Genomic DNA, 72089 nt, shown 5'->3' with positions numbered 1-72089 from the left:
GTATCTCTGCTGTACATCCTTCATATAGAGGTTAACGTAATAGTGTTTGTTGTAAGCTGGTAGGAGTATCTCTGCTGTACATCCTTCATATAGAGCTTAACGTAATAGTGTTTGTTGTAAGCCGGTAGGAGTATCATTGCTGTACATCCTTCTGGTAGAGGTTAACATAATAGTGTTTGTTGTAAGCCGGTAGGAGTATCTCTGCTGTACATCCTTCATATAGAGGTTAACGTAATAGTGTTTGTTGTAAGCTGGTAGGAGTATCTCTGCTGTACATCCTTCATATAGAGGTTAACGTAATAGTGTTTGTTGTAAGCCGGTAGGAGTATCTCTTTGCTGTACATCCTTCATATAGAGGTTAACGTAATAGTGTTTGTTGTAAGCTGGTAGGAGTATCTCTGCTGTACATCCTTCATATAGAGGTTAACGTAATAGTCTTTGTTGTAAGCCGGTAGGAGTATCTCTGCTGTACATCCTTCATATAGAGGTTAACGTAATAGTGTTTGTTGTAAGCTGGTAGGAGTATCTCTGCTGTAAATCCTTCAGGTAGAGTTTAACGTAATAGTTCTTGTTTTAAGCCGGTAGGAGTATCTCTGCTGCACATCCTTCATGTAGAGGTATAAAGTGATATAAATTTGTTGTAAGACGGTAGGAGTATCACTGCTTTACATCGTTCATATAAATGTTAACGTAATAGTCTTTGTTGTAAGCTGGTAGGAGTAGCTCTGCTGTACATACTTCAGGTAGAGGTTAACGTAATAGGTTTTGTTCTAAGCTGGTAGGAGTATCTCTGCTGTACATCCTTCACGTAGAGGTAAACGTAATAATCTTTGTTGTACATCCTTCATATAGAGGTTAACGTAATAGTCTTTGTTGTAAGCCGGTAGGAGTATCTCTGCTGTACATCCTTCATATAGAGGTTAACGTAATAGTGTTTGTTGTAAGCTGGTAGGAGTATCTCTGCTGTACATCCTTCATATAGAGGTTAACGTAATAGTGTTTGTTGTAAGCCGGTAGGAGTATCTCTGCTGTACATCCTTCATATAGTGGTTAACGTAATAGTCTTTGTCGTAAGCCGGTAGGAGTATCTCTGCTGTACATCCTTCATATAGAGGTTAACGTAATAGTGTTTGTTGTAAGCTGGTAGGAGTATCTCTGCTGTACATCCTTCATATAGAGGTTAACGTAATAGTCTTTGTTGTAAGCTGGTAGGAGTATCTCTGCTGTACATCCGTCATATAAAGGTTAACGTAATAGTGTTTGTTGTAAGCTGGTAGGAGTATCTCTGCTGTAAATCCTTCAGGTAGAGTTTAACGTAATAGTTTTTGTTTTAAGCCGGTAGGAGTATCTCTGCTGCACATCCTTCATGTAGAGGTTAAAGTGATAGTTTTTGTTGTAAGACGGTAGGAGTATCACTGCTTTACATCGTTCATATAAATGTTAACGTAATAGTCTTTGTTGTAAGCTGGTAGGAGTAGCTCTGCTGTACATACTTCAGGTAGAGGTTAACGTAATAGGTTTTGTTCTCAGCTGGTAGGAGTATCTCTGCTGTACATCCTTCACGTAGAGGTAAACGTAATAATCTTTGTTGTACATCCTTCATATAGAGGTTAACGTAATAGTCTTTGTTGTAAGCCGGTAGGAGTATCTCTGCTGTACATCCTTCATATAGAGGTTAACGTAATAGTGTTTGTTGTAAGCTGGTAGGAGTATCTCTGCTGTACATCCTTCATATAGAGGTTAACGTAATAGTGTTTGTTGTAAGCCGGTAGGAGTATCTCTGCTGTACATCCTTCATATAGTGGTTAACGTAATAGTCTTTGTCGTAAGCCGGTAGGAGTATCTCTGCTGTACATCCTTCATATAGAGGTTAACGTAATAGTGTTTGTTGTAAGCTGGTAGGAGTATCTCTGCTGTACATCCTTCATATAGAGGTTAACGTAATAGTCTTTGTTGTAAGCTGGTAGGAGTATCTCTGCTGTACATCCTTCATATAGAGGTTAACGTAATAGTCTTTGTTGTAAGCTGGTAGGAGTATCTCTGCTGTACATCCTTCATATAGAGGTTAACGTAATAGTCTTTGTTGTAAGCTTGTAGGAGTATCTCTGCTGTACATCCTTCATATAGAGGTTAACGTAATAGTCTTTGTTGTAAGCTGGTAGGAGTATCTCTGCTGTACATCCGTAATATAAAGGTTAACGTAATAGTGTTTGTTGTAAGCTGGTAGGAGTATCTCTGCTGTACATCCCTCATGTAGAGGTAAACGTAATAATCTTTGTTGTAAGCCGGTAGGAGAATCTTTGCTGTACATCCTTCAGGTAGAGGTTAAAGTGATAGTTTTTGTTGTAAACCGGTAAGAGTTTCTTTGCTTTACATCCTTCATATAGAGGTTAAAGTGATAGTTTTTGTTGTAAACCGGTAAGAGTTTCACTGCTTTACATCGTTCATATAAATGTTAACGTTAAAGTCTTTGTTGTAAGCTGGTGGAGGATCTCTGCTGTACGTACTTCAGGTAGAGGTTAACGTAATAGGTTTTGTTCTCAGCTGGTAGGAGTATCTCTGCTGTAAATCCTTCAGGTAGAGGTTAACGTAATAGTGTTTGTTGTAAGCTGGTAGAAGTATCTCTTATGTACGTACTTCAGGTAGAGGTTAACGTAATAGTCTTTGTTGTAAGCTGGTAGGAGTATCTCTGCTGTACATCCTTCATATAGAGGTTAACGTAATAGCCAGTCTTTGTTTAACGTAAGCTTTGGTAGGAGTATCTCTGCTGTACATCCTTCATATAGAGGTTAACGTAATAGTGTTTGTTGTACATCCTTCATATAGAGGTTAACGTAATAGTGTTTGTTGTAAGCTGGTAGGAGTATCTCCTTCATATAGAGGTTAACGTAATAGTCTTTGTTGTAAGCTGGTAGGAGTATCTCTGCTGTACATCCGTCATATAAAGGTTAACGTAATAGTGTTTGTTGTAAGCTGGTAGGAGTATCTCTGCTGTAAATCCTTCAGGTAGAGTTTAACGTAATAGTTCTTGTTTTAAGCCGGTAGGAGTATCTCTGCTGCACATCCTTCATGTAGAGGTTAAAGTGATAGTTTTTGTTGTAAGACGGTAGGAGTATCACTGCTTTACATCGTTCATATAAATGTTAACGTAATAGTCTTTGTTGTAAGCTGGTAGGAGTAGCTCTGCTGTACATACTTCAGGTAGAGGTTAACGTAATAGGTTTTGTTCTCAGCTGGTAGGAGTATCTCTGCTGTACATCCTTCACGTAGAGGTAAACGTAATAATCTTTGTTGTACATCCTTCATATAGAGGTTAACGTAATAGTCTTTGTTGTAAGCCGGTAGGAGTATCTCTGCTGTACATCCTTCATATAGAGGTTAACGTAATAGTGTTTGTTGTAAGCTGGTAGGAGTATCTCTGCTGTACATCCTTCATATAGAGGTTAACGTAATAGTGTTTGTTGTAAGCCGGTAGGAGTATCTCTGCTGTACATCCTTCATATAGTGGTTAACGTAATAGTCTTTGTCGTAAGCCGGTAGGAGTATCTCTGCTGTACATCCTTCATATAGAGGTTAACGTAATAGTGTTTGTTGTAAGCTGGTAGGAGTATCTCTGCTGTACATCCTTCATATAGAGGTTAACGTAATAGTGTTTGTTGTAAGCTGGTAGGAGTATCTCTGCTGTACATCCTTCATATAAAGGTTAACGTAATAGTGTTTGTTGTAAGCTGGTAGGAGTATCTCTGCTGTACATCCTTCATATAGAGGTTAACGTAATAGTCTTTGTTGTAAGCTTGTAGGAGTATCTCTGCTGTACATCCTTCATATAGAGGTTAACGTAAAAGTCTCTGTTGTAAGCTGGTAGGAGTACTCTGCTGTACATCCCTCATGTAGAGGTTAACGTAATAGTGTTTGTTGTAAGCTGGTAGGAGTATCTCTGCTGTACATCCCTCATGTAGAGGTAAACGTAATAATCTTTGTTGTAAGCCGGTAGGAGAATCTTTGCTGTACATCCTTCAGGTAGAGGTTAAAGTGATAGTTTTTGTTGTAAACCGGTAAGAGTTTCACTGCTTTACATCGTTCATATAAATGTTAACGTTAAAGTCTTTGTTGTAAGCTGGTGGAGGATCTCTGCTGTACGTACTTCAGGTAGAGGTTAACGTAATAGGTTTTGTTCTCAGCTGGTAGGAGTATCTCTGCTGTAAATCCTTCAGGTAGAGGTTAACGTAATAGGTTTTGTTCTCAGCTGGTAGGAGTATCTCTGCTGTACATCCTTCAGGTAGAGGTTAACGTAATAGTGTTTGTTGTAAGCCAGTTGGAGTACTCTGCTGTACATCCCTCAGGTAGAGGTTAACGTAATAATCTTTATTGTACATCCTTCATATAGAGGTTAACGTAATAGTCTTTGTTGTAAGCCGGTAGGAGTATCTCTGCTGTACATCCGTCATATAGAGGTTAACGTAATAGTGTTTGTTGTACATCCTTCATATAGAGGTTAACGTAAAAGTCTCTGTTGTAAGCTGTTTGGAGTACTCTGCGGTACATCCCTCATGTAGAGGTTAACGTAATAGTGTTTGTTGTAAGCTGGTAGGAGTATCTCTGCTGTACATCCTTCATGTAGAGGTTAAAGTGATAGTTTTTGTTGTAAGACGGTAGGAGTATCACTGCTTTACATCGTTCATATAAATGTTAACGTAATAGTCTTTGTTGTAAGCTGGTAGGAGTATCTCTGCTGTACATACTTCAGGTAGAGGTTAACGTAATAGGTTTTGTTCTCAGCTGGTAGGAGTATCTCTGCTGTACATCCTTCACGTAGAGGTAAACGTAATAATCTTTGTTGTACATCCTTCATATAGAGGTTAACGTAATAGTCTTTGTTGTAAGCCGGTAGGAGTATCTCTGCTGTACATCCTTCATATAGAGGTTAACGTAATAGTGTTTGTTGTAAGCTGGTAGGAGTATCTCTGCTGTACATCCTTCATATAGAGGTTAACGTAATAGTGTTTGTTGTAAGCTGGTAGAAGTATCTCTGCTGTACATCCTTCATATAGAGGTTAACGTAATAGTGTTTGTTGTAAGCTGGTAGGAGTATCTCTGCTGTACATCCTTCATATAGAGGTTAACGTAATAGTGTTTGTTGTAAGCTGGTAGGAGTATCTCTGCTGTACATCCTTCATATAGAGGTTAACGTAATAGTCTTTGCTGGTTGTGTACATCCTTCATGTAGAGGTTAAAGTAATAGTTTTTGTTGTAAGCTCTAGGAGTATCACTGCTGTACATCGTTCATATAGAGGTTAACGTAATAGTCTTTGTTGTAAGCTGGTAGGAGTATCTCTGCTGTACATCCTTCAGGTAGAGGTTAACGTAATAGTTTTTGTTGTAAGCTGGTAGGAGTATCTCTGCTGTACATCCTTCACGTAGAGGTAAACGTAATAATCTTTGTTGTACATCCTTCATATAGAGGTTAACGTAATAGTCTTTGTTGTAAGCCGGTAGGAGTATCTCTGCTGTACATCCTTCATATAGAGGTTAACGTAATAGTGTTTGTTGTAAGCTGGTAGGAGTATCTCTGCTGTACATCCTTCATATAGAGGTTAACGTAATAGTGTTTGTTGTAAGCTGGTAGGAGTATCTCTGCTGTACATCCTTCATATAGAGGTTAACGTAATAGTCTTTGTAGTAAGCGGGTAGGAGTATCTCTGCTGTACATCCTTCATATAGAGGTTAACGTAATAGTCTTTGTTGTATATATAGAGGTTAACGTAATAGTGTTTGTTGTAAGCTGGTAGGAGTATCTCTGCTGTACATCCTTCATATAGAGGTTAACGTAATAGTGTTTGTTGTAAGCTGGTAGGAGTATCTCTGCTGTACATCCGTCATATAAAGGTTAACGTAATAGTGTTTGTTGTAAGCTGGTAGGAGTATCTCTGCTGTAAATCCTTCAGGTAGAGTTTAACGTAATAGTGTTTGTTTTAAGCCGGTAGGAGTATCTCTGCTGCACATCCTTCATGTAGAGGTTAAAGTGATAGTTTTTGTTGTAAGACGGTAGGAGTATCACTGCTTTACATCGTTCATATAAATGTTAACGTAATAGTCTTTGTTGTAAGCTGGTAGGAGTAGCTCTGCTGTACATACTTCAGGTAGAGGTTAACGTAATAGGTTTTGTTCTCAGCTGGTAGGAGTATCTCTGCTGTACATCCTTCACGTAGAGGTAAACGTAATAATCTTTGTTGTACATCCTTCATATAGAGGTTAACGTAATAGTCTTTGTTGTAAGCCGGTAGGAGTATCTCTGCTGTACATCCTTCATATAGAGGTTAACGTAATAGTGTTTGTTGTAAGCTGGTAGGAGTATCTCTGCTGTACATCCTTCATATAGAGGTTAACGTAATAGTGTTTGTTGTAAGCCGGTAGGAGTATCTCTGCTGTACATCCTTCATATAGTGGTTAACGTAATAGTCTTTGTTGTAAGCCGGTAGGAGTATCTCTGCTGTACATCCTTCATATAGAGGTTAACGTAATAGTGTTTGTTGTAAGCTGGTAGGAGTATCTCTGCTGTACATCCTTCATATAGAGGTTAACGTAATAGTGTTTGTTGTAAGCTGGTAGGAGTATCTCTGCTGTACATCCGTCATATAAAGGTTAACGTAATAGTGTTTGTTGTAAGCTGGTAGGAGTATCTCTGCTGTACATCCTTCATATAGAGGTTAACGTAATAGTCTTTGTTGTAAGCTTGTAGGAGTATCTCTGCTGTACATCCTTCATATAGAGGTTAACGTAAAAGTCTCTGTTGTAAGCTGGTAGGAGTACTCTGCTGTACATCCCTCATGTAGAGGTTAACGTAATAGTGTTTGTTGTAAGCTGGTAGGAGTATCTCTGCTGTACATCCCTCATGTAGAGGTAAACGTAATAATCTTTGTTGTAAGCCGGTAGGAGAATCTTTGCTGTACATCCTTCAGGTAGAGGTTAAAGTGATAGTTTTTGTTGTAAGCCGGTAGGAGTATCACTGCTGTACATCCTTCATATAAATGTTAACGTAATAGTCTTTGTTGTAAGCTGGTAGGAGGATCTCTGCTGTACGTACTTCAGGTAGAGGTTAACGTAATAGGTTTTGTTCTCAGCTGGTAGGAGTATCTCTGCTGTAAATCCTTCAGGTAGAGGTTAACGTAATAGGTTTTGTTCTCAGCTGGTAGGAGTATCTCTGCTGTACATCCTTCAGGTAGAGGTTAACGTAATAGTGTTTGTTGTAAGCCAGTTGGAGTACTCTGCTGCTATCCTTCATAGAGGTTAACGTAATAGTGTTTGTTGTATCCGTCATATAGAGGTTAACGTAATAGTGTTTGTTGTACATCCTTCATATAGAGGTTAACGTAATAGTCTTTGTTGTAAGCCGGTAGGAGTATCTCTGCTGTACATCCTTCATGTAGAGGTTAACGTAATAGTGTTTGTTGTAAGCTGGTAGGAGTATCTCTGCTGTACATCCTTCATATAGAGGTTAACGTAATAGTTTTTGTTGTAAGCTGGTAGGAGTATCTCTGCTGTACATCCTTCATATAGAGGTTAACGTAATAGTCTTTGTTGTAAGCCGGTAGGAGTATCTCTGCTGTACATCCTTCATATAGAGGTTAACGTAATAGTGTTTGTTGTAAGCTGGTAGGAGTATCTCTGCTGTACATCCTTCACGTAGAGGTAAACGTAATAATCTTTGTTGTACATCCTTCATATAGAGGTTAACGTAATAGTCTTTGTTGTAAGCCGGTAGGAGTATCTCTGCTGTACATCCTTCATATAGAGGTTAACGTAATAGTGTTTGTTGTAAGCTGGTAGGAGTATCTCTGCTGTACATCCTTCATATAGAGGTTAACGTAATAGTCTTTGTTGTAAGCTGGTAGGAGTATCTCTGCTGTACATCCTTCATATAGAGGTTAACGTAATAGTGTTTGTTGTAAGCTGGTAGGAGTATCTCTGCTGTACATCCTTCATATAGAGGTTAACGTAATAGTCTTTGTTGTAAGCTGGTAGGAGTATCTCTGCTGTACATCCTTCATATAGAGGTTAACGTAATAGTCTTTGTTGTAAGCTGGTAGGAGTATCTCTGCTGTACATCCTTCATATAGAGGTTAACGTAATAGTGTTTGTTGTAAGCTGGTAGGAGTATCTCTGCTGTACATCCTTCATATAGAGGTTAACGTAATAGTCTTTGTTGTAAGCTGGTAGGAGTATCTCTGCTGTACATCCTTCATATAGAGGTTAACGTAATAGTGTTTGTTGTAAGCTGGTAGGAGTATCTCTGCTGTACATCCTTCATATAGAGGTTAACGTAATAGTGTTTGTTGTAAGCTGGTAGGAGTATCTCTGCTGTAAATCCTTCAGGTAGAGGTTAACGTAATAGTTTTGTTGTAAGCCGGTAGGAGTATCTCTGCTGCACATCCTTCATGTAGAGGTTAAAGTGATAGTTTTTGTTGTAAGACGGTAGGAGTATCACTGCTTTACATCGTTCATATAAATGTTAACGTAATAGTCTTTGTTGTAAGCTGGTAGGAGTAGCTCTGCTGTACATACTTCAGGTAGAGGTTAACGTAATAGGTTTTGTTCTCAGCTGGTAGGAGTATCTCTGCTGTACATCCTTCACGTAGAGGTAAACGTAATAATCTTTGTTGTACATCCTTCATATAGAGGTTAACGTAATAGTCTTTGCTGTAAGCCGGTAGGAGTATCTCTGCTGTACATCCTTCATATAGAGGTTAACGTAATAGTGTTTGTTGTAAGCTGGTAGGAGTATCTCTGCTGTACATCCTTCATATAGAGGTTAACGTAATAGTGTTTGTTGTAAGCTGGTAGGAGTATCTCTGCTGTACATCCTTCATATAGAGGTTAACGTAATAGTGTTTGTTGTAAGCTGGTAGGAGTATCTCTGCTGTACATCCTTCATATAGAGGTTAACGTAATAGTGTTTGTTGTAAGCTGGTAGGAGTATCTCTGCTGTACATCCTTCATATAGAGGTTAACGTAATAGTGTTTGTTGTAAGCTGGTAGAAGTATCTCTGCTGTACATCCTTCATGTAGAGGTTAACGTAATAGTGTTTTGTTGTAAGCCGGTTGGAGTACTCTGCTGTACATCCCTCAGGTAGAGGTTAACGTAACAGTGTTTGTTGTAAGCCGGTAGGAGTATCTCTGCTGTACATCCTTTATATAGAGGTTAACGTAATAGTTTTTGTTTTAAGCCGGTAGGAGTATCTCTGCTGTGCGTACTTCAGGTAGAGGTTAACGTAATAGGTTTTGTTCTCAGCTGGTAGGAGTATCTCTGCTGTACATCCTTCATATAGAGGTTAACGTAATAGTCTTTGTTGTAAGCTGGTAGGAGTATATCTGCTGTACATCCTTCATATAGAGGTTAACGTATAAGTCTCTGTTGTAAGCTGGTAGGAGTACTCTGCTGTACATCCCTCATGTAGAGGTTAACGTAATAGTGTTTGTTGTAAGCTGGTAGGAGTATCTCTGCTGTACATCCTTCATATAGAGGTTAACGTAATAGTGTTTGTTGTAAGCCGGTAGGAGTATCTCTGCTGTACATCCTTTATATAGAGGTTAACGTAATAGTTTTGTTGTAAGCCGGTAGTCGTATCTCTGCTGTAAATCCTTCAGGTAGAGGTTAACGTTATAGTGTTTGTTTTAAGCCGGTAGGAGTATCTCTGCTGTACATCCTTCAGGTAGAGGTTAACGTAATAGTGTTTGTTGTAAGCTGGTAGAAGTATCTCTTATGTACGTACTTCAGGTAGAGGTTAACGTAATAGGTTTTGTTCTCAGCTGGTAGGAGTATCTCTGCTGTACATCCTTCAGGTAGAGGTTAACGTAATAGTGTTTGTTGTAAGCCGGTAGAAGTATCATTGCTGTACATCCTTCTGGTAGAGGTTAACGTAATAGTGTTTGTTGTAAGCCAGTTGGAGTACTCTGCTGTACATCCCTCAGGTAGAGGTTAACGTAGTAATCTTTGTTGTACATCCTTCATCTAGAGGTTAACGTAATAGTCTTTGTTGTAAGCCGGTAGGAGTATCTCTGCTGTACATCCTTCATATAGAGGTTAACGTAATAGTGTTTGTTGTAAGCTGGTAGGAGTATCTCTGCTGTACATCCTTCAGGTAGAAGTTAACGTAATAGTGTTTGTTGTAAGCCGGTAGGAGTATCTCTGCTGTACATCCTTCAGGTAGAGGTTAACGTAATAGTTTTTGTTTTAAGCCGGTAAGAGTATCTCTGCTGTACATCCTTCATGTAGAGGTTAACGTAATAGTGTTTGTTGTAAGCCGGTAGGAGTATCTCTGCTGTACATCCTTTACATACAGGTTGACGTAATAGTTTTTGTTGTAAGCCGGTTGGAGTACTCTGCTGTTGTTAACAATAGAATACTGAATAAATTCTTTTAATTGATATTGAATAGTATTCCTACGATTCAAACTGATCAGAGACCAAAGTCAGTTGTGTATTACTAGCACAGTAACTGCCAACAGCGTAGGAATATATTATTGCGAGTAATGTGAACAGATTTAGGTTTCCTTCCCTTATAACAAAGACTGGAAATGATCAACCTAGACATTGAACTGTCTTCGTTTGATATCCATGCGCCTACGGATATTAATAAGATAAAGGCCTTTATCCTGATGGAGTTTATATTCCGATGAATGCCAACTGAAAACAGTTCATTTCTTCAATGAATATTCGTCGTATGAATTTGATATACGGCATGTCCTTATTTGCTGCTGGCAGAATAAACACTATATCAAAGATTTGAAACCCTAGGCATTTGTTTGTATGTTACAACACCTAAGGTTGTGGTAGTCTCTTTCTACCGTCTCCCTGATACACTTCACACAACTTGTCGAACTAGTGATTTAGAAGAAAATGAATTGCCATGTGATTTGTTTTCAATACCTTAATATTGATTTTACTGCCGGTTAATGGCAATCATGTGTCTTTTGAGCAGTACACACAGGTACAAGAGTGTCGACAGACAGGAGACCAACAAGTGTGTTCTAGGTTACGACACGTGTGTTTTGGCGTCACAGTTGTAAATTGTAGCCATGCCCAGCAGATGACATAACGTGTGAATATGGAAGGACGATCGAATTTGGGTATGAATTTTAATTCAATCTCAGTAGTGAGTAAGTTACTTTTGTGATACATTTTGGTTATATTTGTTGTCTATGAACAATATCTATTCCATGAATTAGAGGAAGGGCGACGCTTCTGTTACATTGAACCAGTATTGCTGTTTACATAATAATGTGACTTTATCAGAATGTAAAATATCTACAAATTAATCACTTTGATATAAGTTGCACATTGATATGTACATCACGTCTAAACCATGTGTATCAATGTTTTGAAAGGTTGAAGATGAGATGCGATCTATTTAGATTGTAGATAGTCTAACATGTAGTTAGGTTAGGTCCTCTGGATAGTGTGCACTGATTAGGTAACATATGACGTATGATGCTTAAGGAGTATTTAAGGAGTGTTTACATATGTATGTTTTAACAAAAATTCTAATTATGTACTGTAAGTGACCAATGCATTGTAATAGATGATGTAGAAATATTCAATTGGATATAAGATCATGGTAGTCATAAAAATCATCCGTCGTTCTTTGTTTTGACAAATCAGAAGGGTTTCGTTGCATTAGAATTCCCAGAGTTTTCCATTCTATTCACGTCTTAATGAATTATAGGTGGATTTTATTCCTATACCTTTGTAGTTAACACTTTTGTTTTTTATTCCATGTTTGATAATGGATTTGGCATTAAGCTCTGAGCAAATAACGTCATAAAACATGGAATACTGCATATATGGTCAAAGCAAAATGGACTGTCCTGATATATAAAGAAGAAAGAGAAAAAAGATATTATACAAGCACTTCATTGAAAGGTAAATTAATCTCCAAGAGCAGGCTGAGACGATTTTTAACCGTATTTTTTTAACAGTCAACAAAATAGGACCTGTACCAGTAGAACAAAAGGAGGTCCGCAATAATTAGGTAACTATCGATCTAAACGATATATCGTCAAATCCAACCAACTTCTACTTCAACAAGACGAAAGGAGGTCTGAAACCATAATGGACTGGTACTTGACAAAAATTTGAACTGTAATACATACAATTTTGATATACATACACTTTTTGTGTATATTAATACAAGACAGTTAAATATTGTACAACAGTGAAAAACACCATATATTAAGGACTTAGAATAAGATTAGGTAGAGTCAAACTATCGATTAGACTGCATCGTACACCTGTTACGTCCCCTTTAGTACTTCTCAGTGATGCTAAGGACTTTTGAAACCTAGGAGGCGTCGGATTAAAATCCAAAAAGATGGAAAGAAATATCAAAATCTAGAAGGGGAGATGCACAAGCTCAATGTCGGCCATCATTAGAAGAACATTTGCTTTACACATCACTACTTACAACACCCGTTGGGTACCAAGACTGCTGACAGTTGATCAGAAGCATAACAGGTGGTTTTTGTTACATGATAATCTGAACTTTTGAGAGGTAGGTTCTGCTAACATACTGCAGAGGTTTGTGACTATGGATGAAACTTGGGTCCATCAATGACTACTCCATCAGTAGGTAAGGTTATGGTCTCGATTTTCTGTTATGGTGATGATATTCTGATGATACATTATCTGCAAAAGGGATAGTTAAAAGAAAATATTAATCTCAAGCGCCGCGGAAACCTCCGTATAGGTGTGTTGTTCCATCAGGACAATGTCACTGTTCACAAGTCTGCCATTGCCATGTCTACCAATAACAATTGCGGCTTTGGATTGATTGACTAATGACGTCGTGTAAAAAAGTGGAGGACATCTTTAAAAGTGGCATTGAAGCCCTTACACATCGCTGGCAAAATTGTATAGATACTGAACGGTATAATGATGACAAATAATGCAGTATGTCCACCAAAAGTCAAACCCTGAAATGTGAGAATTACAACTTATCAATCAGCCCTCGTACCTTGGCTTTGCACGCTTTTTTCGTTTGCCATATGAGAGAAAATACAGTGAACCGTTTAAAAATGTACAAAGAGAGTAACAAAACCTGTTCGTTTACTGATATTTTTTTAATCCGATCACAATGTAACGGTTAGGTTTACCTACGACCCCACACAGAACTTGTTTGGATTATCACCCCTGTTAACAGCCACCGCCATTTTAAATTGAGTCGTCGTGTAGTACCTGATGAATGTCTCACTAAACAGCACAAGGGAGGATCATCGCATGTCATGCTCCTTTATCAAAATTTGATTAGAAATTACAAAGTTATGCATGAAGTTTCGATGACTAAAACGCGCTTTGATAAGACAAATGACCAGATTGCAGATAGAACAGTTAGAGTATCACAGGTCATTTCGGCAGCAGTACAGTCTTATGGACACTAAGGGTTTTAAACGAATTGTGCACCTCGCTATCCGAGACTAGTGAAAGAATATGAATAGTGTACCAGAAATATGCCATTAAATTTCATTATGTAGTATCAAGGGAAGAGGATTCATCACTTTTGTACATAATGTAATATGTGGTTTGAATAAATCAGACAAATTTTAATCGTATGAAAGAATGTACTTTTTTTCTGTTACATTCGTAGAAAGGATATGTACAGGGAAACCCATACCTAATATTGGCTTAATTTTGTAAAGTGCTTTTAAGAAAAATATTCGATGACAACAGAATATATAGGAATGCTGTTTAATAAGGCACCCAACGAAACCGAAGCTAAACACAGTCGATAGGAAAAGCAATTTACAGAACCGGAAGTGCTGTATCATATTAAAAACATGAGCTCAAATAGTTTAGAAAAAAATTTATTTCAAAATATTGATTAACAGATACGCCATGTTAATTGGACAAGAAGATTGATTGTGAGTAGTTTTGCATTGCCATCCGTTAGGAAAGGCCAATCTGCCAATGGATTGGCATTAAAATGTGGAACAACTAAAGGTCGAAGGATCTGATCACGGTTTAAAGTTCCATAAAGGGCATGTAAGCGACGTTAGGAGCTTAGAGAAAAACATCCCCAAACAGTAACATCACAACCACCCAAAGCTGCCGTAACCAGACAATTTGGTTCTGACTGCATGCCAATACGTAATAGTCAATGTTCAGTGATCAAATGCCCATGGCAGTCTTGTTTGTGCCTTCCAGTCATCAGAGGACGCTTTACTGATCGGTGAGTGCGAAATTGCTCAGTATTCAAAAGTCTGTTGACGGTACGGCGGATAACCCGAGTCTGTTGGCAATTTTGAATGAGACTCGACCTCCATATCTACACAGAAGTCTGTAGTCTTCCGAGGTCTGTCATACCCGAGACACTCCTCAATATGTCTGACTGGCATATTAAAAAGTGCAGCTATATATCTGTATGTCATAATACCTTGAACTATTCCAGGAGCTTTCCATATTTCAATCATTCAGCATTTGTCAGTTTTCGATGGTAAATTTTTAGACACAAAATGAACACGTGTATTATTTACCAGGTATACACTTGCAAATGCTTATTTATGTATCAAAGCAAACTTGTACCCCAGTCTAATCCGGGTAATCGTTATCGTTGGGTGTATGCTTGGTGCCCTATCATATGGATACATTGCACGGAGTACGACAAGGTTTATTTTTTTCGAAAGTAAATAATCAATAAATCATGGCCAAGTGTGTATTATTCAGCGAGAATTTGTTACATATTCTCGATTAAACTGTAAACTGACAAACTGTAATGCTCCGGCTAACATAATCGAGCTCTGTGAAATTGTCTTTGAAGTAATGTTTGTTTGCTTTATGCGTCCAACGCGTATATGTACACAGTCTGATATCATAGGCTGTATTCTGATAGCAATAAGTAGGGTGTGATCACATCACATGTTACCCGGAATGAGCAAAGATATAGATACTAGTCATAATATATTTCCTCGAGGATCGGCTGTCACTGTATATATCAAGGTAGTTAGCGAAGAAGGGTATCAAAAATGTGATTAGATCCTGTGGCTTGAACGATATCCCCTGATAACACAAATTCTAGTGTCAGATGATATAAAGTAGGATATGAATGAGGAAGGCTTGTTGATAAAGAGAACTTATCAGCGTTAGTTTTATATTTGAGAAAAAAATGCTTGTACATTATTTAATTCGGTAAGCGCCGATTATGACAGTTTGACTAATTTTGAAAACATCGAGTTTATTTCATCATTATATGGGACGAGTAATTATAAAGTTATGTAATGTGAGGTCACATCACCACCAACATCATTACCACCACCACCACCATCACCATCACCACCACCACCACCACCATCATTACCATCACCACCACCACCATCATTATCACCACCTCCACCACCTCCACCACCACCATCATCATCATCATCATCATCATCATCATCATCATCATTATCACCACTACCACAACCACTACCACCACCACCACCACCACCACCACCACCATCATCACAACCAACACCACGACGACCACCACCACCACCACCACCTTCATCATCATCACCACCACCACCATCATCATCATCATCACCACCACCACCACCACAACCTCCACCATCACCACCACCACCTCCACCACCATCATCATCATTATCACCACTACCACAACCACCATCACCACCACCACCACCACCACCACCACCACCACCATCATCATCATCATCATCATCATCATCATCATCATCATCATCACAAACTTTAACTGAATCTGAATACTTATTCAAAGTAGAAAATGTATATAACGTTGTCATTTTTAAAAATTAATCCTAATATGGCTTATTGATGGTTGACTATTTAAATACAAAACTAACTTTCAGCATTCGTATGTAATGCTTGTTTTGTCTCAGTTATTGTTTTACTTATTTACAAGAAGTAGCTTCACTTTCCACGATACTTTTACATGAATTCAAGTATTATTTTTTGTATTAAGTGTTTTCATCTCTAATTAATTGATTCTTACTTGATATTACTTTGATATCTGTTATTTACTAAATCTTTACTTTTCTAAAAAGTGTTTTTACTTGTTATTAAGTAATTCTTTGCTTGTTTTTACTTTTTTTTAATCTGTTATTCAGTATATCTTTACTTTTTAAAACGTGTATTTACTCATTATTCTTTTTACGTGGTTTTACAACTTTCCTTCGGATTATTCTTTTTACGTGGTTTTACAACTTTCCTTCGGATTAGGTTTTTTACGTGGTTTTATTATTAGAATTGTATAAGTCAGATATTTGTGAACTCAAAAAGTGAACTTCAATCAAAAATATTCTGCCATATGAGGTGGACGAATATGATAATTTGAAGTTTGAAAAATGGTGTTGGAGAATTCACAAAAATGAGATGGTTTACATGTAAAATCAGCTATGTTTATGAAGCAGGCAACATTACTAACAAACGGACGGACCAGGACTTCGGAGTTCAGGAATAGTTTCTCAAGGGCTGCATGGAAAACAACCAACTAACAATTAAATAACTGATACTATATAATGTTAGATAAAGAAAAAAACATAAATTATATATAATTGTTTTCAATTTTGAAAAAAGTTAAAATTGGGACTGAAAATACATCGGGGTAGTTGGAAAAGTCTGAAATTGTATACCTGTGCTGTACAATTATATTCACACATGACAAAATACATCACAAAGTTATCCCTTCTACATACATGTCTCTTTCCTACAATAAATACGATGACATAAGTATTAGCGTTGCATAATTCAAGTTCCTACATCAGTAATTACTATAAGTATTATATCTTATAATGACTGATTTACTTAGTACCGAACGAAAATAAGTAAAGACATATACATGTAAGTAAAGCTTAAGTAAATCTTAAAATAATTAGTTGAACTCCAAAAACTGAAGTACCAATTTTTTTTTTTAATGACTGCATTATTTATCTAAGTGTATTGTTTTGTGGTATATATGTAACATACAGGCCTTGCGTTATTTAAACTGTAACAATTCTGTCTGTGTATAGTCCCGAAATGGTACATTAGTGGTGTTCAACTTTTAGATACCTTGCATTGGGGTGCATACAGAGAGAGTAGAAATGAAATATTTTTGTTATGACACAGGAAGTTGAGCATTTTTTGGAAACCGAGATAATTGTCATGTGATAAAGTAAAAAGAAACTATAGGAAATAGTTAAGTGTTTATTACCTGGAAAAGATAATCAGTGTGTTTAAGGGTGATAGATACACAGTGTATTAATAGGACGGCCGTTATCGTTATCGGCAAGGACAGAGTACACACGGGCCGACATCTTTGCTGGTAACAACAAGTGCATACCATTGAACAGGCATCACATGTGACAGGCAGCACAATCACTGTCGGATCTTTTGCATTGTACTTACTTTATTATTTTAATCCAGTGTTCGATATTTTTCACATCGTATTCATAAGGTATGCGTGAGTATTGACGTCACTCTCTGTTCTATTTTAAGTATTAGTCATTATACACTAAATCACGATTATACAAATATTGTTTTGATTTATACAATGTCTTTTAAACTACAGGGGGTTGTTGATCAGGCGTTATACGCCGACATGACGTCATTCTTACACGTGCTGTTGCTATATCTACTCTGCGTATGCGGTGTTGAAGGTAAATATGTGTCCGAATGATTGCAAACTAACAAATGTTTATACAACAGGTAATATCTGTCTACATCGAGGCAAAGCAGTAAAAAACACAAAACAAATACTAGTGTTAATTTGCTGGTTGACACACCTTGTAAATATAAAGTCAGTTGAAATATTGAAAACTGGTACCTTTGGTTTGCGACAACTTGTCAGTGAGAAAGCGATAAGATGAATGAAAAAAGAACCCATAATTATTAATAGAAGGCACAATAAAAAACCTTGGGAGGCAAAGTGAACAAATCAAAGACGGAAATACGTAAAAGACTTTTATAGAAAAAATGTGACACAGTCATAACTAGTAAACAGCTAGTACACGCCTCAAACCACTGTATGTATATATAATGAAATGAGTAAGCGGGAGAAGTCACCTCTAAAACTGTCAGTATTGCTTTCGATGGAATCGTTAATTGTAAATGTATTAATCGGTAATTGCTAATGTGCAAGTCATTAATTCTTGATGTGTTAATCATTGCTTCTTAATGTGTTAATCTTTAATTGCTAATGAGATAATAATTAATTGTTAATGAGTTAATCCTTAATTGTTAATGTGTTAATCATTCATTGTTAATGTGTCAATCCTTAATTGTTAATGTGTTGATCGTTAAATGTTAATGTGTTAATCCTTAATTGTTAATGTGTTGGTCCTTAACTGTTAATGTGATTATCGTTAACTGTTAATGTGAAAATCCTTAATTGTTTATGAGTTTATCATTAATTGTTAATGTGTTAATCGTAAATTGTTAATGTGTTAATCCTTAGCTGTTAATGTGTTAATAGCTAATTCTAGGAGAAAAGTGGCAGGATGTCAGCTATCGAATCATTATCCCAATACCATTCTCATTAGGTTTAAACATAAGATGGTCTATCTTTCCTATAAAACATTTATAGATAGTCAGTCGTATGTTCTATGACATCGCGGTAAGTTGTAGGGTTCTTATAACGTTATGAATATCTCCTGTCAGTAATATCCATTGTTGATGTTACAGCTGTAGATACGGTAACGGGGTGTCCAAACCCTGGCGGCCCAAACCAGCACACCGTGCTGGAGAATCTACCTACAGGTTTGTATGTTACAATGACAATTGTTGATCATCGTAATGTTTAAAATGGTAAAGAAAATTATTTTTTCAAGCATTGACTCTTCATAATATTTGTATCTGTTTGAAATACCTGGACTAATTAATTTTTCAGTTTAAGCTTAATTATTTACATGACAATCTGTCGCATAATCTATTGAGATTAAGCAAATTGAACACCGATATTTTTTTTACTTGATAATATATTGTATTTGCGGTATGAATATCCTTGCAGGAACGGAGGTGATCATCTTTAAGAATATAACAAATATAACACTTTCCAGGACAGAATCATACCTTAAGGTGCGTTCGAAGGGACTTGGAGAGTTTGCTGTCACAGTGCAGACACCTTACGACTTCGAAACACTACAGGTTAGATTATTCTGTTACTTGGATGTTTAATAGCTGTTGGTATTAAAGTAATGCATTCTAAAACAACAGGAGGTAAACGTTTGACGAACATAAATAGTATTCAACATACCATGTGTATTCGTAAACATAATGCACCACCGGTGTGCATTTGATATGTGTACTTCGTATCGTAAAAATACCATATCATATACACTGACATGTTTTCTATCTTTAATATTGTTTTAGATACAGTTAAGAATTTCTTGATTATACATGTAAAACAGAATTTGTGAATAATCACATTTGATAAAGCTTCAAGGTTTCAAATACAGAACACTTGCTGAGTTACATTATTACATTATATCAGATGTATATAGTCCAGAGATTGAGGGACGGTTAAACGTGTACTAGACATTTTTTTATTATTTTATTTTTTTGGTTTTGTTTTTGGTGTTTTAATAATTAGTAAAATAACCCCCAAATACCAATTACACACATTATGGTGCTGGTGGAGTATATTGTGTAAATAGCAGTCTTACTAGGGCTGCCAGGCTAAACCGTCATGAGATGTTGTATGCATAAGAATGCTTTTACATCACGATTACTCATGTCGCCAGACTACTGGAATTTGTCAATAAGTCGCCTAGCAGTAGGAACAGGAGAAAACAACTTATCAACCAACAAACAAAACATTTTAATATATCGTATTTTTTATTATTACAGACAAAAGTGAAAATCATACATTTTACATGTATTTCCATCGACGGACACCGCGTGGAGGTTTGCTTCATTATTTGTTTTAATGATCTGCTCTCTCGGTATTCTATCAGTGTACTCAAGTGAACACATCCCTTTTGAGTAATATATACAGGATATTCTATGATAATGCCATTCTAAACTCACCTCAAAAATAAGTTAATGACACAGCAAAATCTCTAAAACTAAATAAGTACTCATGATAATGTTAATTGAAATATTATGAAATTAATAAATGTAAAACTTTGTTATCTCGAATCGTTAGATTAGTATCACAAACAATTAATATATCTATACATCTTGTTTTTAAACATAAAACGCTTTATTTTCAGGGCTCGTTAAACATTATAGTGGGTAATCAGATAGAAACTCCACCAGTTTTCGGAGGGAGTAATATCACATACTTTAATATACCGGAGGTATGTACAGATGCTATTAATCAGAAGATGTATATATAAATGAGTTGTATTATGTAGCATTTTCCATTTAAAGAAAAAAAATGAAATATGTCTTTGATTATTTCTTGATCATTGATTTCGTTTCAAATGTGATTGTGTGCCCAATATTCTGTTTTCCAAGAATACATTATATTATAGGTATTTATTTCTGTACTACTATTACATGAACTAAAACCTCAAGTTATACTGCACCGATGTAATTTTCGAGGTTTTCCCGTTTCTTCCAGAATTCTCCACAAGGCACTAAAGTTGGCACACTCCATGTTACCGCCACAGAAATTGAACCATCTACGTTTGTTCTTTTCACTCTTGTAAGTAGTTTATATTGATGTGAAGTTTTCTTTTTCCGGAAAGTACACCATCATCTAAATCGGTATCGGAACAAGTGTTAGGTTTGATTATGACGTAATCATCACACCCATTCATTAGCTATGAAAAATGATGTATAATAATTTAGCTTCCTTGATACCTCGATGTCCAGGTGTCCTGTCTCTTAAATATGATAATAGAAGTTCGTAATTATTTGGGGTGCATTTGTAATAATGTGTATCTCTTGATCAATCTTGAATGATCTTGTCGGCTTCTAAATTGGCACGGGTAATACGTTGTTCATACTTTAAAATAAATTTGATGTTAAAACAATGTTAAAATCATTTTACAAAGACATCAATTTGTTTGAAATATCAATGTTTTAGAATTAACAACCTGACCACAATATAAGTCAGGTGACACAGGTCACATACTCAGGGGATGTTTTGTTAAGTGATTACTTCATTGATATATGAATTTCACGCTTAACAACCAAAAGCAAACAAAAACAGTGTTATGTTTAACAAGTCTGAGTTATTACGAGTTTTTAATTCGTATTTACATAAATGTTTGAAAGAATATACCATGGAAAGGTTTTCATATTTGTTAATAGTTATTTGTCCGAAAGTTTAAAACCATGAACTTGCAGTTTCCGAATCATCAAGTATATACAATAAACAACATACAGTCACTTGGTTACTATATTGACAAAAGCGTGTGTGTGATAGACAAGTGTATGTAACTTTACTAACCAACATTACGTTTTTGTAAAGACAAGGTATTTCTAATTGTTTCATACGGCACTAAGTTGATGTGGTTATGTGTGTTTCAGACTAAGAATAACACACCCTTCAGCGTTGACTGGCCTCCGAACGGTGTAGTGGAAAGGTACCGTACCGCTGTGATATCAATACACAAACCAGACCTATTGGACTACGAGACTACTACCCAGTACACATTGACAGTCACTGCAAGGGTAAAAACTCCTTCGCTGTTTTTTCCTTTCTAAAGTTAGACTTAATAAACATTGCCTATGGGACAGAAGATACCTCTTTATACGTCCATAAAAAATCAAATATGAAAATTATGAAATTCATTGATTTTTTGGGCTTATACGCCTCCAAATATTACATTAATCTATGATATATTATACACTGTATTATACACTAACATTACATGTTTTATTACAGAAGACTACTGTATTTGGCAATTGCCACTTGACTGTGAATTATATGTTTGTATAACATAATATCAATACATATATCTAATAATATTACATTATGCATTTATATCTTTATTCCATGATATTATTATCTATAACATGTAATTAATCTTGGATTTATTTATCTGTATGTTTATATAACAAATTACCATTTGACTTATATGTTGTAGATCGATGGCACGAACATATCGTCTTCTGCTACAGTCATTGTCAATGTCATGGATGTAGACGATCTTCCTCCAAAGTTTCAAAACCCTAATGGATATGTACTAACCAAACCTGAAGCGGTGGGTTATCCTATCTAGGAACGCTGGATTTTCATTATTGTTACACCGCATATAACACACTTTACCGAAATATTTTTCTTAAAACATGCACTGATATGCATTTTTATGATGAGCTGTAAGAGAAAATATGTATCACGTGATATAAATCGAGGCAAGTGCTCTTCTTTCTGATGTCGTTCGTATTTAATTTTATCTTTAAGAAAGTGAAAATACACCTGATTGCTAAGTTAACTCTTTCACATTGACAAAGTTAAAGTTGTTCTTCTTTAGGTCGTTTGTTCTGTGTATAGTTACACTTTCATTCATACCATAGGCTAACATTATATGTATATTATTCAAATGTCCACTGACCATTTTGCACCGATATCAGCCTGTCCGAGCATGCGTTCACTAAAATTCAGACAAGAACGCAATGTCTAAAATTTCTTAATTACCTAAATCTAGTGTATTGCGGGCCCGAGCATCATTTCTTGTTTATGAATGGGAACAGCTTATAACGATAGCAGACATAAAAAGCACAGGCTATGAAAAGCAAACAAAGCGGTGAAGTGACTGATATTGTTCTTGATCTGTCCTAGAGAAACTGCTGTTCTAATTAATGTGCAACATTATGAGCTTAAAACAGTGTCATATAATATACATATGTAAAAAAATTGTACAATCAATTATTATTTTGTAGATGTACAACCAGGAGGAAATTATCCAGATGGTGGCTGTGGACGGAGATAAGTCACAGAAAAGTACCATTAACTATTCCTTGATCAGAGGTAAATGTCGAACAATATATAAAGCTAAAATTTTATAATCTTATAATCTTATAAATGTTATTAGTTTGAAGACATCATTAGACATTAAGCAACCTAATCATATATCTCAATATATACATATCGCTGTTCTGATATTTTAATAAAAAATTCATTAATATTTCGTTAATTGATAACTATTTCAGTTCGCTTGATCTTTCGATTTTACGGGAAATAGTTCTTAATCAAGTTTGTTTTCTGAGTTCATATGTTCGTCCACTTACAGTATTCCCGGAAACATCGCTATTTCATGTAAACAATGGAACAGGAAAAGTGATTGTTAATGGAAAATTAGACAGAGAGACATGTAAAAATTACTTGATCCTAGTCAAGGTAAGCGAACGCAGGCACAGCGGTGTCAGAAGGACATAATACAATTTCCTGTTTCTAGTCAAAATAAGATATAGCAGACACGAGGTTAGGAAGACAGAATACACTTCCCTGTTTTTTGTCAAGATAAGACATATCACACATGGTGGTTAGGAGGACATAATAGACTTCCCTGTTTCTAGTCAAGATAAGATGTAGCAGACACGAGGTTAGGAGGACAAACTATACTTTCCTGTTTCTAGTCAAGATAAGATGTAGCAGACACGAGGCTAGGAGGACAGAATACACTTCCCTGTTTTTTTGTCAAGATAAGACATAATAGAAACGTGAAAAAAAATCATCCTGTCTTTTGACTACATGTACATATTGGTGGTTTAAAGGGGTTTCACTGTAGTGAAAATTTGTCATGCAGACACATTCTTGTATACTCATTCATATTGAGGTATTCGTATTACTAGCACATGCCACGGTTACTTTGTGCTCATATTTTGAAAACGTTTAAGATGACAAGCAAAAACATGAATTAAAACACTCATTTTCAAAACGACACATGAAAATATTTTTGGGGTATACATGTACATCATGATCTCTCGTAAAGGATCATCAGAAGGCGTTATATGATGTGTCGGTGTGAGAAACGTTTCTGTTCTTAAATCAAATTAAGTTCTGTGCTATATTATAGACAGTTCATATTACTATTTTGTTAGGCGTACCAGGTAGACCAACCAGATTTGCGGATAGATGTGACCACACTGAACTTGACGGTATCGGATGTGGACGACAACCCACCTGTGATAACATCGACTATGTTTAAAGCCAGTATCCCGGAAAATACTCCCAAGGGTGTCACTGTCCTCGCTGTGACTGCAACAGACGCGGATGAGGTAGGACTAACACGGATGTGAGACCATGGAGACGGAGAGCGAACTAGAACCCATTCATGCATATGTGTAATTAATGGTGAAAAAAGATTAATTGATGGCAGCAGACATTCTCGCCAAAGTCATGACTTTTATTCATATCAATGTACCGTCTGATAGAAATACCTCTGGCATTTTTTTTACTGTTATTATGTGTAGCTAGAACTCACGTTACTATGTCTGATCTACAGGAATTCATCCACGACTTACTATCAGATAGCATAATTTCACCATATTCTTTTACTGGTTAAAAACACGATATACTTTTTCTAATGAACGTAGTGTTTATTTTGCAACAAGAATAAATAAACAATAAAATGTTCATTTTGTATTGTAGTTAAAAATTTAATGTTGACTCTTGATAAAACATTGTAACGACAAGAAAAAGAAAAGATACACTTAATTTGTATTTTGTACCGAAAAATTCTAAACAAATTTGTGACACCCGATCCTCGAAAACTGACATTCAACATTGATACATGTTGTCTCGAGCTGATTTCGTAATATGTCATAATTATCAATAAAAAAGGATTATATGATTGGTAGCTGTGTCTGGAAATTCAACTTTATCGCTGGTATTTGTGTCTCTGTGCAATAACACCTTCAATGTAACTACATCGCAGGCAGAAGTGAAACATTTAGCTAAATCGATGATAGCCGTATCTATATTCAGTAACATTTTTGGCTATAGCTGTGTTTGTTTCCAGTATCATTCGCCCCTTGTTATATCTTTATCTTCTTAATCTTTCATTGTTTGTCTTTAAAAACAGGGAGAAAATGCTAAATTCCAGTACAAGATTGAAAATCATGTTAATCCCGGGGGGTTCGAAATTGACAACCGAACTGGAATTTTGACTGTTAAAAACAGCACCGTTCTAGATCGAGAGACCTGCGCAAAGTGGACGTTGAAGGTAAGAGACACTATGATGTATATATCGATATGAACGTCACATTTTAGTGTTTTGTTTGGCGATTACAATCTTGTTAGATGTATATTTTACATGTTACCTCTCCTAACTATGATCCCCTTTGGACGGAACATTATGATCAAACTGTTACGATGTATATTGTATCATTACGCATTTTATGGTGATTAACAAATGCCATTAATATTGTTATCAAAAACACCACAGATAATTTGTAACAAATTAAACTGCAGTAGAAATATACACTACAGCTCAAGTGTATATTATCATTTAGTTGATTTCTGCTAATTATCGTTTAATCAGTGAAATACAATTGTGAAAATTATTTTTGAAGATCGTGGTATGGTATTACAGGTATTTGCAGTGTCCATCCGGAACAGCAGTATAAAAAGTAACGCGGTGGACGTGACCATCACCTTACTGGACGAAAATGACAACAGCCCGAAGTTTTCCCATCCTAACTACACGTTTACCGTCAACAAGACCCTGTCAATACCAGGACAAGTCGGCACGGTATGAAACCTGGTCCGAATGATACAGTTTTACATTTATATGCAAACAATGATGATTTCATATCCAAATGGACAGAGAAAGCAACTTTGGCTTACAAAATTGTTTTATGTTGAAGGTCCTGGCTACTGACAAAGATGAGTCAAACAATGGTGTTGTTAGGTATCATTTAGAAGGAAAGGAATCCCATCGTTTTGCCATTAGAGATCAAAATGGGTCTGGCTTGATTGAGGCTGTAGCAGCATTAAATTCTACCTTCGAACCCGAATACAGGTTCACGGTAGTAGCGAGTGACATGGCAGCTTCACCTTACAGAAGGTAGATATAAGTCATATATGATAAATCTGTTCTAATATTCATATATAAAGTTTTTAGTAATAACATAGGTAGCCTTTGATGATATTTAAAAATAAAGACTATAAGATATCTCGTGTGATTCTTTCACTACTTTAGCAACGTTTTGTCTAATGTCGTCATTTTGACGGAATATTTAGATATAAGAATATCTCACAGAAACTCTAGTGGTATACCTAGGTTATATTATACATGTAACATAACTCTCATTATGTATGTGCCATTTAAACCAATGCTGCGTCAAAAAATCTGCGATTTATCCTATTTCAGGTACAGTTACGCTAAAGGCAAATTTATTCCATTCATTTATGATATTTATACAACTCGCCAAGCCTCGTTTTATCGTTTATTTTGGAAATATTTTGTACATAAAGATAACACAAGTACAATACAATATGGGAAAAAATGTGTAAAGGCAACAACATAGATGTGCTGAAAGAGGTCGTCACCTGTGTTGTTGAACTGACAGAAAAAATTAAAAAAAAAAGTATTCAGGACAACGAATGAGTACAGGTTTGACTTAATCATGACATACACTTACTGTATTTTTAGAGATCTTTGATATTTAATTTCATGTCTTGCCATGTCTTCTTAATGCGATGCTCTTCATTGGCATTAAACCACAAGTTCAACTTCTATGTTACAGACAATCGTCAGTTCAAGTGAACGTACGCGTACTAGATGTTAACGTAAACGCACCTGTTTTTGTGAATATGACACCAAATGTATCCATCAAAGAAGATATTGATATAAACAGTGATGTCCTCTGGGTTCAGGTAAGTTTGTGTGTAATATAATGCTTCATCACTAATGTGAGAGTATGTATTGTTTGTATAATGGTTGATGTTCTAGGTTCCTTCTTTTGCTAATAAACAATGTAGTTTTCTTTTCCAATTCTCAATGCTTTTTCACTAATCTGATACAGGGTAGGCCTATAGGCTAGTAGTGTACGGAATGTTTTGTAGATACAGCAAAACATCTATTAAATCACATGTTGAAAACGTATATAGATGTGTACATACTCTAACGCATAAAACTAATATTGCGAGATCTTCCCACCGTTCTGTTTTTGACTGACGACATCCCGACATCTTGTATTTGTGTGATGACACCCAGTCATCCTGTATTTGTCTAGTGTCACTTAGTATTCTTCTTGCGATACCCCGAATCCATGAATATCTCTGATCAAACCTTGACGTTACGAAGCTGTTGTCTGTCTAGTGACACATTGACGTCACATTGTCTTCCACTGGCGTTCCTCCAAAGCACTTATTTGTCTGGTTACACACTGACTTTCTGTAGGTTTTTTTTGTAATTTTAGATCTCAACGTTATATATTTGTCTGACATCCTATGTTCCACTAGTTAAAATAAGGAACCCTACATTTATCTTGTGACATACCGCCATGATACATTACACTGACAATACCTCCAAAGTCGTGCATTTGTCAAGTGACACACTGATGTCCTTTGTTCCACCGGAGACAACACGAAGTTCTGCATTTGTTTGGTGACACATTGGCAATTTGTATTCCACTGGCGATGCCCCAATGCCCTGTATTTGTCTGACAAAACCCTGACATCTGACATCCTGTATTTTTCTGGTGACACCTCAACATCATGTATTCCAATAACAGTACCGTACCCGAAGCCTTTTAATTAGATGACATTTAATATCCTGTATTTATTTTGTGATACCCTGACATCCTCTATATGTCTGGTGATACCCCGACATCGTGTGTTTCATTTTAGAATAGTTTATTGGTATAAACAATCAATAGGATAAGACTGCAGGCTAAAGCCTATATATGTCTTCTCTAAATACAACAGGGTGGAAAGACATAAAAATATTACACCATAAACATACATACGTACGTACATAATTATTTCATACATACAATCATAACTTTTGTGTTGACAGACTTATCAATTTTAAATTATGGGAGACAACTTTGTTATTTATTTTTATACTTTTATGTTATGATTATAAGAAGAGATTAACAATTTACCAGCTTTTCAGTTTACTATATCTCATGATATTTAATGTGTATTACATGCACTTTCTCTCCCATATAAATGGGGTTTCGGCCAGAATGTCCGTGCTATAAAAGTTAGACCTCTCCCACTTCAGTAAAGGAGGAGGTACACATAAAGCACATTTTTCTTATATCAAAGGATTATTATTCTAAATAAAAAGGATATTCAGACCAAGATAAAGAACTGATCAGAGCTGTTTCCTTATATGAAGATAACTGAAATATTGGGAATAATTAAAAAAGAACAAATAATAATGGGGAAAAGTGGGAAAAGTAAATAACAATTAACCAGCATATATCTTTACTAACAAAAGTTTAATTTACTATGACTTTGGAAGGATCTCAATTTTTTCCAATTGCTATTTGTCTTAGTTTTAGATTTTTTCTATAATTTCAACTCATGTCGGTAGATATTTAGTTTGACATTAAAGTTTTTCTGTATCAACAATATACTTAATAACAGCATCAGACAATTATTTATTGATTGTTTGGTGCCATCCTGTATGTGACTTGCGACAATACCAACGTCATTTGATAAAATGAATAAACCCTATAGCTCTGTATATGACTAGTGTCATCCTGATATCCCGTATTCAATTGGCGACACACCGACTACAACCTTCTTTGTAAGACATCGTGACTTATATTTTACTTTCTGATGTACCCAGGCTTATGACGAGGACCCAAGTGATCATCTTACGTTCATGCTTTCCAATGTGTTGGATTTTACACTCCACAAAATTGACTCCAGAAGGTAAGTATTCAATATGTTCGTCCAACGTTATATCAGTTTATCGCCATTTACATTTGTATCTCGTTTTCTTAGAAAGCTACTGTGCAAAGAGTACATACAAGTCTTTGAATGTAATGACAATGTTTGTTTAGTAAGTTATATAAAACCAATGAAACACTAGACCGGTAATTGGCCTGCACAATGTTTTCTGACTGTCTATTTGTTTTAACTGTTATTAATCTAGGTCAAAAATTGTCATAAATAAGGCTTTGGACAGGGAGACTACACCCAACGGATACAACATTACAGTGAAAGTCACTGATTCCGTGCATGTAAGTACATGGTTGTTGACCTTTGCAATGTACTCGTATATCAATTGTATACGCTGTCCTTTGTGCACCAAAACATGTCATACAGCATTTCTATTTGTTCGTTATGTTTCCTGTATAAAAATTACAACGTGATGAGCACCCCATCTCCGCAGAACACTAAAACACTATAAGTACAGCGCTATTTTAAAGTGTACTTTGTATCACAGAATTAAACTAAGTAGATATCAGACTTTAAAAGCTTAGTAACTGTCGTTAAAAGCTCAGAGAAAATATGACTATGATTATCATCATGTTAAATAAATATGAGTATCATCTCACCTACGTATTCTTTCTTAAACAACAGACATCAACGGCGACTCTATCTGTCAATGTAGAGGATATAAACGACAATGCCCCCCAGTTCCAGTCTTCAACATATAACTTTACTACTCCCGAAGAAGAGCCACCGAGAGTGATTGGTCATGTTAAAGTAAGTTTGATATTTACTTATTCCTCTGTATCTATTGCTATGGAATATAAACGCTGTGGACTAATATTTCTAAAACTACGTATGTATCACCAAAGACAAATCAAAATTATGTATAAACCCAATTTAGATTTAGTATAAGATATGTAACTGTATGTACCTTTTGAAATTTAATTCACATCAATAAGATCTTGTTACACTTATAACAATATTTTAACTACAAAAACTTTCAATCAGTAATTACATATTGTTGTGTATTTTCCTACGAGTGGCCACAATATACAAGTATTAACTGAATTAGGACATATAAATAGAAAGAACCGATATTCAAATTTCCATTTTACCATGTATTAATCTATGTATGCTACTTTTGTTATTTTCAAGGCCACTGACATAGATATACAAAAGAATGGAATGGTGCACTACACACTCGTGTCTCCATGGTAGGAGCTCAAATGAAGACATTATTTTGCGTTTGTCATACGTATTTGAAGTATGGTTTAAAATGCCTCTGAATAATGGTATAGAAATGTATAAGATAAAGTTTATGCATATCGTTGACTTTTCGAATTAGAATACTGAAGATATACGTAATGATACAACACATATTCTCGTATAGTTTTGTGGCTTCTTAAGGAACACTGAATGGGCAAGATGACGATAGGAATACAATAAAGAAGTTAACAAAAGGAATAAAAAGAGACCTTGAAATGCGTTGATTCATTGTTGTGTAGACCCCTATTTTACATGCATACTTTATGATTGTTTCGGCTAGAAATCGGTGAGTTACCTATATAAAAGTGTCAATTATTATTATTATTGCAAACGTTGTATTGAAAGACATTTGTATGTATAACAAAGCCCCACTTAAGAGGGATCTCATTCTCCACAAACCTCATCCATACTATTGCTTTGATCGTGCCTATAAATAACCCTACATACATGCACCTATATATACAAATACATAAATATTTTAGGTAGTGTACAAGCATTATATTGATAAATATACAATTTGATCTCCGACATGCTCTCCCCATAACATCTTTGTATCTTTGATTAATTTCAATTATAATTTAACCATTCTTTATTATTGATAATTCATTTTATAACATAATTATTAACATCATTGGTTAGAGATGATGCTCTCTAGACACATATTCATCAAACTCAGATATGCTTAAATACACATGTATCTATACTAACTGTCAAGTATTCTAAAAAGATAAGTGTATGATAACAATATCGTCCAAGACATAATGTTAGTTAAATATCATTGTGAAAAGAATTAAATACCATAATGATAACAGTTATATATCATTATGATAAGTGTTATATATTTTTACCAGGAATGCAAACTTCAGTGTAAATAAAACAGGAGATATCATTGTCACCTCGAGACTGGACAGGGAATCACTAACATCAACTTCCGGCAAAATTACTCTCCTGGTAATGGCAGAAGATAGCGGTACACCACCTCTCATGACAACAGCCACAGTTATTGTACAAGTGGAAGATGTTAACGACCACGCCCCTCTTTTCATCGAAAAGGAGGAAAACATTACTATTGACGAAGGAAGTTTCTTAAACACTGATCTACAGGTCTGTATATTTACTATGACAATGAATCTCTCTTTTCAGTTATAGATTTTACATCGAATTATGAGTATGAATTGAACAATTATACAGCTTTTCTATAGTACCAAGGCATACTTTGTAGGCATATGACGAAGATGAAGGGAAGAATGGTCACATCAGTTACAGAATCGGAAGTTCAAACATCTCACTGGAGATAACAAATGGAACACTGCGGTCCAATGCTAGTCTTACATATGGGTTTTATAAGGCGGAGATTATTGCTTATAACGATGTGCCCTATAAACCACCAGCAGTAGCAAACGGTACCTTGACGGTGAACATACATGTTGAGGTGCGTGCGAAAATTGATATTAGAAACTGATACAATTCTATTTAAAATTTCTTTGACCTATTCATCTAGATTTGGACATATCTGTCGATCACTTTGGGTTATCTTCAGTCGCCTCCGAGGTTTAAAGATTATACCCTTGACATCTCTAACGAGTCATAGATGGACAAAACATATGTATGTTGCAATTAAATTAATTGTTTGACTTTACTTTATCTTATTTAAATTTGTTTTAAAGGTGCTATTCAATTGTATCTTTTTGGAACAACCTTTGAAAATATTGATTCCTGAGACGAAATAGCTTACCCCTTTTTCCTTAGTGGTATCGTATTTCTATTTATTTTGCAATAAATTCAAACAACTTATTTGCTTCTTCACTCTCTTCGGCAATGGATGCTGGATGCCAAATGAGTAAGCATATATATTATAACATGTGGTCATTCCGTCGGGATGAATTACACATTTATTGATTCACTAATATATAAATAAATAATATTGATCCTCAATATGAAGAGATATCCAATACATACTCGTATATGCATAATGATGTGTTTTTGTTGTTCCCAGGACATCAATAATCATCAACCAAAGTTTAACCAACCAAATTACAATTTTTCACTTTTGGAAGATTTCGCAGTTGGACATGTACTGAGCCAGAGGTAATATCAACTTACTTCATAATCTATGTTATATCACATAACTGAGTGTATCAAAATGACATTTCATAGCACTTTCAGATTCATCAAGATGTACTATTGAGTTAACCGTCTTTTGTGATAATGATGATGTAACAAATACAGCTAATTTGTTATACATGTGGACATAATTTCTGGAAATGATATTTGATAGAATTATGAATAAACTTTAAAAAAAACATGCACATGTATGAAAGTATCTTATAAAACGAAGTTGTATTGAAAAAGTGCCATTCACTTTCGTACAGTCTGAAATAAAACTTTTACTTATAACTGTTTTAATGAGTGAATCAGATACCATATATTGACTGCCAGAGTAACTGTTGGTGTAGCAAAGCTGCGTGGCAGCACTTCCATCCAGGCCTCATTGAGTGCCATACCTAGGCTTAGGAGATACGTTACGTGAATATGAAATAAAATGAGATAAATAGAATAATATGAAACAATTATCATCTTTATATTTAAAATTGCACAAACCAGAAATATTGCAACTTTTTTAATATGTAGACTAAGTGCTGTAGACAAAGACGAGACTTCTGCGTACAACACTGTCACTTACTCAATAGAAGATGAGAATAGCTATTTCGAAGTTGACCCAAATAATGGCACACTGAGACTCATCAAACCTCTGGACTATGAGGATAAAACGCAAATCACTTTCCAAGTATGTCAATATTGTGTTGAAGGATATTAAGCAAATATGAATTTAGAAAAAGTCAGAACGTACAGAATGTATAAACCTCGAGAATGTCAATATCTTGTGAAGCCACATGGATGAGTGTAAAAATCAAATATGGTGATTATTCCATATTTTTAATCTTCAGCTCCAACTTCTTGCTTGCGACTTTAGAATAATTTCAAGTTGTTTGTAATTTTTAAGTCATTTTTTATAATTTTATGTCTTTAATATCTTCGATATTACTTACTATCGAAATGTATCGAATTATTGGGGAAGTGCACATACCAACCTTCATTTTAACGTTTTGTTTGACAATTACTGCTCTTTCTTACTCACCTTCTAAATTTACGTATAAAAGGTCACTATCATTTCTTTGGAGTCCTAGCACGATATACCATTGACATGATGCAGCTTATTTGATTTATTTTCATATACGGTGTCTTATATTAAATTGTATGGAAAGTTAGTATACAACCTCGCGTGTCTTTAAGATCCTTTGATATCATAGGTACAAGCAACAGACGGATACGAGAAACATGTAACTAAAGTAAATGTCACTGTGACAGTACTGGATGTCAACGATAACGCCCCAGTGTTCTCGAAAGGTGAGAAATAACTACATAATGGGCATCATATCTCAAATGAACAAAAGATTCCAACGCATCAGCAATATCTCTTTAAAAATAATACTACGTAATCTACGTAATTTTAAAGAATGGCTGTTCTTGAATATTGATCTCGTACGAAAATGAGTTAATTAACTATTTTGCCACCTTATCAAAATAATCTCTTTTTTTAAAGAGATAATGTTAAGCAGTATCAAGAACAATATGACTGCAATATTATGGAACATATGAATATAATATTTCATATTTATTGATATATTTTTGTTGAATGTTTGGTTATTGTGTACTGACACCTTTATTTCATATTGCAAAATTCATATATTCTTCAGATATCTATAAATGTAGCGTGGCTGAAAATAGCACTGGCGGTCTGCATTGCCCCTCCCCGATAAAGGCAAAAGACAATGATACTGTGGGAAACAATGGTCGTCTTCTTTATGGCATTGATGACCCCTTGAAGGTATTCTTCAAATGTACATGTAATATAACAACATTTAATGTACAATTTCTTGGAAAGAATCTGAATGCATGTCGCGTCAACACTTAATGATCATCTTGATTTGAGCACTACAAGACTTTAACCTACTTTTCCATCTTTTAAGAACATTTACTTTATTGTATAACGACTTAATTTTTACACTATTTTCTCGTTTCTTGGCTCGTAGAGTAAGTTTGAAATCAACGAAACAACAGGGGTTATTCATCCTCGGACACCACTGGATGCTGATACCGGTCCAAGTGTCTACATCGTCACGATAATAGTCAAGGATAATGGAAGCCCACATAATTCTGGGTAGGCTCATTAACTGTTTTGTAAAATTTAGTGCATTGAATATGTTAATATTTACTGAAATAAAGCAGCTGTTAGAAGTGTAGAAGTTGAATGTACATGTAGCTTTACTATCCTCGGCTAGTGAGTATTTCCCTTTAGTAGAGCGGTAGAGTTTCCGGATAGAGACCGAAGGGTCGCTACTTCGAACACAAGAGGTGGCAGGGTGTTATCATTACTCCTTTCTATCACCTATTTTGTGTCGTTGACTACTCCAAGGGTAGAAGTTACAGGAGACTAAGATGCTTCCTTAGAGATCTTGAAACTTGGTTGTTGTTGCTACTTTCGCGGTCGAAGACAGAAGGAAGGAAGGTGTGGTCTAGAAGTTGAGTGTATATATCGACTTACTAGCCTTGCCTAGTGGGAATTTCCCTTTAGTCGAGCGGTAAAGTATCTGGATAGAGACCGAAGGGTCCCTTTTTCATCACTGCAGAACAATTATTGATAGAAATTCAGCATATTTATTCTTTCTTAATAAGATTAACGTTTTGAGTTTATATACAATTTCAGTTCTGCCTTGGTCGAAGTTTCTGTTAAAGACAAGAACGACAATTTCCCTGTAATACTAGGTCCAAGTCATATCAGCATTCCTGAAAATATACCCGTCAATACATCTGTTGGGACAATAGTTGCCACGGATCTAGATATAAACGACACATTGACATTTTCATTGAATGAAGCAAGTAAGTATTTATGGTAACACAAAATCAATAATTGATTAATAGCTTATGAAATTTATTGTTTATAAACTGCGTGAAAAATTAGAGAAACATGTTTATATCGCACTTCCTACACGTTTTATACATACATATATCTTTCCCGACATTATTACCACTCCCAAACAAACATACATCTGCACCCTATACGTATTAATATATACCAATGCTGCCAAATTTCATTTCTTCCAGCTCATCAGTTAAGGATAAGTCATGAAAGTTTGAAGTTTTTATTGTGATGTCAATTGGTATTACCCCTAAAGTGTTCTTGTCACAAACACCAGAGTATGTTTTGATAGAATTGATAATTCTTATTTCTTATATAAAGATTACTGGTTTTAAAATGTAGACATTTTGAGAATTAGTTAGAAAATAATTAACATTGATGCAATCAATTTAAATAAGATATAAAAGCTAAAGATGTTATACTTGCTAAAATATATAACTCAGTTAAGGAAATTGAAGTATTAATTGAACTTACAATATCAGATAGGCTGATTATCTTAAAAGTGATGGAGAGCTTATTTTTGTGATACTTACATGGTTTGTCATTTATGTTGATTATTGAAAATGTTTTCCACTATATAATATGTCTAAATAAGTTTCCTCTTAATTACTAACTTTATCATTGTAAACAATATCCGTAGCTATCGATTTCGGACAACTTTAATGAGACGATTCGAAAAATGTCTGGCAATACGATAGAGTGGATCAGTTCACAGATATGGAATAAATACGCTAGATCTACACCTCCGGATCCGTGTTATCTGATTGCACAACAAATTAGCCTGCTGTTGCTATTTTGCCTATGTTAACGTGAATTATACGAGGTACATGCCGGTGTTGTCGTAACCATCCATGTATGTGTTATGTGTTGTGAACGAATTATGGATATCGGATACACAGTATTGCCAACGGTCAATATAGATAGTATTCCATCAATTCTAAAACGTACGTGTTGTTTGTTGTAAGAAGATGGCTATGAAGAAAAAGAGTGGTAGGTAGATGTCATTATCATCTATATATAATCCAATCATATATTTACTTCCCTGATGCACGAATCCCTCTATATCTTTTAAGTTCCCTTTCATATTCACTGATATAACTGATTTGTTTATTGTTTTAGTTCTGAAGAGATATAATGAAACCTATTCAATATTGTATTCACAAATTAGATCATTTCCATTCATTAGATAATTAAAAGATCTGCTATCAAAACACTTGAATCCTAGTGAATGAAATATATCGAAATTAATTCTTCGAGATAATTGTTAATAATTTTATAACATAGTAATTACTTACGACGTAGTTTGAACTCGTTAGTAATATAGACAGGACAAATGAATTATCTCACGAGAAATCATTTCGTGATAAACATCTAGAATTTTCTTTCCTAGTTCAAATGCTAAGAAGAGGTAAATGTTGAAAATAAATTTACAATTATCATGTTGCTGTAATACAGTGTAATAGTCGTTGACCTACATTGATATATAGGTAATGTAATATGTAATTAAGTTTAGACGTTAAGGCAAGTAGTGTAAACAGATATTTACCAGACAACTCTATAAATTGTAAAGACACATAACTCTACAGATAAGTAAAGACATTAAGATGAATTGATTCATATTTGTTTACTAGTAATATTTTGATGTGATTTAAATATTCATTTCAGGATCGCCAACAACAATGGCTACAGCAGCACCTCTAAGTGCGCAGGTAATGCATAAAGTTACAAGATGGTTTCGGTGCATTGTCGAGAAGACAGTGTTTACTTTAATTTTTATTTCACCTACGAACAAGAACACATGTATTCTTATATATCTCGTTTCAACACATTTCATTGACAATATTTTAAAAGCAACTTAGTTTCAACAACAAACATAACCTATGTAAATTCTGTCCAAAAGATTATTCGGGTAAAGTATGAGATGTAATTAATGCTCAAAAATTATTTTTTATTCTTCTTAGATACATATTTATTTAAATAGTAACGACATAGTTTGGAATTTAACTATCATCTTTTACCTTGAATATAACGACATCCACTTTTCTCGAGATTTTAACACTGGAAAATAGTCTTTCTTAACAGTTATACGATCAGTAGATATCGTGTATACTGTCTGATATAAGTATAAGCAGCGTAAACTTCCATCAATCAAACATCACCTTATTTTTTTAATCTTAGAGAGTATACGGCTTGCAATTGGCTGCAGTTTTTGCGACTGTAGTGAAAAACTCAATGTACCGTATATGTGATATAACTTGTATAGTATTTTGTCTCTTAGCAAAGGGCAGGTTGCCTCAAAATAGCCAATTCACGTCTCCATACTTTCACATATCTGTATAATATCGGCGGTCGAACCAAACAAAAAGCGGATCAATCCAGTCTCCCACGCATCAGTTTAAAAGTGTGCAATTTAGCTATGGAATTGTCATTAAAAAATTACTTAATTGTACTTTCTATATGATACTAAATTGTTATAGAAAGATGGCAGTCACTTGTATGAATGACGACATAGAAAAACAACTCGTACAAAACAATTTAATGCATTCACAATTGTTTAATATTCGTGTCGTTAGCAGATACAAGGATTAGATAATGATACATTCATCCTTGGAAGATCCGATGGCACAAACCCAGCAAGGTAATATACAGTTCACTGATACAGGAGCGTCACTTATGGTAAAATTTATTCCGGAACACAAAGATAATATCGACAAAAAATCAAAGAAACGATGGCAAAATCTACCCAAAAGAAACGCTTAATTGGAAACACGTGAAAATATAGGAGAATAAATATGATTATATTATCTAAATACATTCATCGCGATTATAATCGCAAAAAAGATCAACAATTGATTATTCAAAGGCTTGTTTTATTTCAGTGTCGAGATACTAGTGAACAAGGTATTGGACAGAGAGACTAATCCAAATGGCTATCATCTAATACTGAGAGTCACAGATTCTAATCATGTAAGATAATTTATGTTCAATTAATGTTCATGTCTGGATGTATACATAGGATAATATGAGACTTACAACGTATTAACACAGCCGTGTCTATAACGTACAACCGAGGAAAGGAAACCAACTTACAAGGAGATCAGTGAAAACGAAAACAATTCGTCACACCACAGTAAAAAGCCATTGTTTGTAAAGGTTTCGTGGTACGTGCTAACATCAACATTATTATAATTCATTAGTGCCGTCATTGGTTCTCCCAGTCATGGTTTAACTTAAGTAATATCTTTATTTAGGCGCTACTACAAATCCTGACTATTGTCATCAAATTATTTTTTTGTTTGTTTCTCAGCTGACATCACCCTCAACTAGATGCGGTTTAAATTGACACTGCAGAGTTTGAAATAAATATACTTTGTGTGAGACTGTTTATTCTATAAACAAGATTTTAAATATACATTTTTTATTAGACGTTTCAGTTAACCAGTAATATACTTAGATATCTCTTTAAACTATCAATTTTAGACGTCTACCGCTAGTGTTTCCATAACCATTGAAGACGTTAATGACAATGCACCCGAATTCAACCCTCATTTTTTAAATTTCACCATCGATGAAGGAGATACGCCGAAAGTGATTGGTAATGTTACAGTAAGTGCGTTGATTACATTTTTATTATAACTTGTTTGAAAGCAGAATGAAAAATAGGCTTCATAAATTGAGTTTTAACCTTCGTTTTCGATGTGTGAAATTTGGACAATTATTTACAGGTATATGTATTAAATGTACCATTGCGATAGTGTCTATTACAGGGATTTTTATATGATTAACTAGGTATACATTAGCTTCCGTTGCTTGGAATGACTAAACGTTTGCTAATTTGTCATTATTTTATCATTTTCAAGGCCACTGACAAAGATCTAGACGAAAATGCTAAACTGCATTATACAGTACTACCATCGTGGTAAGTAAGATGCTGATTGTTATGGTAAATCTGTATGGTAAAAGGAAACTATACTATGAGGGCCGATTGATCACCGTTATCCCCCGTCAGTATCTATATACTTTTGCAAGCGATGCCACTTTTAAATAAGTCCTTTTCATTAACGTTCAAAAAGTCTTCCACTGCATGTTTGACGTCATCATCTGATAGAAAGTGGCTAATGGAAATGACCCTTTTAAATTTAGGAAATAGATCAAAGCCTGGAGGAGCGAGATCAGGTGAATAAGGCGGATGCTCAATAAATTCGAACCAAAAACATTAATGGCAGCCATGGCATTGACTTGTGACCAGAGACATTGTCTTAGTGGAGCTACAACTCTTTACTCTTTTTCGTGGCGTTTGAGTTTAATATTTTCTTTTAACTGCCGAACAAGTGATGCACGATATGTGCCATTGGCCATTTGTCCCTCTTGCAGATTCAACAGTGACAGGCCTTCAAGGACGGGCATCATCTCCAAGGCTCTGTCGGCCACGCTTAAATTCCGTCATCCATCTTTTCACTGTAGCATATGAACGGGCATCATTCTCTGGTATTCCTACCTATTAGTATGGATATCTTTCGGTGCTGGACCTTTCTTACGCAAATATTGAACATTTTGCAAAAGTCACTTGCACTGTTTACTTAAGAGTGCTGCCACTTCGACATAAATGACAAAATGACACCTGTCTACGGGTACACAACCGTAAATATCCACGACCTCCCTGCTTAACGTCTTCAATACAAGGCTCACAACTTATCAATCAGCCCACGTATGATAACATTGATGATCTTTCAAATTATAAACATATACGTCACAAATCATTATGCACATTACATATCAATTATGTGGAACAATATATTTTCGTTCATATGAGTTTTATCGTCAATTCATTTGTATTTTTAAATTTCATACCATTTCTCATGGTCGTTATTTCGGTATTATATTTCTTATAGGAATAGTACCTTTGAAATAGACCAAACAGGACAGATACACACCATATCGGCATTGGACAGAGAAAACCTAACCTCAACGTCCGGTCAAATTGCATTACTGGTAATGGCACAAGATTTAGGAACACCATCTCTGATGTCTGTAGCCACGGTTTGTATAAAGGTGAAGGACGTTAACGACCACGCGCCCCACTTCAATAACACATCAATGAACATAACCATCGTCGAAGGAGGAAACCTGTCAGTTCCGATAGAGGTAAGAACATTTACATAAAGGATATTTTGGAAAATAATTTTTGCAATTGAAAATTTTGACAATAGTAATAGATGTGCTTCACATGAGAGTGCTATTCAATTTCAGGCATATGATGAAGATGAAGGTGAGAACAGAAACGTTAAGTACATTGTACAAGCTAACGCCACTTCACTTGAGATAATACACGGAACACTGAAATCTACGGCCCCGCTGACATACGGGGTGTATGAGGCGAAAATCATTGCCTACAACACTGTTCCATATATACCACCAGATCTGCAAAACGGCACATTGACGGTCTTTATATACGTCAAGGTTTGTTCGAGTTAAACAATTAGGAAATAGAAGAAATCAGTTGATATGATTTTAAAACACAGCTGTATGTAAATAATTTCAAAATTAAAATAGAAATGAAAAAGCAGTTTATTTGATGTAATGTTCTGTTTTTTCCAGGATATCAATGATCAAAGCCCAATCTTTAACCAGACATCCTACGAATTTTCATTAGCAGAAGATTTCCAGCTCGGACATTTAGTGAATAACAGGTAGTATATACAAACTTTCCACCTGTACTTAAAGCCTCACAAAAGTCAGTCGCATTTCCCTTTCCAAGAACGAAACTGTTACTGTAAATCAGTTTTTCTAATTAAGTTCGTCATAGATTAATATTTCATGTGAATTGAGTATTAATCAGTATGCATTTCATCGATAAATACAGAATTATTATGTTTGGTACTTTTTTCGCCAGTTATTTAAAGTTTGGGTCATTTTTACTGTATTTTCACGATGCTTATTTCATTTTAATTTTGATATATGTAATTTTAGTGATTCCTGCGACCGACTCTGTAAAATTTCAAAATTAATGTAGGTAATACTTTATAAATGCGCTTTTTCAGGAAGGTGATATTTTTTACCCCTGTACATATATATTTGCCGTTAATCAAACAATATGTATTGATGTCTTATTTGACAATGCATCGGTGCAATTTATAATATATTTAGAAACAAAAGAATTTTCTCTTAGTTTGAAACTACATCCCATATGATGAATTGACAGGTAGCTGCATTTTCTCACAGATACTGATAACAGTTAACGTTATATTACTACTATTGTTTGTCCTAGCCACATATATGCACAAGATCTAGATAAGTCTCAGGAGTATAACACCGTCACCTACTCTATGGCGGGTCGAAATGACTACTTTGAAATTGATCCAGAAAGTGCTGCACTACGACTTATAAAACCACTTGACTATGAGAAGGAAAAGCGTGTAAATTTTCAGGTACGTAAACCAAGCTATCCGTGAAGAAAAAGATAGATATCCCTAAATAAAAACATATATTTTGTTGTCTTTGCCAAAATATCAATTAATCAGATTTACAACAATTTTTGTTGTATTTCGTAGTATTTATACTTTCATATCGAATACATATTTATTTGTGCAACATGACAATGTTTTACAAAAGGATAATGGTTTATTCAGGTGATAGCGAGTGATGGAGACATTGCACACCAAGTCAGCGTCAACGTTAGTGTTAAAGTCCTAGATGTCAACGACCACGCCCCTGTGTTTTCGTCAGGTTCGTGTTTATCCTTTTTGGAGCCATTATAATTTAGTCCTGTATTATCATTAATGTTTCTACTAATCCAACACTATCATTCAGCGGCTTATTTTATCAGCACCAATGACTCGGTTTTATGTATTTCTCGGTTCCTTGTCTCAGCACTGATCCCTGTATTATTTCATCACTCTTTTGATATATCATCAATCTTCGCTGTCCTGCTATTTTGTCATCTGTATCACTCCAGACATTTCCTTGTGTGATCACTCCGCTATATAAACCAATCTCTGAGTAATTATTCCATTGTTTAAACTCAGAAATAGAATATTACTCCACGAGAACGCTATGACTACCGTAAAACGTCCACATGATTATCCATGCCTTTGTCTTTGAAAAGCTATTCCATGGGTTTGTATGTCAGTTGACGAAATCTTTAACGAAAATCATGATACTGGGAACAAAGCCTTGAATATCAAATCAATTGTCATATATAACCACCATATGTAAGAAATGCAAGGATGCCGCTATCCAGAAAAAAAGAAAAGAAAATAAGGAAATTGAAATTATCGTGGTTGTCAAAAAGCTTGGTGCAGAGCAATCAATGTTCGGCATAAGATGTATCCCTGTTATAGAGGAGACTGTCGTTTCCTTGATTTCCGAGGCCTTTGTGATCTGTTATTTGTATAGAAAACAACCAATAATTAAATAAATCAGACAACAGAGGGGCAAAAGTAAGTTCCCCTAGTATGATAATAGTGGTTTGGAATGAAGAAGATGTTGTCAACCAAATGCTCGATCATTTTGATGAATTCTTCCTCCGTTAAATTTCTTCTTTGATCTCGACGTATTTTCACGAAATATGCTTCTGATGAAATTGCAACCATATAGGTGTACATCCGTTCCCCTTTCTTGGAAGAGAAATATCCCATTACAAGAGAAAAAAGGCGTTCTTTCAGATGAAAATGAGGTGTGTTGGTGTGGAGATCTGAAAAATAAATTGTTTTGAAAGATGTCATATGATATATAAGATTATATGATCGGTATCAAGGTTAAGATTTCGGGGATGAAATAAGTCTTTATTTAGTTTTTTTTTTTTAATTCACATATTGCATTACTTTACAGCCATCTATAACTGCACAGTCTTCGAGAATGCCACAACATCAATCACATGCAATTTAGATGTTAATGCCACCGACGAGGACGATGGGGAAAATGGAATAATATCGTATTCAATACAGGGTCCCATGAAGGTAACTTATTCAGAGTATATTGTCTTCTGTAAAGTTAGTTCATTGTATTATTACGAAAACATATTACAGTGGACATAGGACATGAATATGATTTAGATTTACATCTCCTAATCTGATAGCATGCATATCATTTTTTTTCATTTATTTGAACAGTGAATATTAAGCACTAAACTTTCTTCTAATTTTCTGTAATTGGTGATGTTATATATTATGACACTTTCTTTCTGGACTTCCAGTCTGTTTTCAAAATTGAAAATTCAACCGGCGTTATTAGCCCCAGGTCGCTTCTGGATTATGATACAGGTGTACGAACTTACATAGTGAAGATATTGGCTACAGATAATGGCAGTCCCAGAAAGAACGGGTAGGTATTTTGGGAACATATTATACTATGATAGATATGCGCGATGTATTCTCGATGACAATTACTACCTGTGCATAGTTTTTCATAGCAATAATAATGATTGTTACATTAAAGTTGTGACTCTAACGTGAATACATGTTTTTAAAATAACATGGTATCATTAATAGAAGATTTCCACAAAATTTGACCAAATAATGACACGAAAAAATAATTATTCATTTACATATATTTTGATTGACTGCAGCCCTAGTGCTCAAAATTTGTTTGTGATAGTGTCCGATTTCCTCTCTCAACCAGTTAACTATTGAATTTGTATGATATTTATCCAAATCTGTACCTAAACTGACATACACCTAGTAAGTTACTATAAACAAACCAGGATACGATTACATTAAAGAGGAAGCTGTAAAATTTGATCAGCTCCCATACGAAAGAAAACTTGTACTTAAGTAACATTGTGATATTTTCATTACAAAAGAAAAAAATATTCCAATTGAAATAGTCCAGAAAGGCCTGGAAAGTAATTTGCTGAAAAATTATTTGATACAGACAACATAATGTCGGCGATATGTGTTAATCATCATGCCTATCATTCTGCAGATATGACCTGATTATATTTTTACATTTGAAGATCTGCCGTGGTAGAAGTTTCTATAAATGACAAGAACGACAACCCGCCTGTTATTCATGGCCCAAGTCACTTCAGCATTCCGGAGAATCTATCCGCCAACACGTTGATTGGGAACGTATTCGCCACTGACGTTGATATTAGCAGTGTTTTAGTGTTTTCATTGTCAAATAATACAAGTAAGATGTGTGGCTTTATAATTGTATCAATTGTATCATTAAACATGTCATAGACAGAGATAAATATAAAACATGTGATTACTTTCAATTTAAAGATTGTCATATTGAATTAATGTCCTGCCTTTTTCCTTCAGTCTCATTGTACTTTTCCTCTATTTTTTGTTTTATTGTTTTTTGTTTTGTTTTTATTTTATTTTTTTGTTTTGTTTATTTGTTTCGTTGACGTCTAATTACGTGGTGTGGTAACTCAATCCAGTTGATCTATAATTACCAGCTGACCCAATCGATATTGAGAGACCAATAAATTGCAAGAAAAAAATATATTTGATATATTTGTATAGTATGATGTTCACACCCCGATTCCACTTCCGCGAATCAGCGTCCGTTGTTCGGATTACTTCACACATAATGTTCTACCCAATGCCATATACACATTCTGGTTTCCAGAGTCTATTGAGTTCTTAGGGGTAATTGTCACATACTTAGTGGACGCGCAAATGTAAATATACTATTTATTAACAGATTTCCATATTCAAAACGACACCGGGGCACTATTCACAAAAAGGAAGTTTGATTACGAAAAGAAAATCGATCGGATGATGGAGGTGATTGTTACTGTTTCTGATGGTTTACAAAGTGATGAATTAACCATTTCTGTAGCTATAACGAATGTCAACGACGAGATTCCTGTCTTCGATCGTTCTTCCTTAAATCCGACAATATCACAGGACATGGATAGCCCTTCGTTTTATATTCAGGTAAGAAGTGCATGGCATAGAGTAATGATCTTCACTGAATCAGTGTATAACAAATGTTGACTTGTTGTACAGATTGATTGTATATCCACTTTACACTGATCGTGTTTTGTCCATTCGCTGTTTAACAGACATGACAAATACATGTTCTTTAACACAGGCGACGGATGCTGATATTGACTCTACGCTGTCTTACAACATCTCCTCAAATTTCCCACATATTAACATAACAAGATCAAGGTAAGGGATTAGCGAGTGACGAATAAATGATTTACCAAACTCTGATAGAGACAATTATACACTGTATATCGTTACTATTCGTATGTCAATGTAATGAATATTGGTTTTACTCCCAAAGAAGTAAAACCTTTAGGTCAGAATGGTAAAAATAACCAACATTTATTGGCATCTTATGTGTACAAGAGATTTGTTGGAATCGAGAAGATTTCCTGCCATGTTTGTACAAATAATCATTTTGTTGATCAGACGATAAGTGTTGCTGGTGTCGAAATAGCCAGGAAATGTCTAATGGTTTTAACGAACTTTGGTTGATGTCGTCATAGTGTAATGACATTATCTGATTGGGATGTCAAGATACACTCATCTATATCACGCGTAGATGACAATGCAATACAACAATGAATGTTCAAACATAAATTCCATGAGGCAATGATCAAGTGCATTATTTTCTACCAGTGGCTTAGTAACGATCGGAGGGTCAATCAGTTCATTGGACAAGGATATCGCTTTCAATGTCAGTGTGTCGGATGGAAAACATGTGAGTACTTAAGTTGGATCCTGGGTCAAATACTTTCATATACGAACTGATTTAAATTATATTCGGCTCCATTGTGTATGAATATGATCAGGTCAGTTAATTCTAAATGACCTCTTTCAAACAAAGAGAAATCGTCAAAACACACGGATATGCAGTTGCTCACATGCAAGCTACCAACTATATAATAGTTGGAGATCCATATTGTGATGAAAAACATTCCTAAATAAAATTTTCAATCATACTGCGCTGTGGTGGTATTCATGTTATTATCCATTCCTTCTGATATTGTCTCTTCCTTGAGGTAGAAATGTTCATCATATCTGTAATTTTCTTACAGTGTCTCGTATAGGTAATGTCATATGTCAACACAAATTCGTTGGATTAATAGATAAACCTTCTTGTTTCGGTATCATATTTTCAGATTTCTAACGCTTATTGGTAATGCAGTGATTTACAGGCTTATTTTTAAAAGTATGATAATACATCAAATCATTATGTCACTGTCCTGTTACAGATAGTCAGTGCCACTGCCACTGTACAAGTTATTTTTGTTAATGACAATGTCCCAAGGTTCGAAAATTCCACTTATACGTTTGATGTCGATGAAGAAGAGGAAGATATCATAGTAGGCCAAGTGAAGGTAAGGCAGCACAATGATCTGTCAATTAAGTTTTTTTCTATCGTATTTAAAGTGTGATTACTATTATGTGAGGAAGGTTGCCTTTACAATTGCCGAATGTGTTTGTATAGCTATGTTGGTAAAATCACATTTTGGAGTTTAAAGAATTGAATGCCGTTATTTTGATGTTAATCTAAAAGGAGTTATTCTATATACTATTTTGATTATAACTGAGATTTCTTCTTTTACTAAACCTTTCCCGGCACACACCCAGTAACATAATTTAGTTTCAGAAGTTGTTAAATTTGTAAATGGGAGAATGTAATTTCTTTTCATTTCAACATAGCAAAACAAGTAGTTTCCTAGTTTTATGCTGTTAAAACAGAAAATCGACATAAAATGCTTAAAGAATATCAAGTATCTAATTGATATTCTACTTCATAAGAATACGTATTATAATATTTGTGATCTATCAATATGTTAAATCGTTCATTACATGGCATATTTTACCAGGCAATCGACGAAGATCTTGGTGACAATGGCAGGGTGCGGTATTCAACATTGCCACCATGGTAATAACCTATAGACCTTTATTACCAAAATACAATTATGTTTTCTTTAAGTTATATTATCTAGATGGATTAAATTAGATTGTCCACTGTCACAAATCACTGTGCATTTCATGATAAAGCATATGTGTTATATGGAACAAGATATTTTCGATCGTGTCAGTTTTATTGTCAATTCACTCGTATCTGTAACAAAATTACATGCCATTTCTCATCGTCAATATTTAAGCATTATAATTTCTTACAGGAATAGTACCTTTGCAATAAACCAAACAGGACAGATACACATCATAGCGGCATTGGACAGAGAAAACTTAACCTCAACTTCCAATGAAATTACATTACTGGTAATGGCACAAGATTTAGGAACGCCTTCTCTGATGTCTGTAGTCACAGTATGTATAAAGGTGAATGACGTTAACGACCACGCGCCTCACTTCAGTAACAACTTAATGAACATAACCAGTGTCGAAGGAGGAAACCTATCAGTTACGATAGAGGTAAGAACATTAAGATAAAGGATTTAAAAAAAAAAATTACAGATAATTTTGGCAATAGTAATAGATGTACTTCACATGAGAGTTCTATTCAATTTCAGGCATATGATGAAGATGAAGGTGAGAACAGAAATGTCCAGTACATTGTACAAACTAACGCCACCTCACTTGAGATAATACACGGAACACTGATATCTACGGCCCCGTTGACATACGGGGTGTATGAGGCGAAAATCATTGCCTTCAACACTGTTCCATATATACCACCAGAACTGGAAAACGGCACAATGACGGTCTTTATATACGTCAAGGTTTGTTCGAGTTAAATAATTAGGAATGACCTTTTCAAAACATTTTGCTGATCGCAAAATGGAGGAAATCAATCGATATGATTTTAAAACAGAGTTGTATGTAAATAATTTAAAATTAAAATAGAAACGAAAAAGCAGTTTATTTGATGTAATGTTCTGGGTTTTTTTCCAGGATATCAATGATCAAAGCCCAATGTTTAACCAGACATCCTACGAATTTTCATTAGCAGAAGATTTCCAGGTCGGACATTTAGTGAATAAAAGGTAGTATATACAAACTTTTCACCTATTTTTAAACCCTCACAAAATTCAGTCATATATCCCTTTTCAAGAACGAAACTGTGACTGTAAATCAGTTTTTCTAATTAAGTTCGTCATGCATTGATATCATATTGATATCTGATATCATAAATTATTTACTCTTATTCGATTGTTTAAACTACAAACGTACATGTAGTTTGTACGTAAGTCGGGAGATAAAAATATATTAGAAATATCATAGATTAATATTTCATGTGAATTGAGTATTAATCAGTATGCGTTTCAGCGATAAATACAGAATGGTTATGCTTTTTCCATTTTTTTCTGGAAGTTATTTAAAGTTTGTGACATTTTTACTGTATTTTCACGATGCTAATTATAAAGTCATCCTCTTTATTTCATTTAAAATTTGATATAATTTTAGTGACTACTGCTACCGACTCTGTAACATTTCAATCTTAATGTAGTTGATAGTTAATATATGCGTTTTTTTCAGGAAGGTGATAATTTTAACCCTTGTACATATATGTTTGCCGTTAATCAAACAATCTGTATTGATGTCTTATTTGACAATGCATCGGTGCAATTTATAATATATTTAGAAGCAAAAGAATTTTCTCTTAGTTTGAAACTACATCCCATATGATGAATTGACAGGTAGCTGCATTTTCTCACAGATATTGATAACAGTTAACGTTATATTACTACTATTGTTTGTCCTAGCCACATATATGCACAAGATCTAGATAAGTCTCAGGAGTATAACACCGTCACCTACTCTATGGCGGGTCGAAATGACTACTTTGAAATTGATCCAGAAAGTGCTGCACTACGACTTATAAAACCACTTGACTATGAGAAGGAAAAGCGTGTAAATTTTCAGGTACGTAAACCAAGCTATCCGTGAAGAAAAAGATAGATATCCCTAAATAAAAACATATATTTTGTTGTCTTTGCCAAAATATCAATTAATCAGATTTACAACAATTTTTGTTGTATTTCGTAGTATTTATACTTTCATATCGAATACATATTTATTTGTGCAACATGACAATGTTTTACAAAAGGATAATGGTTTATTCAGGTGATAGCGAGTGATGGAGACATTGCACACCAAGTCAGCGTCAACGTTAGTGTTAAAGTCCTAGATGTCAACGACCACGCCCCTGTGTTTTCGTCAGGTTCGTGTTTATCCTTTTTGGAGCCATTATAATTTAGTCCTGTATTATCATTAATGTTTCTACTAATCCAACACTATCATTCAGCGGCTTATTTTATCAGCACCAATGACTCGGTTTTATGTATTTCTCGGTTCCTTGTCTCAGCACTGATCCCTGTATTATTTCATCACTCTTTTGATATATCATCAATCTTCGCTGTCCTGCTATTTTGTCATCTGTATCACTCCAGACATTTCCTTGTGTGATCACTCCGCTATATAAACCAATCTCTGAGTAATTATTCCATTGTTTAAACTCAGAAATAGAATATTACTCCACGAGAACGCTATGACTACCGTAAAACGTCCACATGATTATCCATGCCTTTGTCTTTGAAAAGCTATTCCATGGGTTTGTATGTCAGTTGACGAAATCTTTAACGAAAATCATGATACTGGGAACAAAGCCTTGAATATCAAATCAATTGTCATATATAACCACCATATGTAAGAAATGCGAGGATGCCGCTATCCAGAAAAAAAGAAAAGAAAATAAGGAAATTGAAATTATCGTGGTTGTCAAAAAGCTTGGTGCAGAGCAATCAATGTTCGGCATAAGATGTATCCCTGTTATAGAGGAGACTGTCGTTTCCTTGATTTCCGAGGCCTTTGTGATCTGTTATTTGTATAGAAAACAACCAATAATTAAATAAATCAGACAACAGAGGGGCAAAAGTAAGTTCCCCTAGTATGATAATAGTGGTTTGGAACGAAGAAGATGTTGTCAACCAAATGCTCGATCATTTTGATGAATTCTTCCTCCGTTAAATTTCTTCTTTGATCTCGACGTATTTTCACGAAATATGCTTCTGATGAAATTGCAACCATATAGGTGTACATCCGTTCCCCTTTCTTGGAAGAGAAATATCCCATTACAAGAGAAAAAAGGCGTTCTTTCAGATGAAAATGAGGTGTGTTGGTGTGGAGATCTGGAAAATAAATTGTTTTGAAAGATGTCATATGATATATAAAATTATATGATCGGTATCAAGGTTAAGATTTCGGGGATGAAATAAGTCTTTATTTAGTTTTTTTTTTAATTCACATATTGCATTACTTTACAGCCATCTATAACTGCACAGTCTTCGAGAATGCCACAACATCAATCACATGCAATTTAGATGTTAATGCCACCGACGAGGACGATGGGGAAAATGGAATAATATCGTATTCAATACAGGGTCCCATGAAGGTAACTTATTCAGAGTATATTGTCTTCTGTAAAGTTAGTTCATTGTATTATTACGAAAACATATTACAGTGGACATAGGACATGAATATGATTTAGATTTACATCTCCTAATCTGATAGCATGCATATCACTTTTTTTTTCATTTATTTGAACAGTGAATATTAAGCACTAAACTTTCTTCTAATTTTCTGTAATTGGTGATGTTATATATTATGACACTTTCTTTCTGGACTTCCAGTCTGTTTTCAAAATTGAAAATTCAACCGGCGTTATTAGCCCCAGGTCGCTTTTGGATTATGATACAGGTGTACGAACTTACATATTGAAGATATTGGCTACAGATAATGGCAGTCCCAGAAAGAACGGGTAGGTATTTGGGAACATAATATACTATGATAGATATGCGCGATGTATTCTCGATGACAATTACTACCTGTGCATAGTTTTTCATAGCAATAATAATGATTGTTACATTAAAGTTGTGACTCTAACGTGAATACATGTTTTTAAAATAACATGGTATCATTAATAGAAGATTTCCACAAAATTTGACCCAATAATGACACGAAAAAATAATTATTCATTTACATATATTTTGATTGACTGCAGCCCTAGTGCTCAAAATTTGTTTGTGATAGTGTCCGATTTCCTCTCTCAACCAGTTAACTGATTGAATTTGTATGATATTTATCCAAATCTGTACCTAAACTGACATACACCTAGTAAGTTACTATAAACAAACCAGGATACGATTACATTAAAGAGGAAGCTGTAAAATTTGATCAGCTCCCATACGAAAGAAAACTTGTACTTAAGTAACATTGTGATATTTTCATTACAAAAGAAAAAAATATTCCAATTGAAATAGTCCAGAAAGGCCTGGAAAGTAATTTGCTGAAAAATTATTTGATACAGACAACATAATGTCGGCGATATGTGTTAATCATCATGCCTATCATTCTGCAGATATGACCTGATTATATTTTTACATTTGAAGATCTGCCGTGGTAGAAGTTTCTATAAATGACAAGAACGACAACCCGCCTGTTATTCATGGCCCAAGTCACTTCAGCATTGAGGAGAATCTATCCGCCAACACGTTGATTGGGAACGTATTCGCCACTGACGTTGATATTAGCAGTGTTTTAGTCTTTTCATTGTCAAATAATACAAGTAAGATGTGTGGCTTTATAATTGTATCAATTGTATCATTAAACATGTCATAGACAGAGATAAATATAAAACATGTGATTACTTTCAATTTAAAGATTGTCATATTGAATTAATGTCCTGCCTTTTTCTTCAGTCTCATTGTACTTTTCCTCTATTTTTTTGTTTTATTGTTTTTTGTTTTGTTTTTATTTTATTTTTTTGTTTTGTTTATTTGTTTTGTTGACGTCTAATTACGTGGTGTGGTAACTCAATTCAAATGATCTATGATTACCAGCTGACCCAATCGATATTGAGAGACCAATAAATTGCAAGAAAAAAATATATTTGATATATTTGTATAGTATGATGTTCACACCCCGGTTCCACTTCCGCGAATCAGCGTCCGTTGTTCGGATTACTTCACACATAATGTTCTACCCAATGCCATATACACATTCTTGTTTCCAGAGTCTATTGAGTTCTTAGGGGTAATTGTCACATACTTAGTGGCCGCGCAAATGTAAATATACTATTTATTAACAGATTTCCATATTCAAAACGACACCGGGGCACTATTCACAAAAAGGAAGTTTGATTACGAAAAGAAAATCGATCGGATGATGGAGGTGATTGTTACTGTTTCTGATGGTTTACAAAGTGATGAATTAACCATTTCTGTAGCTATAACGAATGTCAACGACGAGATTCCTGTCTTCGATCGTTCTTCCTTAAATCCGACAATATCACAGGACATGGATAGCCCTTCGTTTTATATTCAGGTAAGAAGTGCATGGCATAGAGTAATGATCTTCACTGAATCAGTGTATAACAAATGTTGACTTGTTGTACAGATTGATTGTATATCCACTTTACACTGATCGTGTTTTGTCCATTCGCTGTTTAACAGACATGACAAATACATGTTCTTTAACACAGGCGACGGATGCTGATATTGACTCTACGCTGTCTTACAACATCTCCTCAAATTTCCCACATATTAACATAACAAGATCAAGGTAAGGGATTAGCAAGTGACGAATAAATGATTTACCAAACTCTGATAGAGACAATTATACACTGTATATCGTTACTATTCGTATGTCAATGTAATGAATATTGGTTTTACTCCCAAAGAAGTAAAACCTTTAGGTCAGAATGGTAAAAATAACCAACATTTATTGGCATCTTATGTGTACAAGAGATTTGTTGGAATCGAGAAGATTTCCTGCCATGTTTGTACAAATAATCATTTTGTTGATCAGACGATAAGTGTTGCTGGTGTCGAAATAGCCAGGAAATGTCTAATGGTTTTAACGAACTTTGGTTGATGTCGTCATAGTGTAATGGCATTATCTGATTGGGATGTCAAGATACACTCATCTATATCACGCGTAGATGACAATGCAATACAACAATGAATGTTCAAACATAAATTCCATGAGGCAATGATCAAGTGCATTATTTTCTACCAGTGGCTTAGTAACGATCGGAGGGTCAATCAGTTCATTGGACAAGGATATCGCTTTCAATGTCAGTGTGTCGGATGGAAAACATGTGAGTACTTAAGTTGGATCCTGGGTCAAATACTTTCATATACGAACTGATTTAAATTATATTCGGCTCCATTGTGTATGAATATGATCAGGTCAGTTAATTCTAAATGACCTCTTTCAAACAAAGAGAAATCGTCAAAACACACGGATATGCAGTTGCTCACATGCAAGCTACCAACTATATAATAGTTGGAGATCCATATTGTGATGAAAAACATTCCTAAATAAAATTTTCAATCATACTGCGCTGTGGTGGTATTCATGTTATTATCCATTCCTTCTGATATTGTCTCTTCCTTGAGGTAGAAATGTTCATCATATCTGTAATTTTCTTACAGTGTCTCGTATAGGTAATGTCATATGTCAACACAAATTCGTTGGATTAATAGATAAACCTTCTTGTTTCGGTATCATATTTTCAGATTTCTAACGCTTATTGGTAATGCAGTGATTTACAGGCTTATTTTTAAAAGTATGATAATACATCAAATCATTATGTCACTGTCCTGTTACAGATAGTCAGTGCCACTGCCACTGTACAAGTTATTTTTGTTAATGACAATGTCCCAAGGTTCGAAAATTCCACTTATACGTTTGATGTCGATGAAGAAGAGGAAGATATCATAGTAGGCCAAGTGAAGGTAAGGCAGCACAATGATCTGTCAATTAAGTTTTTTTCTATCGTATTTAAAGTGTGATTACTATTATGTGAGGAAGGTTGCCTTTACAATTGCCGAATGTGTTTGTATAGCTATGTTGGTAAAATCACATTTTGGAGTTTAAAGAATTGAATGCCGTTATTTTGATGTTAATCTAAAAGGAGTTATTCTATATACTATTTTGATTATAACTGAGATTTCTTCTTTTACTAAACCTTTCCCGGCACACACCCAGTAACATAATTTAGTTTCAGAAGTTGTTAAATTTGTAAATGGGAGAATGTAATTTCTTTTCATTTCAACATAGCAAAACAAGTAGTTTCCTAGTTTTATGCTGTTAAAACAGAAAATCGACATAAAATGCTTAAAGAATATCAAGTATCTAATTGATATTCTACTTCATAAGAATACGTATTATAATATTTGTGATCTATCAATATGTTAAATCGTTCATTACATGGCATATTTTACCAGGCAATCGACGAAGATCTTGGTGACAATGGCAGGGTGCGGTATTCAACATTGCCACCATGGTAATAACCTATAGACCTTTATTACCAAAATACAATTATGTTTTCTTTAAGTTATATTATCTAGATGGATTAAATTAGATTGTCCACTGTCACAAATCACTGTGCATTTCATGATAAAGCATATGTGTTATATGGAACAAGATATTTTCGATCGTGTCAGTTTTATTGTCAATTCACTCGTATCTGTAACAAAATTACATGCCATTTCTCATCGTCAATATTTAAGCATTATAATTTCTTACAGGAATAGTACCTTTGCAATAAACCAAACAGGACAGATACACATCATAGCGGCATTGGACAGAGAAAACTTAACCTCAACTTCCAATGAAATTACATTACTGGTAATGGCACAATATTTAGGAACGCCTTCTCTGATGTCTGTAGTCACAGTATGTATAAAGGTGAATGACGTTAACGACCACGCGCCTCACTTCAGTAACAACTTAATGAACATAACCAGTGTCGAAGGAGGAAACCTATCAGTTACGATAGAGGTAAGAACATTAAGATAAAGGATTTAAAAAAAAAAAATTACAGATAATTTTGGCAATAGTAATAGATGTACTTCACATGAGAGTTCTATTCAATTTCAGGCATATGATGAAGATGAAGGTGAGAACAGAAATGTCCAGTACATTGTACAAACTAACGCCACCTCACTTGAGATAATACACGGAACACTGATATCTACGGCCCCGTTGACATACGGGGTGTATGAGGCGAAAATCATTGCCTTCAACACTGTTCCATATATACCACCAGAACTGGAAAACGGCACAATGACGGTCTTTATATACGTCAAGGTTTGTTCGAGTTAAATAATTAGGAATGACCTTTTCAAAACATTTTGCTGATCGCAAAATGGAGGAAATCAATCGATATGATTTTAAAACAGAGTTGTATGTAAATAATTTAAAATTAAAATAGAAACGAAAAAGCAGTTTATTTGATGTAATGTTCTGGGTTTTTTTCCAGGATATCAATGATCAAAGCCCAATGTTTAACCAGACATCCTACGAATTTTCATTAGCAGAAGATTTCCAGGTCGGACATTTAGTGAATAAAAGGTAGTATATACAAACTTTTCACCTATTTTTAAACCCTCACAAAATTCAGTCATATATCCCTTTTCAAGAACGAAACTGTGACTGTAAATCAGTTTTTCTAATTAAGTTCGTCATGCATTGATATCATATTGATATCTGATATCATAAATTATTTACTCTTATTCGATTGTTTAAACTACAAACGTACATGTAGTTTGTACGTAAGTCGGGAGATAAAAATATATTAGAAATATCATAGATTAATATTTCATGTGAATTGAGTATTAATCAGTATGCGTTTCAGCGATAAATACAGAATGGTTATGCTTTTTCCATTTTTTTCTGGAAGTTATTTAAAGTTTGTGACATTTTTACTGTATTTTCACGATGCTAATTATAAAGTCATCCTCTTTATTTCATTTAAAATTTGATATAATTTTAGTGACTACTGCTACCGACTCTGTAACATTTCAATCTTAATGTAGGTGATAGTTAATATATGCGTTTTTTTCAGGAAGGTGATAATTTTAACCCTTGTACATATATGTTTGCCGTTAATCAAACAATCTGTATTGATGTCTTATTTGACAATGCATCGGTGCAATTTATAATATATTTAGAAGCAAAAGAATTTTCTCTTAGTTTGAAACTACATCCCATATGATGAATTGACAGGTAGCTGCATTTTCTCACAGATATTGATAACAGTTAACGTTATATTACTACTATTGTTTGTCCTAGCCACATATATGCACAAGATCTAGATAAGTCTCAGGAGTATAACACCGTCACCTACTCTATGGCGGGTCGAAATGACTACTTTGAAATTGATCCAGAAAGTGCTGCACTACGACTTATAAAACCACTTGACTATGAGAAGGAAAAGCGTGTAAATTTTCAGGTACGTAAACCAAGCTATCCGTGAAGAAAAAGATAGATATCCCTAAATAAAAACATATATTTTGTTGTCTTTGCCAAAATATCAATTAATCAGATTTACAACAATTTTTGTTGTATTTCGTAGTATTTATACTTTCATATCGAATACATATTTATTTGTGCAACATGACAATGTTTTACAAAAGGATAATGGTTTATTCAGGTGATAGCGAGTGATGGAGACATTGCACACCAAGTCAGCGTCAACGTTAGTGTTAAAGTCCTAGATGTCAACGACCACGCCCCTGTGTTTTCGTCAGGTTCGTGTTTATCCTTTTTGGAGCCATTATAATTTAGTCCTGTATTATCATTAATGTTTCTACTAATCCAACACTATCATTCAGCGGCTTATTTTATCAGCACCAATGACTCGGTTTTATGTATTTCTCGGTTCCTTGTCTCAGCACTGATCCCTGTATTATTTCATCACTCTTTTGATATATCATCAATCTTCGCTGTCCTGCTATTTTGTCATCTGTATCACTCCAGACATTTCCTTGTGTGATCACTCCGCTATATAAACCAATCTCTGAGTAATTATTCCATTGTTTAAACTCAGAAATAGAATATTACTCCACGAGAACGCTATGACTACCGTAAAACGTCCACATGATTATCCAGGCCTTTGTCTTTGAAAAGCTATTCCATGGGTTTGTATGTCAGTTGACGAAATCTTTAATGAAAATCATGATACTGGGAACAAAGCCTTGAATATCAAATCAATTGTCATATATAACCACCATATGTAAGAAATGCGAGGATGCCGCTATCCAGAAAAAAAGAAAAGAAAATAGGGAAATTGAAATCATCGTGGTTGTCAAAAAGCTTGGTGCAGAGCAATCAATGTTCGGCATAAGATGTATCCCTGTTATAGAGGAGACTGTCGTTTCCTTGATTTCCGAGGCCTTTGTGATCTGTTATTTGTATAGAAAACAACCAATAATTAAATAAATCAGACAACAGAGGGGCAAAAGTAAGTTCCCCTAGTATGATAATAGTGGTTTGGAATGAAGAAGATGTTGTCAACCAAATGCTCGATCATTTTGATGAATTCTTCCTCCGTTAAATTTCTTCTTTGATCTCGACGTATTTTCACGAAATATGCTTCTGATGAAATTGCAACCATATAGGTGTACATCCGTTCCCCTTTCTTGGAAGAGAAATATCCCATTACAAGAGAAAAAAGGCGTTCTTTCAGATGAAAATGAGGTGTGTTGGTGTGGAGATCTGAAAAATAAATTGTTTTGAAAGATGTCATATGATATATAAGATTATATGATCGGTATCAAGGTTAAGATTTCGGGGATGAAATAAGTCTTTATTTAGTTTTTTTTTTTTTTAATTCACATATTGCATTACTTTACAGCCATCTATAACTGCACAGTCTTCGAGAATGCCACAACATCAATCACATGCAATTTAGATGTTAATGCCACCGACGAGGACGATGGGAAAAATGGAATAATATCGTATTCAATACAGGGTCCCATGAAGGTAACTTATTCAGAGTATATTGTCTTCTGTAAAGTTAGTTCATTGTATTATTACGAAAACATATTACAGTGGACATAGGACATGAATATGATTTAGATTTACATCTCCTAATCTGATAGCATGCATATCACTTTTTTTCATTTATTTGAACAGTGAATATTAAGCACTAAACTTTCTTCTAATTTTCTGTAATTGGTGATGTTATATATTATGACACTTTCTTTCTGGACTTCCAGTCTGTTTTCAAAATTGAAAATTCAACCGGCGTTATTAGCCCCAGGTCGCTTCTGGATTATGATACAGGTGTACGAACTTACATATTGAAGATATTGGCTACAGATAATGGCAGTCCCAGAAAGAACGGGTAGGTATTTTGGGAACATAATATACTATGATAGATATGCGCGATGTATTCTCGATGACAATTACTACCTGTGCATAGGTTTTCATAGCAATAATAATGATTGTTACATTAAAGTTGTGACTCTAACGTGAATACATGTTTTTAAAATAACATGGTATCATTAATAGAAGATTTCCACAAAATTTGACCCAATAATGGCACGAAAAAATAATTATTCATTTACATATATTTTGATTGACTGCAGCCCTAGTGTTCAAAATTTGTTTGTGATAGTGTCCAATTTCCTCTCTCAACCAGTTAACTGATTGAATTTGTATGATATTTATCCAAATCTGTACCTAAACTGACATACACCTAGTAAGTTACTATAAACAAACCAGGATACGATTACATTAAAGAGGAAGCTGTAAAATTTGATCAGCTCCCATACGAAAGAAAACTTGTACTTAAGTAACATTGTGATATTTTCATTACAAAAGAAAAAAATGTTCCAATTGAAATAGTCCAGAAAGGCCTGGAAAGTAATTTGCTGAAAAATTATTGGATACAGACAACATATTGTCTTCGATATGTGTAATCATCATGCATATTATTCTGCAGATGTGACCTGATTATGTTTTTACATTTGAAGATCTGCCGTGGTAGAAGTTTTTTTAAAGGACATAAACGACAATCCGCCTGTTATTCATGGCCCAAGTCACTTCAGCATTGAGGAGAATCTACCCGCCAACACGTCGATTGGAGCCGTATTCGCCACTGACGTTGATATCAGCAGTGTTTTAGTATTTTCTTTGGATGATAATACAAGTAAGAATTATGACATATCATTGTATCGTTAAACATGTCACAGACAGAGATGATTCTAAAACATGGTATCGCGTATATGAAACTGTAATTAATTAAACTTCGCGGATTTCCTCTTAGAACACATCATTTATTGGATACCAAGTATTTTTAACGTTAATAGATATCTTATTAGGTATCACTCATTTTTTCTAGATTTCCTAATCCAAAATAACACCGGAATACTGTTATCTACGAGGAAATTCGATTACGAAAATAACAGCAATCGACTGATACACGTGCATGTTACCGTAACTGATGGTGAATATAATGCTACGTGGCCAATTTCTGTTGCTGTAACAAATGTCAACGACGAAGTCCCTGTCTTCATCAATTCTTCCTTAAATCCGACGATATCGGAGGACATGGAAAACCCATCATTCTATATCCAAGTAAGATGTGTTCAAGGATCTGCATTCTACATGTCTGTATGGTAATATTTCACTGATAGGTTTTTCAAGCAGTATGGTCTTTAGAGTGGTATAGTAATCCTTTATTATATTTAATAAATTCTGATCGTTCTGAATTGGAGTTTATGAAATGGTTTCTTTAGCATATTAATTTAACCTACTGATTCGAGCCAATTCTTTCATAAAATTCAGGACGATTCAATTATCTAAAGCTGATTTCATTTTGCCATTAGCAGAAAGTCAAATACATGTTTTGTCTCCCATAGGCAACTGATGGCGACATGGACTCGATTTTATTTTACAACATTTCTTCTGATTCACAGATCAGTATCATCAACGCAAGGTAATTTTATGACAGGTCCTCTGATATACATATCAACAGGAAATATTGAGGCTGCATAATCTTTAAAGCTGAAGGCCACTGGAATTATGCGTGAAAATATCTGAAGTAATATGTCACGCTTAATGATAATAACGCATGTTCTTGTGTATAGTTTACAAAGCGATTGCAATATCAATATTTTCTTTATCTGAATGATCTGGTATTGACAATTATTTTATATTTAGTGGATTAGTAAGGATTAAAGGACATGTCAATTCAAGTGCAACAACAACATTCGAATTTGATGTCAGTGTAAGCGATGGGGTACATGTGAGTATTTGATAACAGCCAATGTTCTTCATAGGCATTCAAATGATATCGTAGACAATTAAGGCAAAATATCTAAGATACACATGTACAAAGGAAACAGACCAGGTTAAATTGATCATAATAACACCGACCGTTGATTTTTTCTAGAATAAAAACTGATAAACAGTCAACTAGTTGGTCTATCAATTTGTTTTTATTAGTTTTGTCATTATGATATTCAGTTTGAAAGAACTGACCATTGATCAGTTATGTATGTTTTTTCTCTAATCCAAGATAGTTTCAATAAGTGAGATGAAAATAAACTTGTAACTTACACAATCTTGTTATTCAAACTGCCGAATACATCTGCAGTGCTCTAGATAAGTTCTAATGTGATTATAATGGTTGTGTTAGATGGAGACTGGTACAGTGACCGTGCATGTGACTGATGTTGACAACAATCTTCCAAGGTTTGAGAATTCCACTTATACGTTTAATGTCGTCGAAGAACAGAACAACATTTTCGTTGGAAATGTAAAAGTAAGTTATATATATTGAAATGCTGTTGACCTTCTAGTTAAACCAATTATTGATGTTCATCAAGCAAAATTTAATTTTGAAGAGTTGGTTTGCTGTGTATATGCACAATGACAATTGCTGTTACGATGAAAAAACATTGATAATGATTTCCACTTTCATTCTCTTCTAAAGTTTAACTATTTCTTTTATAAAAAACTGTTTATTGTAACATAATATCAATATATTCATATTAAGTCATGTAAATTTTAGGCCACAGATGAAGACATTGATCCTATAAACAAGCAACTGTTTTACATGGTGCCGACTTTGTGGTAAGTCAACAGAATAAAACTGTCTAGCATACAACAGTGGATTAAAATTTCCAAGTAACATAACAGAAACTCAATCATATATAGCATCCTTCACATCGTCAACAGGGAATCAAGGACGAAGTTTGTATGAAACATTTTCAATGATACGTTTATGTCAACAATGTTGATATGTGATAATATCTTGCCAAAGTGAGAGTACATTATGGTGTCACGTGTGATCTCCACGAACGTGTCTATGATCACTACAGTATAAGGTGACGGAGTTTTAATTCATTCGGATAGCGGCACAGTTCAAAACATAAACATGTACTAGACGTTCTTTTGAAATTATGAAATATGTGTAAATTACAAAATCTATTGAATTATGCAGTTTAAGTACTTTCCCATCTTGACTTGATATTTTGATCACTTTGGATTTTTCGTCACTCGCTTCAAAGTCTTTGAAGTGAAGGCCCTTTGCATTACTGACGAGCCAAGAAGAACAATACAGCTGTATGATGCATGTAATCAATAATTTTGGCTCTGCTTTATCTTATTTATAACTTTGTTGTGTGTCTTTTGTACAATGTTTTAAATGTTTTAGCAAAAGGATAATACAATTCACGTATTTTTAATAATAAGAAAAGAAGTACGATATCCAAGACGACTACACAAATAAGATAAACATTAATGAGAAATTTCAGAATAAGTGACATTTTTATTGTATGTTTCGATGTTCTGTCGTTGTCAGGTCGTCCAACGTCACTATTAATTCAACGAGTGGTGATATCTATACGGTGGGAGTACTGGACAGAGAAAGTCCTTCTGTGAGAGATGATCAGGTAGAACTGATCGTTATGGCTGTGGACACAGGATCACCGCAACTTACTGGTACCACGCTCGTTATTGTCAGCATCAACGATGTGAATGACCACCAACCCACATTTGTACAATCGTCTGTTTCCTATACCATCGCAGAGGGACAATGTCCATCACCACTTCACAATCTCACGGTCAGTTAACCGTATCTGCTGAATTCTATTTTACATCTAGGGTGGTGGTTTTGAATACGTAATGGTTACCTTTCAGTTTGTGTCAGATAGTAACAATATTTTGCTCTGACAATAACAATTCTACTTAAAGTTTTTATATTTTTTTCCTTTTTAGAGAATCATGAACAAAAACATGAACTCAAGGACAAGTGATAATATCGGTTAAGGGTCTTACAAAGATAAGGCGGATTGTATCAAATTATGCTTATTGCTAAAAAATTATGTATCTTGTATTTGAAATCATCAAGAACAGTGATATTATCTTTAAGAAACGTAAATATATTTTCAGGTTGTCGATAAAGATGAAGGAAAAAACAAGCAAACCTGGTTCAAAATAATCGAAGGAACTGGTATATTCAATATAAAGAATAATTACTCTCTGGAATGTCAGGGCGACCTAGACGTGGGAATGTACAACATAACCATAGAGGCTGTTAATGTGGAAAAGTATGAGGGGATTTCAACCGACAACAACATCCAGACCATCAGTGTCCATGTCCAGGTAAGTAAATAACACTATCGCTAGCTCCACCTAGTGGTCACATCAGTGGTGACGGAATAGATAATGTATGATAAGTATAATATTTATGCAGCCACTGGTGGTAATGAATTGAAAAGTTATCACTGTGCTCTCCAACAGTCGTTTCGTCACACGCGACCGTGAATATTAAGTAGACAAGTAATATACTTCAATCCGGCAACCTTGTCAAAATGAAATGTGTAGCTGAGTATTCGGAGTAATGAGTCATCAAATAACAAACATGAGCGAGGAAAGAAATGGTTCACCTAAACGGTTCTAAAAATATATGACATCGGTATATCGACTACAGAGTCACCTGATCTTTCATAGGTAAACAAAATATTTTATGCTTGCGTGAACATGAACCGTAATGATATTGAAAGGTACAGAGAGATTTCGTTTTAAATTACTATTTCATCACTTTAGTTTAGTTTTTTTTTATTTGGTATCGATTTATTTGTTCTTGATATAGACTTTGGTCTAAATGTTGATTCATTACAACATCACTTAATTAACACGTGTATTTACCTTATCTCTGTTCATACGTCGGCATTATTTTGCTTGTTTCTGTGTTCAACTTATTATTCTGGTTCAATCTATGCGTTTCTATGGCATATTGGTATCCTGGATAGCGTTAACTATACAATGTACTAATGTTGTTTTTGTTTCTGTTATCTGTGCAATAAGTTATAAAGTCGTATCAGTTTCACTATTTGAATGTATTTTTCTTCATAATTCGTTGTTCTTGCAGGATGTAAACGACCACAATCCAGTGTTTGAAAGCACCTTATATACACTAGATTTGCTGGAAAACCATACTCTAGGAGAGCTTTACTTTACACCCGGGTATCTGCTCTACAACCAAACGATTCTGTCAAGATATGACTTCTCATATATATGTATATTTAACATATTTAATGTTCACAATAAGATATTTTAATTGTTACGCGTGAAAGTTTGCGATGGTTTAGATGCTAAAGAATCATGTGTAGTGCATATTTGCATTTAATAGTATAATAAAGGACACTTTTAAGCTTTTTTACACAATTATAATTTTCACGAAATATGACTGCACTTTCATACTTCTAACAGTTCCTGAATTCTACAGTAAAGTCAACTTATGTTAACCGTTAATGTTTGTTTCGATAGAATTAACGCCACGGATGCAGACACTAGTGCTGAATTCAACACGGTAACTTACACAATAGTGCAGGGAAACGGCAGCTCATACTTCGCCATTAATCACAACACTGGCCGCCTGTGGCTTAAATCACCTTTAGACTATGAAAGGGAAAAGATTTTATCTCTAACAGTGAGTACTGAACTTGCCTACAGTATTACCACTGTAGTAAAATTGTTTTATAATCACTTATCATGAAATCAGAGACCTGATAGTGTGATTTACATTTATATGAAACTTATGAACATGCTGATATGGCAATATCAATTTATCATATCACTATACAGACTTTGCGGGTATCATTTTGCTCAAAACTATACCTACCGTTGTGATTGCAAAGTATTTATTTCTCGATCGGGAATCAGAAGAAAACCTATGGAAAAATCATTTCCAGTATGTAAAGTTTGTTTGATCAAACTTCCTAACTAACATCGCTGTGGTGGTGTTAAAGTTTGTTTTATCAATCTTCCTAACTAATATCGCTGTGGTGGTATTAAAGTTTGTTTTATCAATCTTCCTAACTAATATCGCTGTGGTGGTATTAAAGTTTGTTTGATCAAACTTCCTAACTAATATCGCTGTGGTGGTATTAAAGTTTGTTTGATCAAACTTCCTAACTAATATCGCTGTGGTGGTATTAAAGTTTGTTTTATCAAACTTCCTTACTAATATCGCAGTGGTGGTATTAAAGTTTGTTTTATCAAACTTCCTAACTAATATCGCTGTGGTGGTATTAACTTGTTATACTATAAATTGTTAATGTCTCAAGGTCGTGGTTACTTAATTTATTTCACAAATGCTACCTATCTACATGAAAAACGATCTGATGTGTTAGCATCAAATGTACCAAACGGAATTTTTTTCCTTGTAGATATCTGCTAGCGATGGTCACCTGAACATAAATGATAACAAACAACACAATGCCATCGCAGACGTGAATATTCATATACAGAACATCAACGACAACACGCCTATTTTTACATCAGGTGAATGCAACAACCAGAATGTGTATAAAATAATTTTCGGATAAAATAATCCAAAGAATGTATGGTCTTTTGTGTCAATGTTCAGCGCTAATACATCGATGGTTTTCTTCTTATTGTTTGTTTTTGAAGTAATTTCTTAAAGATCATGTGTGCATTTCTTCTTTAGACATGCTAAAACATTAGCATGCATTTCTACATTACACACCAAGCTCTGACAACTGCTCCCTTTCTTTTAGTCAGTTATGTAGTAGACAAATTAGTGATGCGCTGGATGTGTGTTTGAAAATCCCTCTAAGTTCCTGTTCAATTGTCATTTATTCTCGGTAGAAGCAGGAAATCATGAACAATGCTTTAATTTATCTAATAAACGTTATATAAATTGTCTAGCGATTCCACTTATCTCTAATCAGTTTTTGTCTATATTGCAGGAATAACGATGTGCTCAGTACTAGAGAACGTGACAGGAGAGTTCGGTTGTAAAGTGAAGGCTAGTGATGCTGATGCTGGTGATATACTGACATACACATTAGCTAACACGTCTCGGGTAATGTACATATATTACTATCTGTCCGCCGTAAATTTACACGAGCGTAGTAAATGGAAACTGTATACTAAACAATATTACGGTGTTTCAGGATATGAGAGGAACTCACTCAGATTGATACTATCGTGAACAATGTCTTGAATTTGTTGTTCGGATTGTAACTTTGATACAATATTATAATTACGGCGTCCATGCTTGCATCCTCTTCCGTTCTTAAATTCATATCCTGGTTTAGGAATCGCCTATGTGTATTGATAATTTTGTGCTCTTTCCTGTGATATTATATTTCATTAGCAATATGAAGTACGACATTTTACAGCTCGTTGGTATATTTTAGTGGTTAGTTTCTCAGTACGAATTATTCAGTGGAACGTAACACTTATTTGATAAACGTATATAATTGATTAACTTGTTTTCTGTTAGGATACATGGTTTTATTCATTATTTTCCAATAATCTTTCCTTTCTTCCGATTTTGCCTCCGAATGGTTTCAATCAACCTTTTCGTATTCACTTATCAAATTTTTGTTTGGTACTTATTGAAAGACTACGTAGTATTCTTCTCTATTCTAATCGCAGAGTACCGTATTTAGGCCTACTTTGTTTACATGTTTACCTTTACTACAACATTGCATGAAGTCTAGTAAATCTCATGTCTCATTGTGAAATATTGCTTTACTAGACACCAAAAAAATGTTTTGCTCCTATTCGTTGCTCTGCAGATATTTGAAGTGGACTCCGAAAATGGAGATATACTGGTTAAAAATTCGACACTCCTGGACTATGATCGTGGAGTGCGACATTTTGATATCGTTGTGATGGCTTTGGATAAAGGTTCGCCTCAGCTGACGGGGTAAATATGAAGATAATAAGACATAAAAAATGACAATAGTAACAGTATGGTGTAAAGTGTTGTCATGGCCTTGTATATATGCCTGGACTTGGAAATAATAAAAAAGACAAGATAATCAGAATATTAGAGATATTAGCATGAGGTGGCTATGTATTGAGAAATCCTCACGTAACGACCAAACGGACTTCACTGTTGGACTTCCTAATACTTTTCTAGTTACATCTACCTTTGACTACTATGTTGTTTCTGAATATATACCAGACGGTTTTATACATTGATTTATTTGTAATTGTAGATCTACTATCGTGTCAGTAGAGATTCAGAATGCCAACGATGAATATCCTATCTTCTCGAACCAGACGTACATGTTTGAGATACCGGAGGAAGAGCAGAAGCAATATTTTGTGGGACATGTTTCGGCTACAGACTTGGATGACGATATCTATGGCAGACTAACATTTTCTCTGTCGGAGTCCAAATGTTAGTACAGTCGAAAATATCATTAAACCTTAACATTGTACTTAAACATTGTAATATAGGGTGGTCCGGTGGCGCAAGCCGACCGGGGTTCGATTCCCGGAACGGACGTGAAAAGGTAAGGGGCCACCTGCCGGACCACGTGGGTTTTCCCCGGGTACTCCGGTTTCCTCCCACAATAAGACCCCTCGCGCGCTTACATCCGGGCCAACAAGAGTGATTAGTATAAGTTGACATAACTTGTTTCGCAATTGTTGTAAAATAAATAAAGTTTATATTTTATATTTAATATACGAACTGTTTTACACAACTAAAATCAGATTATAATTGCAATACTTGTTTCCCTTGATCACATACGTTTTTCTTTAAAACAAAGGTTATTATTAGACATGAAATATCTAAATTGTCCCGATAGAGTATTTATATTGTGCTACTAGTGTAGTGTTACATTATGCTTCACAGCGTCTTCTCTGTATGATATTTCCTTATGAAACCAGGTACATTACTAATACGTTATGGACGTAGTACAGTCTTACAATTGTTGTCTTTATTATTTACAGTAAGTGTTGAATAAAACTCCTTTATTACTGTTTCTGTACTGTTTCAGTGATACAGATCGATAAGACAACTGGTGATATATTCACCTCTGTTATACTTGATTATGAAAACCCGGAACAACGTGTTCTAACTGATGCAGTGACAGCTTCGGACGGTACGAACAGTGTAACAGCTACTGTCACCGTCAGTGTATTGAACGTGAACGACAATACTCCTCTATTCAATAGCTCTACCTACAGAAAAAGCATCAGAGAGAACACGGCGACTGGTCAGCCTCTTATTCAGGTATCCATATCTCACACGTATCTCAGTCCAGAAAACGCCATGTAACGAGTGATTTGATATCTATTCATGTATGTGATTTGCTTTGGGTGGACTTGTTGATGCGTTTCATTTAAGTGTTAAATATATTTTAATCTTTCAAATGTATTTTGCCATAACTTTTATTTATTAAGTTTGTCAGACCATTTTCAATTTCAATGTTTGATGTTCGTCAGTTTGCCTGTGGGTTTTGTTGTTGTATACCTTGTTATCATTTGAGAACGTGACCTTTCTAACTTGGATTGACCAAGGTTTACATGGCAGGTGTCGTCGATGAAGCTGAAGACGCTTACTCTTCCAGTTTCTTGCTTTATTATCATTTTACTTCGAGCGGTCCTTTATTTGATAATACAAACAATGTTTTACAATATTTGTCATGTTATCATAATGTCATATTCTATTTTGTTGTTCAATGTGAAATTCGGCAAGGTTCATGTTTTCTACAGGTACTTTACCTTTTGCAACGAGTGTTTTATGTTCCGATTTTTACTTGAATAATTTCATGTATGGAAAACATTGATTGGTGAATAGAAAAAACGCATTTGACTGTTATAAAATGATTTGAATGTTTTATTTTGAACCTTATACGCTATATCTAATTTCGATACTGTACAAAAACACTTAATATAAAAAAACATTTTCTAATAAGAGAAATATATTTTATGAAATATGAAATGGCCTTCTGAAATCTTGGACTACTGTGGAAATATGATACTAATATAATTGTCCGAATGCATTGATTTGTGTAAATTGTCGACACAAAAGACGTTATGTCGTCGTAGACTCATATATAAGTGGTGTATGATAACAGGTACGAGCCTTCGATGAGGATAGCATGTCAAGTCTGGGGTATAGCATAGAGGGCGGCAATGATAAGTGTGGAACTTTCGGGATTAACACCACGTCTGGGGAGATTTCCGTCCTCAATAAAACATGCTTGGACTACGAGCGACAGAAGGAATACATATTGGTGATAGAGGTGACCGACGGTAAGTAGATCATGGAGATATAATGACAACAAATGTACATATTAGTGGTAGAGGAGACTGGAGGTAAGTAGATCAGTGTCCTTACACGACAGCAAATGTACATATTAGTGGTAGAGGTGACTGGAGGTGAGTAGATCAGTGTACTATCACGACAGCAAATGTATATAATAGTGGTAGAGGTGACTGGAGGTAAGTAGATCAGTGTACTATCACGACAGCAAATGTACATATTAGTGGTAGATGTGACTGGAGGTAAGTAGATCAGTGTCCTAACACGACAGCAAATGTACATATTAGTGGTAGAGGTGGCTTGAGGTAAGTAGATCAGTGTACTATCACGACAGCAAATGTACATATTAGTGGTAGAGGTGACTGGTGGTTAGTAGATCAATGTACTATCGCGACAGCAAATGTACATATTAGTTGAAGAGGTGACTGGAGGTGAGTAGATCAGTGTTCTATCACGACAGCAGGTGTATATATATTTGAAGTAGAGGTGACCAATGGTTAGTGGTTCATTTAACTGTACTGTCACAACAGTACAAATCTATTTCATCATTTTACTGTTGTATCTTATATTTGTATTATCAGAAAAAATGCATACCGTTTTTGAACTATCGAGCAGTTGCATCTACTCAGTGAACTATCGCAAAGGTTGCTTGCTAGTTTCTTAATCCGAATTGTATATGGACAGTACTACTCAATTAGTTTATTTCCATGTCAACTCTATATTAAGCCTAGATTTTTATCTAATGTATAAGGTGGATCACCTGCACGATCCAGTCAAGCTATAGTTGAGGTTAATGTGACGGATGAAGACGACGTAGCTCCTTCATTTATAACAGAAACATCGTTCGGAGTTGTTAAGGAAAACGAGCCAGCCGGAACCTCTATACTGAAGGTTTGAGTGTCATTGTTTTTTCATGCAGCTAAAGCATTAAAAATAATTTCTATGGTATTTCAATGGCCGGGGTGATGAATGTTTATTGTCAGCTTAATACTAGATAATTCTAAAACCGATGTGGTCAATAATTATGTTTGTGCTTGCCATTATCCACTTTGATGTTCAATATTATTACTTATGCAGACTGAACAAAATAAATGTTATTTTGGCATTTAATCATTTCTTCAGTATTTAACGCTATGATGGATTTATGTTTCAATTGATACAAATGTAATTCACTATTATGTTTCAGATTTTTGTGTTTGATCCCGATACTTCTTTTGAAAACGTGACATTATCAGTAAACAACTCAAGGTTTGGTTTTGATAACTGGACATTGCAAACCAATTCCCAACTTAATGCAGAAGATATTGAATCATATTTCTTGAAAATATCTGTTTCTGACGGAGTTATTGGACATATGCGATCACAGCTACTCATTGTCAATGTGACGGACGTCAATGACAACACCCCAGCGTTTAACAGTACGTCTTATAATGCAGTTATTCCACAAAACGCCAGAGACGGGAGTTACGTGTTGACGGTATGGGCCAAGGACAACGATATATCAAACTTGGGCTTCACATTCTTTCTGTCAGAAGCCGAGGGTGATTTTGTTATAAACAGCCGAACTGGTGTTGTGACGGTAGCCAATGCACATGCACATTTTTGCGTAAACTGCAATTACACTATGAATGTACATGTAGTAGATTACGGAGAACCCCCGAAATCTAACTCCACGCAGATAGATATTAGAATTGATACGTCAAATCACTATGCGCCAGTATTTAAAGATACACAATACACAGTGAATGTAAGTGAACACAAACTCTATACCGACAGTATTGTTAATGTATCTGCGACAGATGCCGACTGTGGAGGAACGGACAAATGTGGACCTGCTGGTACCGTACACTACACAATTCTATCTGGAAATCATGGACAATTTATCATTAATAAAACAACTGGTTTCATTTACATCAATGGATCATTAGACTTTAAAGATTCACCGGATTATGATTTAGTTGTGGAAGCTAGAGACCAAGCTGACGATTTTAAAACAGACACAACCGTTGTCCGTGTTTATGTTTTCGATGTGAACGAAAGACCACATTTCGTTAAAAATGTTACTAGTGTGTGTAGTGTAGAAAATGTCAAAGCAGGTGATTTAGTGGGCATAGTAACGGCAAGTGATCCAGATTATTCTAGTCCGTTCCACAAGCTCACTTACACTCTTTTGAATCAAAACGACACTTTCCATGTGAACGCAACGACAGGGAAAATATACGCATCTCGAAATGTGACAGCAAGTTCCATTCAGACTGTGGTACTGCAGTTTGTTGTTACTGATCGCGGTGGCTTAAACGATAGTACAACTCTTCGTTTATCCACTGGAACAAAAGGGAAGCCAGTGTTTGATAAAAATTCTACTTATATTCACGTTAAAATACCAGAAAATACACCTGTTCCAGTATATATAGCAGATGTCAATACAACGACAGAAAATACAGGGGACATATCGTACCAACTGACCAGCCAAGGTCCCCATACCAAGGGTTTTCGGATTGGAAATTCAACAGTACGTATATACTCATGTGGTATACAAAGTGAAAAGATATAAAATAAAAATGAAATGAAACACAAAAATAACACATATACTATGTTGAAGTCGATACTTATCTGAAATATATTAGCGTTTGACCGAAATATTATTTCGGTGAAGAAAAAAAAAGAAAGAAAATACCAACATGTCAACACAATCATGATCCATACACAAAAATTCAAGAAAACTAGTGCAAAATATGAAAAAAATTATTTACACGGAGACACTTGAAAAGTTCGAGGATAATAAGACCAGGTGTATTTATTGCCAAAGGACAATCTGTTTGTTGATGATAAAAACCGTTATGATATATCACAATAATCGATGCTCGATGTATTTTAATATCACAGGGACTGATTATGGCGACGGCTTTATTGGATCGTGAAGCATCACCCAATATCATATTAACTGTGACCGCCACAAACAGCGCAGGAGCATGTTCATCTTTGGTATGTTCTCCCTATAAAGTAAACGAATATCATCTAGTGAATTGTACGTTCCGAATAAACATTGGATTCTATTCCATTACCGATATCATTTAGACAGATATTGGATAATGAACTTTACGTACAAAATTGCTTTTTGGTTTTCAAAAATTGTTAGCAATATATGTCTAACGATTAAAGGTATTTTATTGTGCAGATTGAATTGTAAATATTTTTGAGAAATGGTAATTTGTATTTGATTGTTTTTGCTCAGTGTCTGTTGTTATTTTTTCCGTCGAAATGGCGGATTCATTGAAACGATACATGAGTTTTATATGATCAGAAGACGAGTGATAAAGGCTTTTCCCATTTTGTTCGTTTCCCTTATGTGAACTAATTAAAGCCATCTGATTGGTCAAAAATAAAATATCTCCTGATTATGCCATGCATTTCTATTATGAACGAACCTGCAATATCCAGGAGCGATTAATAATTAGTAATGCTTCTATCGGTACTTCTATCAATACGTAGCTATATAATTATCAACTGAGAACGTAATTTGCTTTCAATTTTTACATAACTAGAAGGGATATGAATGACAACTTGTAATAGTTCTTTTTGTAATGTTTATTTACGTCGAATATGAAGAAACACACAAGTGACGTATAATAGTCAATACATGGATGTTTGAGATTAAACTATATCAATATATATATTCAGGTGGACATAGAAGTACTGGACGTGAATGACCAGCCACCTGTGTTCCAATCTGACCAAGCCTCAGTGTCCGTATTGGAGTCAACGCCAGTGGGAACCTGTATC

General features: G+C 34.8%; 1 protein-coding gene across 1 annotated transcript; it reads left to right on the top strand.

Annotated features, from left to right (window-relative positions):
* The first annotated feature begins 17590 nt into the window (after positions 1–17590).
* LOC132545708 (protocadherin Fat 4-like) lies at positions 17591–70860 on the top strand. The gene is made up of 78 exons (XM_060209397.1): positions 17591–17648; positions 18673–18747; positions 18998–19134; positions 20202–20288; positions 20555–20638; positions 21469–21612; positions 22029–22145; positions 22825–22912; positions 23175–23281; positions 23986–24162; positions 24969–25109; positions 25479–25637; positions 25753–25952; positions 26635–26764; positions 28692–28777; positions 29001–29088; positions 29432–29557; positions 29939–29997; positions 30901–31153; positions 31272–31481; positions 32046–32137; positions 32681–32837; positions 33361–33457; positions 33808–33938; positions 34144–34271; positions 34818–34990; positions 36696–36739; positions 37607–37668; positions 37910–37997; positions 38511–38636; positions 38891–38949; positions 39923–40175; positions 40281–40490; positions 40629–40720; positions 41299–41458; positions 41660–41756; positions 42861–42988; positions 43225–43352; positions 43984–44159; positions 44682–44917; positions 45075–45154; positions 45611–45692; positions 46207–46332; positions 47479–47688; positions 47861–47952; positions 48673–48832; positions 49034–49130; positions 50233–50360; positions 50599–50726; positions 51358–51533; positions 52056–52291; positions 52449–52528; positions 52985–53066; positions 53581–53706; positions 54854–55063; positions 55236–55327; positions 56048–56207; positions 56409–56505; positions 57612–57739; positions 57976–58103; positions 58735–58910; positions 59103–59338; positions 59623–59699; positions 59924–60008; positions 60402–60527; positions 60777–60838; positions 61569–61830; positions 62159–62371; positions 63141–63235; positions 63539–63701; positions 64441–64555; positions 64984–65099; positions 65821–65951; positions 66247–66431; positions 67036–67271; positions 68119–68296; positions 69058–69197; positions 69493–70860. Exons 1-78 carry the CDS (start codon positions 17591–17593, stop codon positions 70858–70860), a joined length of 11745 nt encoding a protein of 3914 aa, XP_060065380.1.
* Positions 70861–72089: the final 1229 nt, after the last annotated feature.

This window comes from Ylistrum balloti, unplaced genomic scaffold (genome assembly GCF_031769215.1).
Source record: "Ylistrum balloti isolate Yb309-2 unplaced genomic scaffold, AGI_CSIRO_Ybal_v1 Utg369852, whole genome shotgun sequence".
Classification (NCBI taxonomy): Eukaryota; Metazoa; Mollusca; class Bivalvia; order Pectinida; family Pectinidae; genus Ylistrum; species Ylistrum balloti.
Note: the sequence above shows the minus strand (reverse complement) of the source record. Positions and strands in the feature narration are given on the sequence as shown.

What these genes read in the sequence shown, in the direction of transcription:
- LOC132545708 (XM_060209397.1), top strand. Translation starts at nt 17,591, where the DNA reads ATGACGTCATTCTTACACGTGCTGTTGCTATATCTACTCTGCGTATGC. An exon ending in TTCATTGTCAAATAATACAA is followed by an intron (nt 44,160 to 44,681) that starts GTAAGATGTGTG and finishes ATTTATTAACAG; the next exon opens with ATTTCCATATTCAAAACGAC. An exon ending in CACCACTTCACAATCTCACG is followed by an intron (nt 61,831 to 62,158) that starts GTCAGTTAACCG and finishes ATATATTTTCAG; the next exon opens with GTTGTCGATAAAGATGAAGG.